At 34.9% G+C, this 55,232-nt stretch overlaps 1 protein-coding gene and 2 pseudogenes across 1 annotated transcript; 1 reads left to right on the top strand and 2 right to left on the bottom strand.

The window, feature by feature from the left end:
• Window positions 1-6,496: 6,496 nt before the first annotated feature.
• On the top strand, window positions 6,497-10,757 carry LOC120176714 (transcription initiation factor TFIID subunit 15b-like). The gene is made up of 3 exons (XM_039183079.1): window positions 6,497-6,813; window positions 9,382-9,688; window positions 9,948-10,757. The coding sequence occupies exons 1-3, from the start codon at window positions 6,606-6,608 to the stop codon at window positions 10,552-10,554; spliced, it is 1,122 nt and encodes a 373-aa protein (XP_039039010.1). The 5' UTR covers window positions 6,497-6,605; the 3' UTR covers window positions 10,555-10,757.
• Window positions 10,758-13,019: 2,262 nt separating this feature from the next.
• LOC120176740 lies at window positions 13,020-28,467 on the bottom strand (annotated as a pseudogene).
• Window positions 28,468-34,723: 6,256 nt separating this feature from the next.
• On the bottom strand, window positions 34,724-36,884 carry LOC120176739 (annotated as a pseudogene).
• Between the last annotated feature and the right edge of the window lie 18,348 nt (window positions 36,885-55,232).

The raw sequence follows: 55,232 nt of genomic DNA, 5'->3' as shown, positions 1-55,232 counted from the left end.
CTTTAGCAACTAGGCACAAGTTAGTCACAATAATAGTATCTAAATGCATCATGTATATGTTTCCTATTATATGACCAACAAGCATAATTCGATTAGATGTAATGTAAATGACTTTACGACCATTCGTTTCAAACAAGACATTGTATCCTTTATCGTATAATTGATTAATACTTAATAGATTATGCTCTAACCCATTCACATATAAAAGTTTTTCTATTTGTATGAAAGAGATATTACCTATAGTACCTATACCTTCAATGTAACCATTTGAGTTGTCACCAAAGGTTACCACTAATCCATTTTTGTCGCTAAGCTCTATAAACGACTCTTGTCTCCGGTTATGTGTCTCAAGCATCCACTATCAAGGAACCATGAATTTGAACTTGTCTTTTGTGCCTTTTAGCAATGCTCCTTTTCCTACAAACATAGTTTAATTTTTTATTTTTGGTACCCAAATTCTTTTGGGTTCATATTCATTAGTCCATAAAATCCTAGTCCCCTTGGGTATCCATTTGTGTAGGATATATTTATCTTTAGTAGTAATGAGTTCTTTAGGAACCCATATACTTCTAACGATTTTACCATTAGAGGTTCTTTGGGGACCTCTATGATTGTAAGATTTAAAACATTTTCTAACAAAATTGGATTTTGAACTTTTTCCATTTTCAAAACGTTTTGCTCAAACTTTATCAAAAGAAGCTTTAAGATCATTAATTTCTTTTTGATGATCATCGTTGACTCTTGAAAGTAAATTATGCAAATCAGAATTTTTCTTTTCAAAATCTTTGATTTTGATTTGCAATTCATTAATTTTACTTTCAAGATCATTTTTGGTCTTTGATAAGAGATTATATTCATTTTTCAATTTTGAAATACCTTTCTTATATTTCAAAAATAATTTCTCATAATCCGAAGTCAACCCAGTATATTCCTCTACTAACTCATCAAAAGAATAGTCTTCTAAATCAAATGAGTTAGAGGTTACCTGAGAGTCTTCCCCGGTGGACATCAAGCACAGGTTCACTACTTCTTGTTCCTCTTCATTTGATGATTCATCATCATCACTCCAAGTAGCCACGTGTGCCTTGTGCTTCTTCTTTGATTGACCCTTCTTCGTTAATTGCGGGCAATCGTATTTGACAAGCCCGGGCTTTTTACATTCATAGCAGATGATAGGGTCATTCCCTTTAGTTCATTTTTGAAGTCATCATTTCACTTGAATTTTCTTCATTTGTTGGGCTTCATTAGTTGTTTGAATCGTTTGGCAGATAATGGCATTTCTCGTCATCGTCATCATCATCATAATCACTCTCATCTTTTGTGGATTTGAGAGTAACTCCAATGTTCTTCTTTTTCTCCGTCTCTTTATTTGTCTCGTCCTTCTTCTCGAGGTCTACCTCATCTTGAATCATCATTTCATGCATGAGAAGAGAACTAATTAGCTCATTAAGGGTTAAAGACTTTAAGTTTTTAGCCTCGATAATTGTCGTCTTCTTTGATTGCCAAGCTTTTAGAAGAGAATAAATCATCTTCCTCATAAGCTTCTTATTTGGAATGATCTCTCCATATGACTTGCGACCATTGACAATCACAGAAAATCTATCCGTCATAGCTTTGACGTCTTCATCCGGTTTCATCTTGAAATTTTCATTGCTATGAGTACAAAGACTGATTTTAGATTCTTTTACCTCGTTGGTGCCTTCATAAGTGACTTATAGTTTGTCCCATATCTCCTTGGCGGTTGTACAAGATGAAACTCTCCTCTATTCATCTGGCCCAAGAGCACAAAATAGAATCTGAATAGTTTTTTAGTTGAGTTGGAACATTCTCGTTGCTTCTTCACTCCACATATTTGGGTCTATGGAAGGTTCGAAGTATCCGTTCACCATGATTTTTCATGCTCCCATGTCACTTGCTTGAATAAAGTACCTCATCCTATTCTTCCAATAAGCATAATTAGCTCCATTGAAGAAAAGAGGATTGTTGACAAGCTGAGAATTGAGAACAAAGCCGAAGTTTGATGTAGAGGTCATTGATGACTTGAATATCGATATAACTCTTCTCGAATCGACTTAAGAGGTGGTTAAACCTTCAAATGAGTGATGCTCTGATACCAATTGTTGAGTTAATCGATCGACGGAATAGCCAAGATGGGTGAATTGGCAATAAAGATTTTGGTGGAAGCTTTGACAGAAAATTGAAAATATTTGCACAGCGATTTAGAGTGGTTCGACTTTCTCAACTAAAGTCTACGTCCACTACCTTAGTTACCCACACTAAGGATTTTCCACAAATTCACTAATTTGTCTTTCTTTTGAGGACAAAGAGCAAGCTTACAACTCCCTTAAGAATTATACCCCAAATTCTTGAGAACACTCTCTCCCAAAGAGAAAATTACAAATTTTGTAAACTTATAGAAGAAACCTCTCAAGGCAAGATGTTTACACAATTTTAGAACAAAAAAAGAACACTCAAGAATTAATACAATTGAGTACAAATGGTGTTCTTGAAAGTAAAATGAATATTGAATGGAAATAGGCTTGAAAATGCTCAAACTTGAGGTTTGATTCTCTCTCAATTCTTGTTTCTTATTGTTTCTGATTATTGATCAATTGCTCCTAAGCTTGTTTAAATACACCTTCGATTGATTCTGAACGTTGGGGACCATTGGTGAAGTCAATAGAGCTGTTTTTTATGTTTCCTATTTAAAAAAAACTGTTGGAAACTTAGGTGTATCAGTACACTATCAAGGTGTATCGGTACACACAGTGTAAAATTCAAATATTTTGACCGTTGGTTGACATCTCAGGTGTATTGGTAAACTAATTGCATTCAATGTTTCTCGAAGCCAGGAGTGTATCGATACATCGATTGTGTATCGGTACACTAATTACATTCGAAATATGGGGTGTATCAATACATACAGGAGTGTATCGGTACATCCCTTTGTAAAAATTATTTTTGGCACGATTATGGTTCAAAATACTTGGTAAAAATTGTTTCAAAAATATTTTAAGACTAAAAATACAATTTTACACTTGAGTAAGAATTAAAATTGACATTTGAAAACTTGGAGTAATATTTTTGATATTCGAATAATTTAATCGAATATATAATTTTAAATAGAAAATCTTAAAATTCAATAGTACACTATTTGTTATATCGAAACATCAAAATGTTTTCAACACATACCTAGGTAAGAGAAATTTTATTTTTTCAATTTTGAGCAATTTCTTTTGGATTTTAGATCAAGTTCTGAACTAGAAAATTATTCTAATCGAAAAATATTATCATTTGGTACCATTATTACATGCTAATTTGTTTTATGTTCAAAGATCTCAAATTCTAGGGTTTATGTTCATATTATGGTTTCATGATTTGATGAAAGATTTAAATGTTATTGAGGCTGTAGAATCATTTACAAGCTTGATTGTCGATTAAAATCACATATACATGTTTATACATGCTTATGTTGATTTTAACCTAACCCTAGATTTGGGGAAAGATTGTGATTTGATGAAATTAAGTTAGGGTTTGATTGTAGAGATCTTATAATGTTGAATAGAGGTTTTCATGCTTGAATCAAGTTAAAACATTGAATCCCTAACACATTTATGGTTAGGCCTTGAGGAAATAAGTTGGGAAAATTGTAAGAAAATTCCCATGGCTTACAAATGATATTTGAAAGGTTATACAAGCCTTACAAAAATTTTGGGGTCATTTTTTTAATTTTTTAAAAGTTGAGGGACCTATTAGGAAATTTTGAAAAGTTATGAGTTGAATGTTTAATTACTCAATAATTGATTTACATTCCTAGAAATTACTGTTTGAGGGCTGAAATTGAAGTTAGAATGTGAAATTTAGCCATTTTTAGAAATTTGGCAAAGTTTAAGTACTAAATGTAAATATTGAGAAAGTTAGTGGCTTAAGTGATAATTATGGTATCGATGAGATATTGGGCTGGAAATTTAATGCTGGAAATTTATTTGGCTTGGTTGGGCCTTGAATTTAAGGAAATAATGGCAAGGGCCCATTATGAGTAAAAAGCAAAATTTAAGATGAATTTTAGAAGAATTCAAAAAATAATAGTACTTTTGGGTATTATTATCATTTATAAAATGTTAGTAAGAGTACTAACATGTCTTTTATATTTGTATGTGCTTGTATGTATGATTGTGTAGATCGTGATCAAAACCGTGATACAAGCAAAGCGATAGGCAAGGAAAAAGTCCAAGAGTAATATGATATTGACAGTAAGGCATAATAGTGAGGCATACCAGGTGAGTGCATTTATTACGTACTTATATGGTATAAGGATGACTTGCGATGAGTCAACCTCGAGTGTGTTTATTTAAATATGTTTTAATGCATTTTGAAATACTTTCATAAAGATTATAAAAATGATTTTATGAATGATTTTAGGGTATGAAATGCCCTAAAATGAATGGATGTGTTTCACACAAATTATTATTTATTGATGGTTTTGAATAAATGTTTAACATGCGATTTGGAATTTAAAGCCTATTGTATGTACATGGAGAGTCATAGGTGCAATAGTAATACCATAAATAAGGTGGTATTGTAGTAGTACTTTGTGTACTGTAACACTATGTATGTAATTGGCATACTTAGTGTGATATGGATATCTATCGATTTTGTTTAATGCATTATTGCATTTTCGTACCAGTACTTTGTGTACTGTGGCACTTTGTGTGCAATGATGGTAGTCGCACGGGATTACTACTCTGGAAATGGTTAGTATAGTGTTGTTGTGTACCACAGTACCTTTACGTTATTACGACACTTAGGTGCTTATTGTGTACCTTGCATTCTCATTTTTCATACATTGGGTTGTGAATGGATATTTTGGAATATACTGATTGATAAGTATGTTAGGCATACAAAATACTGTTTTGCAGGTTATTTGATGGAAAAGTGGCATAACAAGTCAGTTTTATGCGTTAATATATTTTATACGATTAAACTCATATTTTGATCTTTTATGAAATACTTATGTTTTATGCCTCATTTATTATATTATGCCTCACTAAGTTAATACTTAGCTTGTGATGATTTTCACGCGTAGGTAATATCGTACGATCAGAGTGAGAAGTGCAGCTGATATCATCTGTCAAGGATTGCCTCATCAGTAGCAGTATGACATCTCTTGATGTTTATTTTGATATTACTAGTCGACATGTACTTAGATATTATATGATGTTATGATAGGACATATGGTATTTGGTTTGTAATACTATATTATATTCAAACTTAAGCTACTATGTGATGGGTTTCAAAATTCTATTTATATATTAGTAGTTAATAAACATGCATTTTAAATATTATAATATTAAATCATTTTATAAAAAGAATATTTTACTGGTTTCCAAGTACAATAATGTTTTAAAAATTATGTGACATCTATGACTCGTGTACGGGGACGTACACGGGGAATGTGTGTTATATTCTTAGATTAACACGACACTACGAACCTGGTATCGGGGTGTTACAGGAGCAATTGAACAAAGATGTCTAAAGAAGAAGAAGAGAGAAGATGAATAACAATGAGGTTGATAGAAAACCTATTAAAAATGGATCAATTAAAATGTTGTCCCTAAACTAATTTGAATTTATAAGAAAGGCTCATAATTAGTATTTTGTCTAAAGTGGATGGTTAAAATAAAAATTAAACCATTTTACTAACGGGTCACGTCATCAAACTAACGACATTCAAAGTCCAAGTGATCAAAACTTAATAAAATGATAACGTAAGTGATTAAAACTTAATAAAATTGATAACGTAAGTGAGCAAAACTTATGTTTTTTGAATTTAGTGAGCAAAAGTGTACAAATATGAAAGGAAGATGCCCAAAACTTAATTCATGTATTATCTACGTGAAAATAATGTAATTTTAATTTTATATATTTATCATGCCACATCATCAAATCATTAAAGGTTTAACGACCGTTAACCTCAGTGACCACATCTTAATTAAAACGAAACGAAAGTGACCAAATATTATATTTTTTGAATTCAATGACGAAAAGTTTATAAAACTCAAACGAAAGTGACCATTTATATAATTTACCCTTATAAAATTTGTTTATAAATGATTATAAGTGAAATGGAAAAATGTTTTATACGTGTTTATTAATATTATATTTTAATTATAACTGTGATTTTTATTTTTATTTAAAGATTATATAAAAATATGAAAAAATTATCTTTATAATAATATTATGATATGTATTTTTTATTTTCTAAATGGGTTAGTAACGGGTTAAACTGTGATGCCAACTTTAGTCAAGAATTTTATTATAAAAAATGGAGAAAATAGAGACAGAGATTAAAAGGGGTTATCGAGAATTAAAGTTAAATTTGAGGGGCGAAATTGAAAATTTAGGAAGCATCGGGATGCTATTTCAAAATATTTGAAAAAAGAAGGTTTGCAAATTTAGTAAAAGCTCACGCCTCTTACGCAAATTCCATGGCAAAAAAAAAAATCAGATACGTGGCGCTAGGGTTTATATACTGCATCCCCACTGTAGAGCTTCCGTAGTTTTAGCCGGCGGCTGTTGGAGAAGGGAAACAGATCGAGAGAGAAATGGGGTCTAGAGATAGGGACCAAACGAAATCGCATCACCAGCCACTCATTAGCAGCCTTGTTGTGGGGCCTTCGGCAAGAAACGGAGATGATGGCGGTGCAGGCGGAGCACGAGGCCGTGGGGGTGGTGGTAGTGATTATGAGCCTGGAGAGGTTCGTCGTGAGCCGCATCCGTTTTCTCGCACTGATCGATACAAAGACGAACCTGGTTAGTCCTTTTTTTTCATGGAATCGTTTTACTTCTTTCCCTTTTCAGTTGAATCAATAATTTTTTTTGTTAGATTTTGTCTCTGTTTTTTTAATTAATCTACTTATAACTTCAAGTTCAAATCACTTCGGCTCCCGCGTTTTTAATTGAAATTAAAATGAATCGTGATTTGAAATTTGAAACCCTAGAACGTACTAGGGAATGAAACCACATGTGAAATTCGCAATGTACTGTTCGATTATGTTGGAGCTTCATAGGAATCGGTGAGCTTTAACGATTTAAATTGAATGCCAATTTGCATTTTCAGTAGATTTATTTGTGAATTGTTCTATTGGGGAGTTTATAGTCTAGTAAATGAATTTTGGAGGCGCCTAACAAGAATATGATTCATGTTCTTGACAGGGAAAATTAAGCTGTGAGACAAACAGCCTGATTGCAATGTATTTGTAATTTCTATTAATACATCTTTGTGCAAGGGAATTTCTTTTGTTTGTATTGCAATGTCATGTAAACTCCACTGTTTTACATGTTTTAGTTCCCAGCACCATGTTTCTGTATGATGTATTTGCATCTGGTTTTTCGAGCCATTTTAAATGCTCAATTGTTTATGTTCTTACTGAATTAGATTTTGTTAACATTATTTGGTGATTATTACAGTTCAATGATTTTTTTCCAATCTCTATGCAATAGTTACACTACAGTTGGGATTGTACCTGTTGTTTTTTCTTATATTGCTTGTCGAGCACATGGATCTAGTACCTTTATGGATTATCGAGTTGCAAATCAATTTGCTGTGTGTTACAGCTGTGAGTGTTGCCTGCAAGAACTTGGATCTTGATGAAAGCATGTTGGTGTGAGTGCAATCTTGGATCATTATTGGAGTTAATTGTTTGTTTTTTGTATTGAAAGGGGGGGGGGTTGTGCCAAATGCCATCTCTATATGTTGGGCATGATGAATAAACTTGTGCTCCTGCACTAAAGACAATATTGCATCTCAGTTTTCAAGCTATTGTCACATGTCGGTTTGGGCAAGAATTCGAAGATAGTTACCATGGAGCTGGGTTTGATAGAGGTTTGGGATCGAGTGTCTCATGTCCAGTTTAAGAGGTTTGGTGTCAAGTTTTCAAGATATTAGCGAAGGATCATTCGAGAAATCGAACTACTGACAGCCTCAAGTGGATTATATGGTTAGCTTTGGGTCTGCTCAGTGGTAAGGCTGATCTCTTGGCTGGAAAAAATGGTGTGTTTGATGGCATCAGGATATGTTAATGGAGGACAGTTTGGTCTATCTGGTAACTTATTATAAACCTTTGGGGTGGAATCTACCAGGCCATGACATCTAATTTTGTTTGTGGGAGTGGAGCTCTATCTATCCTGAACTTTTGTTGGTTTTGTTTATTTATGGAAGTGCTCAATAACGATAATGGACATATGGTAATTTAAATAAACTTTTGGGGTGGAATCTAGTTGCTTTTGGCTTTTTTTTGTTTTAGTTTTTCCTCTGGGAGGGATAATTAGGTTTCGCCTTTATTGTTTTCAACTTATACATTATTGGGGTTACTGGTATTTTTTGACAAGTGAATGGGGTATTGTGGAATATCCTTCGTATGTTATATTCTATCTTCATGAGGTTTCTTGTCTGTTTCTGTATTATTTTGTGTTCAATTGGGTAGTTGAGCTGATGGACAAAGTTATTGGATATTTATGCGTTTAGCACCATAAGTGGTCAGTGACTTATGTGTTGCTCCTTTGTGGATGGAAGAAGTCCTGTTAGCTTTTACTTTCTATCCATCAAGTTATATATAGGTATAGGGAAGTGAACCCATGTTTCAGGTGGTAGAACCTTTTCAAGCAGTGTGCTGAGATTGGCCGTTCAGAAAATTTGGTGCCTATTGGCTTATGGTCTAATTTCTATTTCCTCATGCGTGGATGGATATCTTTGGTGGTTTTGATCCTTTAGTTCTGCATTGTTGCTGGGATTAATACTCTTTATTAAGGCAATTTGTATGAAGGTTTTAGGTGTAAATTATGGTGGTTAATAATTTTTATGTTGGACTACCATGTCTTGTGTATATGGTCATTCTATTCTCTGTGGGCTGCAGTGTGGATGCTCTCCTTTGCCTCCTTTCTACGTATGCTGTATCAAATGAGGTGGCTCCAGATTTATGATCTCGGGCTTCGTAGTTCAGATATTAGGTTGAAAGTATATCGTTAAGCACGTAAGTTTTGCAAGATAGACTTTTGGTGCTTGAATCTAGGAAAGCGACCTTTTTTCTTCCTGATGACTGAGCTGCTATATTTTATTGGTTTTGATATACTGGTAAAATGCTGTGTTTGAAAGTACAAAGGCGAATAACTTTTTGAAACAAGTATTCCCTTGTGTTCTGGATTTATCATTCCGTACCCATGAGGAGATCTTGAACAGTGGTAACCATCCTTGAGAACTTTATTTATTGGTCATTTGAAAAATTGATTGCCCATAAGTGTCTGACGTTGTTTTCCGTAAATTTTCTTGTATTCAAATTAGATTCGCTTATCTATAGGAGCTCTTGGCCTTTTCTTTTCCAGGATATAGAATTCGTGCAGGTTCAAGTTCTCCAATACGTCGTAGGGATGCAGATCACCGGTATGGCTCCAATTTTGATCGCTCAGGTGGTCCATCAAGAAGCCGTGATTTTGGTAATGCTAGGGATCCTGGCAGATATCGAGGTTCTTCACCTCCTTATATTCGAGGACCAAGTGGTGCCAGGCAACGTAGCAGCAGAGATGCTGATGGGACTGGATATGGCCCTGGACCTATCAGTGGTGAAGGACTGACTAGAAATAATCCTAATGTGCGACCTAGGGAAGGAGACTGGATATGTCCAGATCCTATGTAAGTATATAACCTCCATACCATGAATTTTGTTTCAAATTTCCCTCTTTATACTACTTTTACGTTTCTTGCTTTGCATTTTGTCGACGCCTTGTTTCCTGTTTTCTTAATCAGTCGAGGCACTCTTTCCGTTTCTTCTCCTCCTAAAATTCAAGACCATTCTAGATTGTATAATTTCAGTTTATTGTTGAAATGCTTTTTAAAGTTTCATCCTGCATATTACATTTTATTTTATCTATTACCAATTATCTTGTTGTAGATGTGGAAACTTAAACTTTGCAAGGAGAGAGTTCTGCAACAATTGCAAGAGGTCTCGCTATGCACCTATGGGAAGTCCCCGTGGAGGCTACCCTGGTCCCCTGCCTTCACATGCTCCTCTCAGGCGCTTTCCTATTGATCTATCACCACCTCGCAGGATTATGAATGGTGGCTTTAGGTCTCCTCCTCGCGGTTGGGCTAGGGACGGTCCTCGAGACTTTAGAGCTGCCGGTCCACTACCGCATAGGGATGAAGGTAGGTTTTTTTATCATAGCATGCACAAGGATCGGCTGGATTATATAGACAACGACTACAGGGGGAGAGGTAGATTTGATAGGCCAATGCCAATGGATTGGGGATGTAGAGACCATGGAAGGGATAACTTCAATTCAAGGAAAGGGTATGACAGGCGACCACCATCTCCTCCACCTCCACTTCCTCCACCACAGCTTCCTATCTATGAAAGACCACGTGATGCGAGAGAGAGGAGTAGGTCACCAATCAGGGTTGCCCCTCCACCAAGAGAACACCATCGTGATATGTACCTGGAACGAGGAAGAAAGGATGTACGAGGGGTGGGGCGAGACTGGATTGGGGATCCATTTTAAGGCAATGGTCGAATCTTTAATATCGGCATACTTGGACATAAAATTTCCCTTGCTATAGTAGCTGGTTCCAAATAAATTGGGGGATTAAAGCTGTGGTTGGGTTTAGTTTTCTTGTAATAAACTTTTTGAGGGAACTAGGACTGAATTCTATGTGCTTTGGGGCTGATCTTCCTATCATTTTAGGATGATGTGTAATCCTGTACATCCAAAACTATCAAAAGCAATAATCAGGTATATATTCTAAAGAAAACCATAGCATTATAATGCAGCCGTATATTCTATAAAGGAAATAGGTATGGAAATGCAATTCCATAAGCTCATAGCGAAGAAAAAATAGTAGTAATTTCACCCACAGCTGATTTATAAGCCGAATCAAGGGAGAATATACTTTTTAAGAGTGAAGGGTTTTGTCAATTTATGACCGTCACCAAATAGGTTTTTTGATCAGCAAAGCTTAGTTTTGTGCCGCTCAGAAGCATGTCCAGACCACCTCCTTCTTTAGGCTTTTGTTATACTACACCAGTTAAGTTTAATTTGGGTAAACTACAAGATAGATCACTTTTGTTTAAGTTTTATACACTTTTCAAAGTTGAATTCAAAAAAACATAATATTTAGTCATTTTCGTTTTTATTTAATTAAGATATGATTGTTAAGGGTTAATTGATGATAGACGTGTAATTGATATGACACAATAAATATAAAGAATTAAAAAAATAAACTACAAAAATTATCATTAATATTTAAATAAATTCACTTTTCCTCGTAAATATTAAAATCTCTCAGACTAACCACACTTGTTTGTAAACATCAAACTTTCGTTTCTGCAGAATGACCTGATGTGTGTTCCAACCCTATGTGCTTCCCTTTAGCCGTACACTTCACCTCCTTTCACAGCCACAGGATTGAGTCTGTAATGGTGTTTAGATGAAGAGTTGGAGGGGGTAATGTTTGGAACAAGAAATGCAATAATCCTGTAATTTTAAAACTTAAACGCACATTCAACGGCGACATGGTTAGGGTTGAAGGAACATTGTTACATCATTGCATTAATTACCTTCAACATGGATGGTTCACCATGCTTTTGCTGTCTGCAATCATCTTTGTTTCCGTCTCCTTCCTATCCCACTGCTACATGCACCCTCACCCTGAATTTGGCCCCAACCCACTCAAATGTTACACAGATGCAGTCCTCTTCTATTTGGGCAGTTTACACTGAATTTTAGCTCAAACATTAATGACTATTTATGTAATTTATCTTTTTTAAATTTTTATATTTACTACACCACATCAGTAATCTGTTTTAGAATTAACGGCAATTAACCCTTAGTGATTATATCTTAATTAAATAAAAACGAAAGTGACCAATTTTTTTTTTGAATCCAGTAAAAAAAATACAAAATTTAAATAAAAGTGATTAAATACTATAATGTATCCTTTAATTTTATATTTGCCCCTATTAATACGTTTAATGGAATTACGAATAATAGAAACTGTGGATTAATATTTGGCTAATTCAAATATTTTTTGAGTTAAATGAATTCCTAAATTTTATTTAATTTTTAAATTAAATCAAATAATTCAAAAATCAAATTTAATTATTTTTTATAATATTATAATAAAAAAAATTCAATCATATGCAATATATATATCCTTGTAAATAGATTTGAAAGATTATATAATAGATAAAATTCTATTAAAATTATAAAATATATCTATAGTATTATATTTTAAAGCGATATTTTGGAGATAAAATATTGACGATAATATAAAATTGATTGATTGATAAAACAATTATTAAAAAATTAATCTATATAAAATATAAAATTAAATTACAAAAGAAGAAATTTATTATTTAAAATAAAAGTTAAAAATATATAAACATTATATAAGGATAAAATATGTGATTCAAATTTGATTAAAAAATAATTCTTAAAAATGTAATCTATTATTAGGAAATGTTCAAACTATTACAATAATTCTTAAAAATTAATATTTTTAACCTAAATCCAAAAATCCTAAACCTTAAACCTTAAATTCTAAACCCTAAACTATAATTCTTAGACCTAACCCTAATAAAAAAAAAAGAATATTATTTTACTGAGTTAAGAAATATTTATTTATAAGTTATAAATTTTAATTAAATATAAATTATTTATTTATTTAAGTCTAGTGACTATAAATTAGTATAAAACTTATGAGTTTTACATTGATCCTAACCCATATATATATATATATATATATATATATATATATATATATAATAGAAAATTATAATTAATAATTGTGGGTAAGACACTTATCCATATTCGTACCTTGTAGAACCCTACCTTTATATTAGAATAGATTGAGAGATAATCCCAAACCTTAAATATAAGGCCCATAAGAAAAATAAAGTTGCATTACAATCCAAATTATTATTGCTTTGACAACAGACCACAATGGGTTTTTGGTATTTCTGCCCAAATTACAGCCTTGACTTTGATGTTGCAGCTGGCGTTGCCGGTGCGCTCTACAAATAGCATAAAAGAACGTAAATAACATCCTAAAACTCGGATTCTGCAGAAAAGGAGAAAACAAGGACAAGGGTCTTACCAATGGGATGCCCTTAATGGCTCTTTCTTCCAAAAACTTTGATGGTTTGTAGAAGCCGCCATACATTTCTGACCATTTCTTCAGACTTGATTACACATGCTTCGCCCCTACCATATCTGCCCAAAATACTATTCCCCCACTGCCCAAAATCAAAATGATCATAATGCAACATTATCAAACATAAATATCCTTATTTAAACTGCGTGAAAAGATCTATCTTTTCTTGCTTTGGAAAATATCTAATGCTTTCAAATGGGTAAGACATTTCGGGAGATTTTTTTTAATGATTTTCTGTTGATTCAAAACAACATTTTTTTTCATTGATCATGCTACTTTTCACACAAACATTTTTGAAAAATAAATTCTCGTGACATGAATCCTAAGCAATATTAAAAAAAATAGATACTAGATTGAGGATAAACTTCACAATGACATTAAAAGATTCTCTAATTAGTTATAACTAAAAGAACTTAGACACTGTCCCTGAATTTCCTTTTACTCCACCCGCTCAACAAGTTCTTCAAAAGAGAAACTGCAGTCAATCAGGAAAGACTTACCGATAAGATGGGAAGCTCATTCCAAGAGCAGATGTAATATCAAGGTCAGATGCTCGAACCACGATGCCTTCATCGAGAACCTGGCATGCCTCATTCACTACTGGGAAGAGCACCATCTCCAGAATTTCTTTATCAGTAATTAAGATAGGCTGTCAAACAATTGCAACAACAATAAATTAGATATTTTACCTACTAAGACCAAAGAAAAGGTGATTGCAGTTGTCGCCTCTCTTTTTCTTTCTATAGCCTGCTGCCAACTACCACAGAAGCAAGTTATGTATTCGTATCATACTTGTACAATTTCAAGTATCATAATCTAGTTTAGAGAATTATACTTTTATGACCTTCGGTATGTTAATAACCATTGTATAATTTATATAGATTTTGACATGTTTGTGTTTTTGTTAATGTTCATGTTTTTTCTGTGTTGTATTGTGATTTGTGTCATGTTTTAGTTATTATGTTGCGTGATTATAGCGTTTTCAAAGTTACCATGTCATTGGAGTGACAAATCTTAAAGTTGGCCCTCAATGGACAAAATTCAATGCCTAGAGATAATAGAGTTACTTTGGAGGCAAGAGTACTTACCTTTCCGGGCATAATATTGGTAATCCGTCTGGACTCCTCAATAATAGGCAACACAGAAGGATCAGGCTTTGGTTTGCTTCCCTTCTCATAAGTATAGAATCCCTTCCCATTGTTTTTCCCTGGAGTACCAAAACTTCATGAAATGTCCCAATAACGGAGCATACATTGACAACACTATCATAAGGGGAAAAAGAACGCCACAGGATCAGAAGCATGTATTCATATACCATTTCGTCCTTTTTTAACTAAAAGTTCAACCAGTGGAGATTTGAATATTCGATCTGAGAATGCCTTTTCGTATTCTTTCCCAACCGCCATGGCCACTCCATAGCCAGCTAAGTCTTGAAGCCTGCAGTATTGCAAATCAGAAGCACAAGTTATCACCATATATCCAGAATATACCAGCGCATATTGGTATGCTTTGCTTCAAACGGATCGCCAGTCAGATGAACTGAAAACCGACCATTACTAGAACTCTAAGCTCAACTGATCTATTCTCCTAGTTCTACCAAGTTATTAATGGCATCTAGATAGTAATATGTAAGCATTGGTTGTGTGTTGCTGCTGGTGCAGAAGCAGATGCACCAATATGTAACAACTATTTTCTTCTTAGGCTTTCCAGTTATGGAAGGATGATACCTAACCTTTCAATTTCAGCAGCATTTATTACGATTAAATCATCAGTGAGTCAAAAGCTACAATCAAGAAAAATGATAGTTCCATGACAAATACTTGATTGATTTAGTCGCTGTTAAAATATATCATCAAATTTGGAAACATACATACTCAAATCATGAAAAAGCTATCAAATACTAAGGGTTAAGGAAAGAAGATTACTGGAAGGGACCCATGGGAAGGCCAAAATTGCTGATCACCCGGTCAATTCTGAATTCGTCGACACCTAAATTGACCAATAAATGTGCACCTTGTGCATAGGGGAAGAATGCCCGATTAACTGCGAAGCCAGTGCAATTACCAACCACAACAGGAACTTTCTTTATTACTTTGCCAACTGTCATAAGATCAAGAATTGTTTGTGGGGAAGTCTTTTGTGTTCGCACAATCTCCAAAAGAGGCATCAGATGGACCGGACTGTTTAAGACAGCCAAATCAGACGAGCATTAAAAAAGTCAGTTCATTAAGGATCAATATCAGACTATAATATATATCTATAATATACTAACATGTGCGTACATAGTACAAACAAAGTCCAATTATGTCAGAAACTTCAGTTAAGTAATGAGCTATGGCGTTAATGGAACCAACTCATTTTATGTAAGCTCTAGCCTGTTCAATTCAGTATGTCAAAAATCATACATCTTGTGCCATTCATCATTTATCCAAGGGCCAAATTCCATGCTTGTGAATTTTCCATGGAGTGAAGGGGAGAGGGAAAAACACATTACGAAAGGAAGAAAACAAAGCATCTGAAAAAAAAAGAATTCATGGTACCAAAATCATTCTTGTCAGCAACAAATTAAAAGTTCCAATGACCCTGAAGACTGTATGCATAAGAAACACAACATGCATTTATATTGGGGTCCCTAAGAACCAATCTAGAGCTATGCCGAACACAAAAGTTAAATGCAGTAAAAAAAGAAGAGAAAAGTGGTGAAATTAAATTCCAAATTGCAATCTGTTCATCAGCAGCGTTACAACATCCCAGAAAGGATCTATTCGACTTGCATGATTCTTTTATGTATGACTGAAGTATAACTACTGATTACTCCTACTGGACTTATTGTGCAAGGCTGAGGAGCTTGATACTTCACCTGATTCTCTCCGTCGAATTTCTTCACTCAATACCAGATCTCGAACATCGTCGAATTTTAATTTGTTGTTTCCCGACTAGCTGCTGACTGCTATAACAGTAACATTCCAATAGTCTGGTAGAGATGATAAGAGAATTAAAGCTCGAACTTCATCATCGAATTCAATTTTCACAGAACTTGTAACCCCCTAGACCCTGCCTATGCGTTTCGACTAAGTCTAGTGGATCACATTATGAGTCTTAAAGACATTTTTCCGAAACCGTTATTAAATCAATGTAAAATCACATTATAAATGACATGAAATTATAATAAATCATACTATCAAAACCCAACTTGTAAATATAATACCAATAGGTAATAAATTAATTTAAAACATATCTTAAAAATCAAATCACGATAAACCGAATAGTAATAGCAAAAGTGTCATCATATTAAAACCCCATACTTTAAAATAAGGTCCATGTTAACAAAATAAAGTCAACTTGCAAAGTAAAAACATTACAATCAGATATACTTCAAGAGATATGTTGATCCTCCAAGTGCTCAATCCAGGGTATCTAACCAACAGTATCTGAAAGGGGGAAAACATTTTCGAAAGGTGAGCTAGGCTTAGTGTGTCCCAACATTCCATAAAATTACAATAGGTACACTAAACAAATCATAGTCCATTAAGTCCCATAAAATTATACTGCAGTAAATCTCTTTAAAAAGCGTTACCCTAAGGGAACATCTTAGGGCCTGAGAGCCTACCCAAGATAGATTTCGGGGCCGTTGGGCCTACCTAAGAACACATCTTAGGGCCGCAGGGCCTACCCGAGAATGATCTCAGGGCCGCAGAGCCTACCTAAGAGTCACATTAGGTCTGTAAAATTTTCCAGCTTGATAAGTGATGTACTTTATAAATTCGTATTCCAAAAATTCAATTGCACCGTGTTATAAATTCCATAAATCCATAAACATGGCAATCATATACCATTTCAAAACAAATATCAGATAACAGTCATAATCCATAAATCATCACATTAAATCGGTGCATCAACAATACGGTAACCAAAGAATTCAGTGTACCACATATTAAAACAAATAAAACAGTTCAGTAATAAATAGGGAACACACCTCGGTAGTAGTTTCAAATAGTAGATCTACTGATTGCTGGTTTCACCATGCTCTGCTATAGTTTTCGAACCTATTTTGTAGTAACACTATATTACTTATGGGTAACATAATTAAATCTCTAAAATCATAAAATTTACGGGTCTTACGGGTGAATACTGGCATACGTGGTTTAACTGATCTAGAAGAGCTGGGTCGAGCTGTTGAACGATCCGGTGAGTCTCGTGTACCTTCAAATAATAATAATTTATCACCCCCAAATCTTACTTAATTGTTCAAAGCTAAAATTCTTAATTATATAAGCATTTTCTGAGTTTGACTATCAATTTGGGGTATTTCGAGTCTGAATTTGGCCAAACGGATTACGGAATCGGAATCAGGACGTCGAAAAACATAAAGTATGACTTTCCAAAAATTCAGATTCTTGGTCAAAGTCAAAGTCAACCACTTTGACCATCAATTTGGAGGCTTTCGGGTTCGAATTTGACAAAACAGACAGCGAAAACGGATTCGGCACGTCGAAAACTATCAGGATAGGTATACTTGGAAAAGATAAACGGTCCTTTAAAGCTCGGTCAAAGCCATTTTAAGTTTTGGTCAAAGAAAGTCAACGGTCAACGGTCAACGGTCGGGTCGGGTCAACAGTCGGGTTGGGTCGGGTCAGACGGGTCGGGTCAGACGGGTCGGGTCAGACCGGTCAAACCGGTCCAGACCGGTCAAACCGGTTCAAAACTGGTCAAACCGGTTTTCCAGCAGCTCACTCTCCCTGCGGCGGCGCGTGAACAGTGCCACGGTGTCGGAAAATTCCCGGAAAAATTTCTAAAAATTATTTTGAGCGATTTCGAGATACTTACAACGATCGGTTCAAATTTTTGAACGGTGGAGAGCTCGTATTCCAACTCGGCCGAATCTTTGACTGCTCTACCTCCTCACGCGCCGCTGTCAACGGCGAACAAGGTTGACACCGGTGGACTCGCAACGACACAAGGAACACGATGGTGCAGGAGGTGTCGTAAACGGAGTAACGATCGGCGGTGAATTTAAGATTTTCCCGGCGATAGAGCTAAAAAAAAACGTCGATGCTTTGACTGTAAATTCCCGACGTTTGGCAACGTTTCACTTCAATTAATTTGAAGGGTTTGTTCCTCGCTCGATGATGAACACAACGGTGTTTTCAAAACGACGATCGGAATTCGAACGGCGTCGGAATCGAGGTTTGAAGTTGGGCGTTCGGGAGGGAATTTAGGCGTGGTTTTTTGTTTGAAACAGAAAACCACGATACAATATATAATACCATCCTTACCTAACTTTATTGGATAAATTCAGGGCTTGGTCCCTGAATTTTCTTGAACTCTAAAATAAGCTCCAAGTTTTAAAATCTTTCAATTTAGTCCCCATAATTTACCAATTTTCACAATTAAAGCCTCCAACTTCAATATAATAATATTCTAATTTTTCCGGGTTGTTACAATTCTCCCCCTCTACAAGAAATTTCGTCCTCGAAATTTACCTTATGAGAATAATTGAGGAAACTGAGCCTCCATTGACTCCAATGTCTCCCAAGTAGCTTCTGAGGGGCCTCGATTACTCCATTGAACTTTGACCATTGGAATACGCCTATTCCGAAGAACTCTCTCATCTCTTTCTAAGATATGAATGGGTTCTTCCTCATATGACAAATCAGGTCTCAGCTCTACTTCCTCAACCTGAATGATGTGACTTGGATCTGGACGGTATCGCCTTAACATAGACACATGAAAAACATCATGAATACGACTATGATGGGAAGGCAACTCGAGCTGATAAGCAACAGGTCCTACCCTCTTCAAGATACGAAATGGTCCAATAAATCTTGGACTCAATTTACCCTTACGCCCGAATCTCAAAACTTTCTTCCAGGGTAAAACCTTCAAAAAGACCTGATCTCCAACCTCAAACTGTATATCCTTCCTCCTTTGATCTGCTTAAGATTTCTGCCTATCAAATGCCTCTTTCAAACGGTCACGTATCAATCTGACTGTGTCCTCCGTCTCTCGCACTAACTCAGGTCCCAACGTTTTCCTATCACGCAACTCAGTCCAACAGATCGGAGTGCGACATTTACGCCCATAGAGTGCTTCATAGGGTGCCATACGAATGCTGGTCTGATAACTGTTATTGTAAGCAAATTCAGCCAAAGGCAAAAAGTTCTCCCACTACCATGAAAATCGATTACGCAACCCCGCAACATATCCTCAAGAATCTGAATCACTCTCTCAGATTGACCATCAGTTTGTGGATGAAAGGATGTGCTATAATCCAATCTTGTTCCCAAAGCCGTATGTAGCGCCTTCCAAAATCTCGAATTAAATCTCGGATCTCGATCAGAAATAATAGACAATGGAACACCATGCAATATGACAATCTCTGAAATATACAATCTTGCCAGCTTGTCCAAAGTATAATTTACTCGCACAGGAATGAAGTGAGCTGACTTTGTAAGTCTGTCAACAATCACCCAAACTGAATCTTTTTCGAAGGAGTCATAGGCAAGCCAGTAACAAAATCCATAGTAATACGCTCCCATTTCCATTCAGGAATCTTGATAGGCTGTAACAAACCTGATAGATGTTGATGTTCTGCCTTAACTTGTTAACAAGTCAAACACCTAGCCACAAAATTAGATATGTCTTTCTTCATCCCAATCCAATGATACCTCTCTCTCAAATTCCGGTACATCTTATCTCCTCCGGGGTGCATAGCATATGGACTACTATGAGCCTCAGTAAGGATAGTCTGCCTCAACTCAGCATCATCAGGCACACAATATCTACCTTTAAAGCATAAAACTTCATCCTGATCAATTGCGTAATCTGAGTTTGTCCCCTGCTCTACTTGCTCAAAGATGGAAAGCAAGGAGCTATCAAGGGGTTGCTTAGCCTTGATCTCATCAACCAAGGTCAGCTTAACTTGTAATTCTGCTAATAAAGTGCCATCGTCATATAAATTCATCCTGGCCATTAAAGATCTCAACTCCGATATCGTCTTTCGACTCAAAGCATCCGCTACAATGTTAGCTTTACCAGGGTGATAATCAATCACACAATCATAATTCTTCAGAAGCTCTAGCCAGCGCCGTTGTCTCAAATTAAGCTCCTTCTGGGTCAGGAGATACTTTAAGCTCTTATGATCCGTGAAAATATAACTCTTTTCTCCATAAAGAAAGTGTCTCCAAATCTTCAAGGCAAAAATCACTGCTGCTAACTCCAAATCGTGAGTAGGATAATTACACTCATGCGGTCGCAGCTGACAGGATGCATAAGCCACCACTTTACCTTCCTGCATCAATACACAGCCAAGTCCTAAGTGTGACGCATCACTATACACTGTAAAATCCTTCCTGGACTGTGGTTGAATCAACACCGGTGCTTGAGTCAAAACCACCTTTAATTTCTCAAAGCTCTCCTGTTGTGCCTCGCCCCAGTCAAACGACACATTCTTCCTTAACAACTTTGTCAAAGGAGAAGCAATGATCGAAAAGCCCTCAACAAAACGTCGATAATAACCAGCCAAGCCCAAGAAACTGCGGATCTCAAATACGTTCTTAGGTCGTTTCCAATTCATAATAGCCTCTATCTTGCTGGGATCGACCTGAACACCTCGCGCAGAAATAATATGCCCCAGAAACGACACTTCTTGAAGCCAAAACTCACACTTGCTTAGTTTGGCATATAGACGATGCTCTCTCAAAGTCCGCAGAACGATTTTCAAATGCTCGTCATGCTCTGTCTCAGTACGAGAATAGATCAGAATATCGTCAATGAAGACCACCACAAATTGATCCAAATATGGTCGGAACACCCGATTCATCAAATCCATGAAAGCTGCAAGAGCGTTCGTCAAACCAAAAGGCATCACTAAAAATTCATAATGACCATATCAAGTGCGAATGGCCGTTTTTGCAACATCAGATCCTTTAACTTTCAATTGATAATACCCCGAACGAAGATCAATCTTAGAGAATACAATAGCTCCTCGCAGTTGATCAAATAAGTCATCAATCCTAGGTAGTGGGTATTTATTCTTGACCGTCATCTTGTTCAACTTCCGATAATCAATGCATAGCCTTAAAGACCCATCCTTCTTTTTCACGAACAAAACTGGAGCTCCCCATGGTGAAGTACTATGTCGGATAAATCCTCGATCGAATAATTCTTGCAATTGGACCTTCAACTCCTTAAGTTCCTTTGGAGCCATGCGATAAGGTGCCATAGAAATAGGTAAAGATCCCGGATAGGTCTCAATCTCGAACTCTACCTCTCTATCAGGAGGTAACCCAGGCAACTCCTCAGGAAAAACATCAGGAAACTCGTTAACTGTACGAATCTCCTCGATTGTGGACAATGCACCTTTAGTGTTCAAAATACAGGCAATGAACGTCTCATATCCCTTTCGGATCATACGATCAATTTCCATCGGTGAAACTATATTGGAGAGATAGCCACGCCGTTCACCAATTAACACAACAGTCCAACCATCTGAAGTCTTCAGGGTAGCCCGCTTGTACTCGCAATCCAGATTTACCTTGTGTTTATTCAACCAATCCATCCCAAGAATTAGATCAAACTCCTCTAGAGGAAGCTCCATAAGATCAGCGAGAAAAATTTCTCCCTGCACCTCCAAAGGACAACGCCGAAATACTTTATTCACTAATATCGCTTGTCCTACTGGACTTGTAACTGTAACAGTATTTTCAGTGTTCTCGATCAAAATCTGAAGGTTTCGAGATACTGAGCTCGATACATAGGAGTGGGTGGAGCCATTGTCCAATAGTGCAAAGTATGGAATGGAATAAATAGTAAATGTACCTGCAATAACCTCAGGCTCATCTCTGTCATCACGATGTCTAGTGGCATAAACCAAGGCTGGTTGTCTAGCCTCAGAAACTGTTGGCCCTCTATTTTGCTGAGGTCGGGCTCTACTGTCTGTCCTGGACGCTGAACCACGAGCCTTTACTTGGCTACGATCTCTATTTGGAGTCTGCACTGTAGTCTGAGAATGCACATGAGTCTGGGTAGCGATCCGCTCAGACGAAGCTAGCTGAGGACAATCCCTCCGAAAATGTCCACTAGATCCACAATGAAAACATGCTCCGGTCTTCCTATAACACTCTCCTCTGTGCCGTTTCCCACAAAAGTCACACTGAGGCACTAGAACCGGAACCGAAGAACCACCTCTACTACAGCTAAAGGTGATGATGCTGTAGGCCTGAAGCGTGTATTGCTCCTCTGAGGGGCTGAAGTACGAGTCCTCTTACCAGACTGTGCGGACGATTCAGTAGGGCCAAAAGATTTCCTAGATCGCTCCTGATCAACACGCTCTCTACCAGAAGCTAACGCCTCCATCTCCTCAGCATCCTTGGATCTGCTTACTAGCACATCAAAAATCTCATCTTGAAGGGCTACCACCTGCCTACGTAGCTCGTATCTGAGTCCGAGGGCAAATTTACGGCATCGATCTCTCTCGGTAGGCACCAGACTGATTCCATACTTTAACAATTTCAAGAACTCTATCTCATACTCTGAAACAGTCATGTCACCCTGAACCAAGTCCTGAAACTGTTGTCGTCTCTGGACTAAGTAGCGCTCACCCAAGAATCGGCTCCGAAAGCGCTCCTTGAAGAAATCCCATGTCAAACGATCGGTAGGAACACTATCGGTCACTGACTCCCACCATGTGTGGCCATTGCCATCTAACATCGCTACTGCCCCCAAATATCTCTTAGTTGAGTCCAAACCCAACTGATCCATGCGTCTTTCTGTATCTTGTAGCCAATCTTCTGCTTCAGTAGGAATTCCTCTAAGCTGTCCTCCAAAAGTCCTGACCCCATTAGCAATTAGAGTCTGCGAAATAGGAACCTCAGATACAACACCAGCAGCTCTGACTGCTCCCTGTATCAACTGCAGAAACTGTCTACCAAAAGTCTCATCCAAAGCAACTCCGGTAGATTCTGGCTCAATATCGGTCGCTCCTATGATCGGTGTAGTCATGCCAATACCATCGGTAGGAGGCAGATTCGTTGGGGTCGAAGGAGCAGGATCACCTATCGAAGGTGGGGGATCTACTCGTATCTCATCGATCGGATATGCAAATCTAGCCACTCGACCTCGTCCACGGCTAGTTCGACGACCACGTCTAGCACTCATTTTTGGTGGATCTCAAGTTTGCTACAGAAGATAAAACTTAGGGTTATATAAGCACTTGGAGTCTCGAACACAGTTAAAAATTTAATAACTTTGTGACATGACCTTAGTAACTCGTTTTGTAAATATTTCCAAATCGTATCTTCAATGTGGACTCATACACAGTCCGAGGGTTAAAAACCAAAAGCTCTGATACCAATAAATGTAACCCCCTAGACCTGCATATGCGTTTCGACTAAGTCTAGTGGATCACATTATGAGTCTTAAAGACATTTTTCCGAAACCGTTATTAAATCAATGTAAAATCACATTATAAATGACATGAAATTATAATAAATCATACTATCAAAACCCAACTTGTAAATATAATACCAATAGGTAATAAATTAATTTAAAACATATCTTAAAAATCAAATCACGATAAACCGAATAGTAATAGCAAAAGTGTCATCATATTAAAATCCCATACTTTAAAATAAGGTCCATGTTAACAAAATAAAGTCAACTTGCAAAGTAAAAACATTACAATCAGATATACTTCAAGAGATATGTTGATCCTCCAAGTGCTCAATCCAGGGTATCTAACCAACAGTATCTGAAAGGGGGAAAACATTTTCGAAAGGTGAGCTAGGCTCAGTGTGTCCCAACATTCCATAAAATTACAATAGGTACACTAAACAAATCATAGTCCATTAAGTCCCATAAAATTATACTGCAGTAAATCTCTTTAAAAAGCGTTACCCTAAGGGAACATCTTAGGGCCTGAGAGCCTACCCAAGATAGATTTCGGGGCCGTGGGGCCTATCTAAGAACACATCTTAGGGCCGTAGGGCCTACCCGAGAATGATCTCAGGGCCGCAGAGCCTACCTAAGAGTCACATTAGGTCTGTAAAATTTTCCAACTTGATCAGAGCTGTACTTTATAAATTCGTATTCCAAAAATTCAATTGCACCGTGTTATAAATTCCATAAATCTATAAACATGGTAATCATATACCATTTCAAAACAAATATCAGATAACAATCATAATCCATAAATCATCACATTAAATCGGTGCATCAACAATACGGTAACCAAAGAATTCAGTGTACCACATATTAAAACAAATAAAACAGTTCAGTAATAAATAGGGAACACACCTCGGTAGTAGTTTCAAATAGTAGATCTACTGATTGCTGGTTTCACCATGCTCTGCTATAGTTTTCGAACCTATTTTGTAGTAACACTATATTACTTATGGGTAACATAATTAAATCTCTAAAATCATAAAATTTACGGGTCTTACGGGTGAATACTGGCATACATGGTTTAACTGATCTAGAAGAGCTGGGTCGAGTTGTTGAACGATCCGGTGAGTCTCGTGTACCTTCAAATAATAATAATTTATCAGCCCCAAATCTTACTTAATTGTTCAAAGCTAAAATTCTTAAGTATATAAGCATTTTCTGAGTTTGACTATCAATTTGGGTATTTCGAGTCTGAATTTGGCCAAACGGATTGCGGAATCGGAATCAGCACGTCGAAAAACATAAAGTATGACTTTCCAAAAATTCAGATTCTTGGTCAAAGTCAAAGTCAACCACTTTGACCATCGATATGGAGGCCTTCGGGTTCGAATTTGACAAAACGGACAGCGGAAACGGATTCAGCACGTCGAAAACTATCAGGATAGGTATACTCGGAAAAGATAAACGGTTCTTTAATGCTCGGTCAAAGCCATTTTAAGTTTTGGTCAAAGAAAGTCAACGGTCAACGGTCGGGTCGGGTCGGGTCAGACGAGTCGGGTCAGACCGGTCAAACCGGTTCGAACCGGTCAAACCGGTTCAAAACTGGTCAAACCGGTTTTCCAGCAGCTCACTCTCCCTGCGGCGGCGCGTGCGGCGCTTGAACAGTGCCACGGTGTCGGAAAATTCTCGAAAAATTTTCTAAAAATTATTTTGAGTGATTTCGAGATACTTACAACGATCGGTTCAAATTTTTGAACGGCGGAGAGCTCGTATTCCAACTCGGCCGAATCTTTGACTGCTCCACCTCCTCACGCGCCGCCGTCAACGGCGAACAAGGTTGACACCGGCGGACTCGCAATGACACAAGGAACACGATGGTGCAGGAGGTGTCGTAAACGGAGCAACGATCGGTGGTGAATTTAAGATTTTCCCAGCGATAGAGCTAAAAAAACGTCGATGCTTTGACTATAAATTCCCGATGTTTGGCAGCGTTTCACTTCAATTAATTTGAAGGGTTTGTTCCTCGCTGGATGATGAACACAACGGTGTTTTCAAAACGACGATCGGAATTCGAACGGCGTCGGAATCGAGGTTTGAAGTTGGGCGTCCGGGAGGGAATTTGGGCGTGGTTTTCTGTTAACAGAAAACCACGATACAACATATAATACCATCCTTGCCTAACTTTATTGGGTAAATTTAGGGCTTGGTCCCTAAATTTTCTTGAACTCTAAAATAAGCTCCAAGTTTTAAAATCTTTCAATTTAGTCCCCATAATTTACCAATTTTCACAATTAAAGCCTCCAACTTCAATATAATAATATTCTAATTTTTCCGGGTTGTTACAGAACTCAACTGTGTTGTGATTGTGTTGAGTTCACTTAGGTGTTGAGTCACTGATGCCCCTTCCGTCATCCGTAAATTGAATAATCGCTACATCAAATGAACTTTATTTGAGGCTGATGACTTCTTCTACATACTGGAAAGAGTTTTCATAAGACTCACCGTAGTCTTTTCCTTTGCTATGTTGAAAGCAACATTGCGAGATAACGTCAGTCAGATAACTCCGATGGCTTGTCTGTCGAGAAGAGCCCAGTCTTCATTCTTCATGCCCTCTGGTTGCTTTCCTGAAAGAGGTTGATATAGATTTTTCTGGTACAGAAAATCTTCAATCTGCATCTTCTAAAAGCCAAAATCCGCACCATCGAACTTTTTAATTTTCACATTCCCTTTGTCTGCAGTCATCGCTCCCACTCGAATCTGGTTTCGTTTGGATCGTTTCTGACAATTCTTGCGAACCACCGTCTATTAGAACACCTCTGTCGAAAAATTCGTATCGCCGACAAAATTTTTACTATTCACAAAATTCACTATTCACGTTAATAGTAATAAATAGTAACATCGTAAAAAAATGACAAAATTCACAACCAAAAGCTCTGATACCAGTTGTTGGGAAATAAACGAGAAACGAGTAATTTCCCTATAACCAGATTAGTGAGAATGTGAAATAAAAGCGGAAAAATAATACTAAAAATTGATAACGAAGTTTAGCCAATTTTGCCTACGTCTCCAAACTGCTGCAGATCTTTTTACTAAAGAGAAAATATTTACAGGTGTTTACAAAACACTCACTACTCACAAGAAAACTCTCTAGTATTGAGAGAAAGAAATGATTTTGGAATGATTTTGAAGCTAAATGGGTTAGGATATTTATAGTTAAAGCTTAAGGATTAATCTTATAAATACCTAAAGTACAATGACTAAATGTGTGATTTTATCATTACCTAATTGTCAAAATTTTCAGCTTTGCTTCCACCGAAAGTGGCTCCTCCAAATCCACCGAAATTGCCCACCAATTTTGACATTAAATTGCCCACCATTTTTGATATTTTCCCACAAAGAAAACTTAATTTTTCCAAATCCAGTTGATCCATCCATCAACTAGTTTACAGTGAAGGAATGAAAACTTATGACAGCATGTTCAATAGGTAATGACAGCATGTTCAATAGGTAAAATGATAATGCAGAATAAATTACAAACCATAAGAATTAGGATAACAAGTCGTTAAAAAGTTCAAAAAGCATCAAAAGCATAGTGTATTACCAGCATCATTTCAATAGCCTTTGAAAGCCCCACAAGCCTTGGGAGACGCTGTGTACCTTTGAAAAGAGTCATAGCATAACCAGTCAATGATCGAAACTGTATTGTACAAACTAGCAGAGCTATCATCAAAAGACAAAAAGAATTGCCCATCTACACATGTTTTTATCAACATATACTAGCTGGGTGGCTATACCTCCAAACCCAGAAATCACTCCAAGTAACAATTCTGCCAGGTTGAGCTCTAGGGGCAGCAATACGTGCATGGCAACCCTGCATAAGAAAAAAAAGATTGGACTACTGAGCTAACTTACAATAATGACAGACAAAATTATTAGCAAAAGAAGTTAATCACGTAAAGCATAAATTGAGAGAGAAAAGCACAAACCAGTGCAAATTCTAAGCCACCTCCAAGAGCCAATCCTTCAACAGCTGCCACAACAGGCTTCTTGCAATCTGAAAGAACGAAAGTAGTGCATAAGATGGCTATAAATAACAGCCAATAAAGAAAACTCAAAATAATTAAAGGAATCAGGAAACTTCAACCGTATTAGTGACAAGTTTCACAGATACATCAGGCATGATGGAGATATCACCAGTTTAACAACCAATAGAATAGAAAATTAGAGCTTGTAAATTTCCACTTCTCACTAAAGTTAAGTAATTAAATAGTACAATTTACTGCGCAAAAAAAATTGCACACAGTCTAATTAATTGACAAACTAACACATACCGGTTCCATGAACTATCTGGAAAACATTGATATCAAAACCACCAGAAAACCGTCATCCCTTGCCTTCATCAACCAATTCAAAACAATAATAACACAGAACGAATCAATCAGTGGCCTGAATTCGGAGATTTAACATCCAAAATTTATCTTAAAAAAATAAAAGCAATGATTCGACTAAAACTCGAAAGGGGACAATAATGGATATATATATATATTTAAAAGATAAATGAAACAAAGTCGTTCATCATCTCATACACGGAAGTCCTTGTAAAAGAGGTATCCCTAGGAGACGAGTATTCAAGATAAACCTTATTTACAATGAAAATAATATAATTAATGCATGATATAATTAATTAAATGATTCCCTTTATTTCTACTTCGCTTTGCTCCTAGTATGCCCCAATTATTCAAATTCTCATACAAAAACTAATCTATAACACTCCATATTGTCTTTCTTACAGGAATGGTTCTCGAACATATGATCCTCTTGTACTTTATGCCTCTATATTTTATTGAGGTTGGGATACGAATAAGTGAATCTGAAGCCATCTATATTAGAAAAGGAAGTGTTAATAAAGGATCAGCTCTGTCTGGGAAGGTAAAAGTATGGATTTTTGTGCCTCGGGAAGGATAAGGGAATGACTTTACTGTTTCAAAGGGAAGTGATGTCAAGGTTTGGTCCATGGGTAGTAAACATGTGTTATTTCAGGTAAGGAACAAAGCAACGATTCTTTCGGCTTTGGATGGGGTATGGAAGGTGTAATCTTGCCACTTGTCAAAGATCTATAATTAACGAAGAAGTAAAAAAACCTTTAATTCATTTGAAATTTGAAGAATTTGCAAGATTAATACTTGATTTATTGCTCATAACTTTGGAAAATGACATAAGTTCAATCAACAAAATATTTATTGAGAAAATAAGGAAAAAACAAAAACACGTTCAGACAAGACAAAGCCAGTGCAATAAGGTTTCACGGTGGATGAAAGAATTTTTCCTGGTTCACACCAGGATGTCTCATTATTAAAGGTTTATGCTCATGGGATAATTAAGTTCTGGACCTTGCTCTTCTGTACCCCACAGATCTCAATGATGTGCCTTGAACTTCAGACGGTGCTAACATCACATCCATAACTCTCAATCCTTTTTGGTTCGAATGGGGTGACTTTATCTTACCTCAAAACTTTTATCACAAGATTCTCCGCAAGTTACTCCCAGGATCCGTGATTAATGCATGTTGAGATACAATGTATACCATGTAATTTATAATGTATATATGATAATGCAAAGATGCACATGTTAATGCAAGAAGGGTGTGCAAAATACGAGATACAAATGCAACAAGGAATTGATCCCAAAAAATAATTATTCCTTGAACAATTGTTGAGAAATCGACAATGTCTCCATACACTGGGGAAATGAAATTTTGGTTCATCTTCAAGTTGTCTAGCTCATGCGAGCAAATTGGGTATTGTATCATCTTCAAAGCTTCTATTTCATCTCATACTTTCAAAAAAAATTTGAGCTAGTTCCTGACCTTCAACTGTTGGCTTCAACTTCAAATTTTCTTGAGTCCAGCTTGTTACCTTAGCAGGAAGACGTTTGGCTCGTCTCTTTAATAGGTAGACTCTCTGTTGACGCTACTCGATTTACATAGAGCATCTTCAAAATTCTACCTAACCAAATAAAAGACATTGTTGTGGCATTGTTTTTCAAGAACCTTCTAAAAGATCAGTTATTTAGGGATCAATACCTTTGAAGGATATGTAATGTTCATGCAAAAAATACAACAAACAATAAGACCAAACAAAAGGAAATCAATGTTAGTAGAAACAAGACAAAAAGAGTCAAGTTAGTTGAAATGATTAGCCAAAGAAATGTAATTTTAGAAAAAATAATTAAATATGACTCAAAGTTGAGACTGAAAAATAAGCATACAAAGGCAATTAAGAGTCCTAACCGCATGCGTTCTAGTTCTCCTAGGTTATCCTCATGGTTCTAACGGGGTAGGTTTACTAAATTCTGTACATGAGGTTGGGTTCTAGTAAAGGGTTCCCAAGACATCTTTACAACCTGCTAAGGTTACTTCGATTCTGGTCCATTACATATTTGCGAATCGGATTCTGCATAGGGGATCACGCCGCTAAAAGCGTGCCTCGGAACTAATATCCAACAGACAACTTAGGATGCTTTCCAGAGGTACTTTTCAGACCCACACAAGGAAGCCCAATGCTCCTCATGAGGTGTGACGTTTCTCCCTACTTAGACAAATCGGGATTGAGCTCGGGTTTAGAGCTATGATCTGCATCAGTCCTAAGTAATATCATAGAAGTGTAAGCACTAACCATAGAGAAACTATTTTTTTATATGAAATAACATAACGAATTGTAAATTAAATAATATCAAACTCATAATTTCCAAAATCCTAAATATAGGGTAACCAACTCGTGGCTCGACTATCAAGTTGTTTTAAAAACAAAACGTCCCCAGTGGAGTCGCCAAACTATCGACATCGTTTTTCGCCTGAGTGGAGAAAGACTGATACCGACTTGGGGGTTTTCCTTTGAAAAGAGTTTCGAAATGTGAGGATTTGCCACCAGTCATTTAAGGTGTGATAGGGACACCATGAAAACCTGGTGATTTTAATAAAAAAAACATTTTTTTTATTAAAATATCGAGTTTTTGGATATGCAAAAATCCAGAAATCCAAAATCAGGTTCGGAAGTCAATTAAGCGTGGGGAAGGATTAGCACCCCACAAGCACCCAAAAATTGGTACCTAGTTGATTATCCTATATTTAAAATTGAAAAATTTGAGTTCGATCTTTATTTAATTTGAAAATCATTACAGATGAAAAGTTGAAACGAGTATACGTTTATTAAGGCCGATAACATTCGCCCCTAGCACAAATGGATGATACTATTGTGCCTAATAATCAGATATTGCCTTAATCAGATCATTATGCATTTTTGAAAAGAATGTTAACCTATTTCGGGAATCACCAGTAGTCACCCTTGAGCATACTTGCGAGAGATCTACCATTAATTCTCTAATAAGTGAAGATTGTCTTAGGTTTAAAAATAAAATGCAATCAAACAAATTTGTATTCATCCTAATTAAGCTAAGGGTAAATTAAGGCATTTTTTCTAGATTAAAGTGTCAAATTATGAAAATTAAATAACCTAGAGGCATGAACCTAGAAATGTTGGTTCTAATATTAACTCTATATGATTTTTAATCAATTATTGAATCGAATAATCGATATGGTCTCTTGAGCATTTAGGCAAGGGCCAACTCAGATTACTCCCTAAATTAAAAGACTATATTAAAATCTAGCTAAAATGGAGGCTCTATTTAACCTATTTCATTATGTCGATCCTAAAGGTCTAATTGAAGTTCAGGGACAAAAAGGTCAAAGAACTAAAATATCAAGTTCTAAAAGACTAAAGTTTAAGGACCTAAATCAATAATGCTCTAGTTATTAATCTAATTAATTATTTTAATCAGAAAATCAATTTGAATCCTTGAGCATGAAGGCAAGGACCAAATTGTAAATTCCCTTTTTTAAAGTCTAAATGTGAAGAATCTAAGCCTAAAGGATTGAACTTGAAATCTTAATAAAATAAATTGAATTTAAAGAATATACCGTAGTGAACGTACCTAAAAAGAAAAGTGAAAAATTATAATGGTTATTAAAATAAATAAAATAAATAATTTAAAGGAAAAGAAGATAAAATTGAGAAGCTAGTAAAATGACTTAAAGTGAAAACTAAATTAAAATAAAATAAAAAATAGGAACTAAATTGCAATAAATTAGAATTAGGGACTAAATTGAAATTTATAGGAATATTTAGAGACTAAATATTAAATAACTATGTGAATTAAACAAATGACTAAATTGAAATAAATGCAAAATTAAACATGTAATCGAAGAATTAAAACAGGGACCTAAATGTAAAAACCCGACTAATGTTGAGGAACATGAAAAGAGATAAACCAAAAATTAGTATTAAAACATAAAAATGGAAAATAGCCAAATTAGGACGAAATTAAAAGTATTCAAATGAAACATATTGGGATTAGTGACCAAAATAAACACATGAGTAAAATCAAGGGACTACGTGCATGATTATCCCACCGGGACCAAAACGTACAACATCAAGGTAAAACGACGTTGTTTTCTTTGGTTATAAATACCCCCTTATAACCCTTTTTTTCCATATTTCATTTTAATTTAATTTCTTTTTGTTTTGGGTATAGAGAAGCTATATCTTCTCTCTAAGCACGGCTGCTCGTCTGCCGTCTTCGCCATCGCCAGTCACCGTCGCCAATGATCGTTAGCCACCAAATTTTTAGGTCTCATTCGTCTCATCACGATGATCACGTATATGGGCTCTATTTTGCACAAAATGGCGTCCAACGTCACGAAACTAGGTCGAGACCTTTCGATTTAGGTGCCCCGATCTACTCCGACAGCCGTTGGATCGTCTCCATTTCGAGATTTGTTGCTCACTGACTTCTCTTCTCCCTCCTGACTCGGTTCTGTGAACGGAGGTCCCCGTTGAAGGCAACTGCTCTGCTTTCTTCTCAATTTATTTTTTGCCTCTGTTTTGCTCAACTGTCGAACCTAAAAATAAAAAAGGCTATGGTTTCATGTTAGTTTAGAAACCTAGAGAATATTGATGCTGGAAAGTTTTTCTTTTATTGCTTTTAAATTTCCGGGGAGGGCCTTACAATGCATGTTCTTGGGTTTTATACCCTTTGTCACAGAGAAAATAAATGATTACAATTTTGTTTGTTGTTTATTGTTTGCTGCTACATGTTGCGTGGAGTGCTGGAATTCAGGTGATGGTGGCGTGCGTGGAGTGCTCTTCAAGTGTTGGGGCAGGAAGCGGCGACTGTTGATTGGGGTGTTCGGGGTGGCTACCCTAGAGCTAGGGTCAGGTGCGGGTCGGGTTTGGTCAGGTGCGGGTCGGGTCTGGTTTGGTATGGGGCCGATTTGAGGTCTCAGTTGGGTGTTATTAATTCTGGTTGGATTTGGGCTGGAGGCCCGGTTGTAAAAAAATGGTGATCACACACACATATATAATTTTAATAAAAAATCATTCATCTTACATCACTTTAATTAACTTACGATTAATAATAATGATATTTTTAAAAGGAGTTTTTTTATAAAAAAATAATTTATTTTATTTCATCTTTAATTAACATACTATTAATAACAATGATATTTTTTATTAGTTTGAGGTAAGTACAAAATAGTATCTGTTTAAACACAACCTTCAACTACTTGACATTAAACACTTATACTCATGACAGTTATGATTATCGAACGCAAAACCCCAAAGAATAATAAAGATAATTGAATTTTTACATCTTAGATAACTTTTATATATTGACATGTATAATAAAAAACAACAAAATAAATCAATCAACCTTAAAAAATAAAACTCACGTCCATTTTTTTAACATAAATCTTCATTGCATCTCTTTTCAATATTGCAAATATAAATTTGAATAGATTACGAATAAAAAAAATTAGTTTTAAATTGATTAAATTAAAATAATAGTAAAAAATACAATTTTACTTTCTCCAAAAGTAAATTTAATAAAATAATAAAAGTAAAATTATCCTAAAATAATTTACGAGTAGAACACTATTGGAGAGCGAATTAGAAGCATCATTTTTTAAGAATTAAATAATCACCTTCAATCTCAAATACATCATTTTCAAGAGTTAAAATAATCAATTTAGGATCCAAATTCTAAAAAAAAGATCCGTGTTATATTGTTCAAAGTTATTGTTGATAGAATGAAGATAATATAATATAAATTAGATTAATCCAATCTTTATCATGTGGAACCATCACCATTAATAAATTAAATGCTCAACGTAGAAACATTCCTAAATTCACTGATATTTTGAAATTTTGGAGCTTTTTTTTGTTTTTTTTACCATTCAAGAAGATATATTTTTCTTGTCATATAATCATCTGATGAGGATGAAGAAAAATATAGGTTAACATATTTTTAGAAAATTGCTCATTCTTTATACAATTTGGTTATTAAATCAGTTTATAAGTAATTATAATATTGTCTCTCGTAAATAATTTGAAAAATAAAAAAATAGTTAGATTAAATTTGAAATTAAATAAATTAATGAGAGATATATAAAAAATTTAAAAATTTAATGAGACTGAAAAAAAATTAGAGTTTCTTAAATATAAAGATGGTGGGAAGGGACCTGAGCAATAGCTCCTAATGCTCCCTCTAATATTAACTTCAAAATCAAAATCAAAATATTGATTAATAACATTAATGACAATGAATTCAAACCATCAAGATCAATAAATTAATTGTTAAAAGTAAAAGTGTACATGAATCCCTTAATACTTGAAATCTTTAACCATTTCTTTTGTTTTAATCTTCTAAAAGATATATTTTTTATTGTCGTAAAACCTTTTTACGAAAATACAAAATAATTTATTTCTTGAGAACTACTATCTTTTTTATATAACTATTATTGAATCAATTTATAAATATTTATAATTTTATCTCTTATCAAAATATTAATACAACTTATAATATCTAAATTTCATTTTCATGACACTTTATATATATATAACAAGTGTAATATAATTATTCACTTAATTTTATATCATATTTTATAATAATTGTATACATTAAACACATCTGCCTATTATTATCGAACATATGCATAATGAAAGTTTTCTAACTATAGTGTTTCTTTATATCTCTCTTCTCATTGTTTACATTCCTTTTAAGATTATCCAATATCATCATTGATCAATTGAGGGGACATAAACTTCTTAGTTTGGTTATGTTTTCGATCTTCTCGACATGGGAAGGTTTTGGGGTAGGACTAAGTGGAGGCTTGAAATATTTTTTGTCATTATCAATATTCAACAGGTTTTCCATATAGGATGCACTGCTACTACTAGGTGGAATGTTCTCCAACAAATGAAATTCTCGAGTGTTGGTGTATACGAAGAATTCGGCCCCGTTGCTTCGTCGTCAGAGTTTAAGGATCTTACCAGCGACGACACATGTGTAAGACTGTCGGCATGAAGGACATCTTCTATTCTCCACATGATTGTGAAAGCCAAACTCTCTATAACCCTTGAATAACTCTCTAGGATAGCATGTCCTACATCCTGTGAAGTTCAAAGAATTAAGTTTTTCGAACTCGAATAAATAGAAAATGATATCAATGACATTTCTATACTCTTTACCTTGTTTTCTTGGATCTTAGATACATCGAGTGCGGATTGTGGAAGACCCGGAAAGCGATGCTTAATTAGGCATAGGATCATCTCGACCCTCTCTTAGAAGAGTTCCCGTTTCTCTGAGGTAATGGATGAACCCCAAGGCGACCTTCCATCTTTGTGGTGCATTTTCCTCTTCCAAATGATCATCGAGGCCTCGATTCTGTTTTTGTGATCTAGAACTCTGTGTTCGGTCAACAAGTCCATGGTCGAAAGGAATTGCGCTGGATCAAAGTACTCCACCGTGATGCTTCTATAGATAGAATCACCAAGGCTTTCTCTTCCATTCTACGTTGACATCATTTGGGAGCATTGATCTTAGTTAAAACCGTTTAAATGGTTTTAGTTCATAAAGAGTTGCATTTCTTTTACCTTAGGGAGGGAGTCGATGTAGCTTTCGGGGACTTCGATTTTGGACAGGACTGCAGCATTGATGGCCATAGCTGCTTTTAGTACCTGGCTCACAGCCTCCTTCTCGGATTGCAGCCATTTTCGCGATGTTTCCGATAATCCATTTGATGGAACCTTAACCACCGGATGCCACCATTTCCCATCCCTTTGGCTGTTTTCGTTCACAAGATCGTTGCGTTTGGACACATACCAAAATTCCTTTTATCGTCCAAAACCATCAAGGGTCTCCTGTTTCATTACAAATTTGATCACCAACCACATTACTAATCTTTGCTACATTTTCAACTGAATTTACCATGTTAGAAGGATATGGTAACGCACAATAAGCAACGAGTTGAGCTTGAGCAGGCCGGGTATGTTGACGTGCAAATCCTTCCTCTGCTTTGTGACCATAATCTATCAAAGTCGAAACAAATCGTTGCACGTTAATACAATGATCAAAATGCAGCATGAAGAAATAGTTTTATAAAATTCGTGGCTTGTATGAGCTCGATTTTTCGAGAGAAATCGGACCAGTACCTCCATGAACGTTCCGTCAGCCGCTTTCTGTTGTGAAGGAACAAATTCGACAATGTGATCAGTTACAGATAAAAGCCAATCCATTTCTTTTCTCCACCTTGCCTTCCTATCTGGTGACATCGGTGCCAATTTCCCTTGCTCTCCAAAAATGGATGCTGCTTTATAATTATAGCCAATACAAATGTGATTATTATAACGTCCATCAACAATTAGGCTCAAAATTCGGTGTCTTTTTTTTTCTTCTCATTATCCTTAAAATGTTCATTCGAAAAACTCTGAAATGGCCGAGAAGGATATGATCCTTACCAGCAAGATTTGTGAATGCATTTGACAAAGCCAAAGCTGAAGAAACACTTTTGCCTCCTCCCGACATGTCTTCACCCAAAAGCAACTTGGCAAACCTTTCCTTCATCAGTTCCAAATCTGTATCAACCCTCCAAAAAAGGCTTAAATCGATTAATTTATTCAGTTCGAATCGAATAAGTTTAAGTTCAAATCTTAATATCTACAACTTTCTTACTCAGTTAGACTAAACATGTTTAATATTCGAATCTCAATATATGTAATCATTCAAACTGTCAAACAGTGAAGGGGGTTGAAATTGCACCTGATCTATCTTGCTCATTATTTCTTGCGTGAATATTGGTTGATTGATGGTGATGATCGTCTTCCACGGCAGTATCAGTCGTTCTCCCAATGCGTAGAGATCCATAGCTGTGAATGCTGTGCCGGCGTGATAATGATCGAAGCATGTCGATCAAGCTGCACTGCTTCTTCCTTCTTCTTTGCTCCAGACAATTAAGAAGAAGAAAGGGTGAAAATGATTATAAAAAGGATAAAGTTTTCTTTTTCTGTTGAGTTGTTCACCGTTTCGAGTTTCCGTTATGTTTTCCGGTAAGATGCCAACTGTTTTGTGTTATTTATCTTCTCTGCTTGTTTTTCTGTAATGGATTTAACAAGGTATGGCTTACTTCGTTTTTAACTCATTAAGGGTTAGTTGTTTATCTTAAAAATAATTCTAAATTATAAATGATTTTGATAATTATAAAAATATTACTTTTATAAAAACTTTATAAAAAATAATTTAATTATTTTTTAATCACCCATATCCTATCTATTGACAACTAATCTAAATCACATGTTATAAATATTCATTATGGAGCCCACCAATTTCTTTCATTCAATTATCATATTCAAATTCATGTAAATATCAAATTGGCTCCTGCAATTTTGAAGAGTTTTAAAATTTCTATTTATAGTATATTAGTTATATTTTACTTTTAAAGATAATTTTAATGAGTATAGTTAGGTATCGGTTAATAATTATTTTATGTAAATATTTTTAAGTCAGAACCGTAAATGTATAAATAATAAAATAAAAAAAATGAAATTTACACTGTCATTATATTTAGGAGTGAGTATTTGATCAAATTCAGTTAAAATAAATTGAATTAGTCATCAAATTGATAAGTTATGTTTTAAGATTCAAACTTTATTTGAATCTTTTCTAGAATAGTCGAGTTTATATACTTCGAGTCAAATTAAATTGAGTCGATTTTTTGAGTTTAAATCACGTATAACTTTCTTAAACACGTGTCAATGTAAGATAGAATATGACACTCTAATCAAGTTGGAATAGATCAAAATCTTAACAATACATGGCCCATGACAACCCTGCACAAATTTAATATAGTGTGAAAATGCTGTTTTTTTAAAAAAACTTTTTATCAAACTTGGAGATCGAAAACGTTTTTGAAATTAGTTTGGCAATTGATGACTGTTGGTTGTGTACAAAGAGTCATGGGTATATATCTCAAGTTGAGAAAGAAAATGTCTTTAGGAATGTAATTAAAAGAGAATTATTTCTCTTCCTTAATGAATATGGTGAAACAGCTCTCTCACATATGGCACCGTTGTCGTCGGCCTACCGACTCTGTTTATGGCCATGGCAATACATGCTTTCAACATGTCCACGCATGTTTTATATTTTTAAAGAAAATACGGAAGAATTTCTTTGATTTTGTTTTTGGTAAAACTGAATGAGATTCTTTGAATCATATTTATAAGAAAAACAAATATTTAAACTAATGTATTTATTTGCTAGAATTATCTGTTAATTGTTGGAATTATCTGTTGACTGATATAAATTCGGAATAAATATATTGTAATATTACAGCTGTCAATATCTGGAAGATTGACTGGTGAATTTCCACGGTAATAACCTAAACAATTTTGAGGCCAGATTACAATCTTCAAGGCAGTGGACAACAACATAATTTCTGAATATTTATCAACAGATTTAAAGTGATTTAATTCAGTCGTTGGAATCACTAATATATAGTTGTCATAACAGTTATAATTTTGAACGAATCTAGATAGTTTTAAGGTCAGATTTATCCAGCTATAACAAGTTAATTATAACATTTATTCAACCATTATTTTCAGAATTAAATATGTGTTTTTGTTATGGATTATGAGGATGTTTTTACCCCATAACAATCCTATAAATAGATGATCATTTCAGCATTTCTAAACATCCAACTCAAAACAAATTTTATATTTTCTCTCTATATTACTCTTTCCTCTAAAACTTTCTAAGCTTTCTTTTCGGTGCTAAGAGAAGAGTAGTACCATTGTTGTCCACTCCGATCTTTGGGTGTATGATTTTCGGAACTATCGTGTTAACCTCGGGAAATGACCCTAAAGATTTCTAAGCTTTCTTTTCGGTGCTAAGAGAATAGTAGTACCATTGTTGTCCACTCCGATCTTTGGGTGTACGATTTTCGGAGCTATCGTGTTAACCTCGGGAGACGACCACCTACTATAACAATTACACACATTGAGACGAAATCATTTTTAAGGCAATAATTTATACCACGACGCGATTATTTATTTACCGGTTATTTTGTTTTTAATTATCATCTATTCAGGGCTAACAATTTGATTTTACATATATTTTCCAACAATGACCACTCTCATTTTACCCAGTTAATAGTGCGGCTTTCAATTGGGAACTTTAATATTCACAAATGGTCAGCCAATCTGTAGTAAAGGGATAGGCTTTTTGAAGCTAGCTAGATTCTCTTTTCACAAATTTACTTTCCTTTGAAAATCTAGATAGCAGCAGGCACCACTCAAGTTAATCTTGAACTCTTATATTCAGATTAGAGTAACAATTTTCATGGTTCATATCTTGTGTGTGTATATATGCAATGCAGTTTACGTAATATGAAAGAAAGAAGCAAAAGAAGGGATGTTAGAGGTTAATTCAAGCACATTTGGCAGGAAAGATTGAACAACAAATGAAAGGAGGACCAAATTTGATAATAACATTTAAGCAACAAATAATAGAATCAACCAGAGTGTGTCCATTGTTTACTTTTGTTTTAATCTCTGATGCGTTAAAAAACCAATATAATTTCAATATTTAAAGGATGAAAAAATCCGTTTCCTTTGGTTACTTTTGACGGCTGCTGCCATGTGGAGATTTTGGTTGGGTAGGAACTAGGAAGGACAACGATAAATCTACTTCAATGGAAGACCTTTTTTTTTTCACTCGAAGCATCGAGCTTTGACATGGATTAAAGCTTCGAACGATAACCTCCGGATAATGGATGCTATGTTTTAGGAAAGTGTGGATACAAAACTCGACTTTGGTTTGTCTAATTGCAAACCTCTGTGTTATGGCTGCCTTAAATTTATTGTATCTTGTGTTGCAGGCGGTGGAGGATTCCTTAAATCCGAGTTGGGTCATTACTCTCGGGTCCTATCTCTATCATCGCAAGGGTGGTGGCCATTGGAAATCTTCATCGAATCTATCGTGACAGGATGCAGTAATGGAATGCGAGCATTGAACTGGATATTGGTCACTAGTATTAATCCATTTCAATTTACCTTATCCCCTTGCGGCTGCAGTCGGCTAGCGGCCATCTCCGGGGTTGGAATTGTTCAAAGCATTCTGATGACTCTGTTTCGGATCTGCCCCAATGTGTCAAGGAAGTTAACGTGGTGATGTTTTGTGGTATGCTCATTGTATATCTGTCGTGGTCTTAGAGTGCAAATCTCTTGTATTTTGAGCAGCAGGATTTTGGAGTTGTTTAACTCCTTATCTGTGCCTTATGACAACCAATTTCCATTAAGTTTAACTATTTGATTTATACAAAAGATTTCAACAGTTAATATTAATAAAGACTAATTTAAATCAATATGATAGAGATATTCATGTGAAAACTTGCTACGATTATATTAATAAATTCAATAATCGGGTTGTGAAAATATTAACTTTACAAAAATTATTAAAATGTATTAAATAACTCTATTTTTCTACTAATGTATTCTTCTTCTTTTTTCATATTACAAAAGCCATACCTTTAAATCAAAGCCGTCTCTCCCTCTCAACATATTTTTTTCTCTAAAATTTTTTGCCTTCTTTTTTCCGTGTGACTTTTGTTTAGCTAGCAATGAAACCAATCTTAATGTTGATTGCCGACCACCAGTGATTATTAGTTATCTTAATTTTCATATTATGCATTTTTTTTCTTTTTTCTCAAGTTTTTTTTTAATTTGGAATAAGAATATATGCTCTTCTAACACGTTTTTATGTGCTCGTGTGGACGTGTTTAATCTACTTTTGTGACATGATCCTTATGAATTTTGATACGTTTTTCGCATACCTTTGCGATTTTTTTTGGTGCTTGCACAAAAACTACCACGACATTCATTTTCTAATTGGTTTGTAGGTGATCACGTCTAGTCAAATCTTTTTGGTAAAAGGTTGTTTGTCGATATAATCAGAATTGTGTAGCGAAACAGCCTGCTAAATAGTTTGGTCCGCTCACCACTCTTTTTATCACTTCGTAAAGCATGTCGTTTGACATAGACAATGAGTTTTTATGAAAGTTAATGGATTTCTTTGATGTTGGTTGTCATTCTCAATGAAATGTTTCGTTTTTCTTCGTATATTTGGATTAAATATTTTTTTTATTAGTTTTTGGCAATTATTGTCTTCAATCTTTTCTCTATGTTTGGGTGTGTTGTAATTATGATTCTTTTCATTATTATTTTTTTGTAAGTTATGTAATGTATCTAAATAAAGTTTGAGATTATCTTGTAAATATTAGTATTCTAGTTTATCTCTAACTCTAGCCTATTTTAAAGATAAGGATAAGGCTAACTTAGCTAGGACTCTTAACTTAACTAGGACTCTAGCACATTTCGTATATATATAGGTTACTGTCTTGTTTTTATTAAAAGTAACGGTGGGTAAAACTTCTCTTCTTCACTAGTAAATATATTTTCTACATGGTTTCAATTAGGTTAGATCCTATCTTGTTCTATTCCGACCATGATGGTATTCCCAACCTCTGTTGAGGTTGTTTCTAAGGCTGCATTCCCAACCTCTGTTGAGGATGTTTCTAAGGCTGCATCCTCTGACTCTCCCACAGTCCCAGTTGATTACCCTTCTACTTCAAAACAACCGCCTCTGTGTGACTCTCAAGGGCACTCTTTTACGGCCACTACTGCTGACAGTAGTTTGTTCCATCTACAGCATGCGTGTGTTGTGTGTGACGGTAGCATTTCTTCAGCTCCATTACCTTCTTCGCTTGTTTTTACTCCATGGATTATTGATTCTAAGGCTAGTGATCATATGATCAAGGATTTCAAATTATTTAAAAATTTTAACAGAGCAATATCTTATTCTAATGTTTGGATTATTGATGGTTAGGTTTCGGCAATTGCCAGCAGTGGCACTATTCAACTAAACATGCATATTATTTTACCCTCTGTTCTTTATGTTTCGAATTTGACTTGCAATCTCCTTTCTGTGAGTAAATTATCTGCTGACTTGTGATGCACTACTCGTTTTAACTCCGATATTTGTGAATTTCAAGATTCAAGCCCAAGGAAGATGATCGGTAGTGCTAGGCTTTGTGGTGGCTTTTACATTTTTTACACCTCTCCTCTCATTCAAACCCACGCTAACTCTAGTATTTTGTCTCCTTTTATTTTGGTTTCTCCATTGCATAATGATGTTTCACTTGAGATATTTTTATAGCATTTCAGGTTAGGTCATCCTAGTTTTTCCTATCTAGTAAAGTTGTTTCCTAAGCTATTCATTCATAAATATCCTTCGTCTTTTTCTTGTGATATTTTCACTTTATCAAACAAACCCGAAGTACATATAATCCTTCTCCATATTATTCATCCAAATATTTTACTATTATACACAGTGACATTTGGAGTCTTTCTCGTGTTAAAAACTTAAACGAGGTTTGTTGGTTTATTTTATTTATTGATAGTTATTTTCATACTACGCAGATTTTTCATATGCACCATAAATCTGAGGTTGGTCGTATCTTTAAACAATTCCACAAAATGGTTGAAACTCAATTTCAGAATTCTATTGAAAATTTTAAGTCTGATAATGTTAGTGAATATTTTTTCACTCGTTGGAGTCTTTCTTTCAGGAAAAGGGAATTGTGCATATCACTTCTTGTGTCAATCCACTTCAACAAAATGGGATCGTTGAGTGTAAAAATTGGCATCTTCTTGAGTTTACTAGATTACTTCTTTTTTCTACAAGTGTTCCTTAGTATCTTTAGGGTGAGACTCTCTTAACTGCTACATATTTTATTGATTGTATGCCTAGCAAGGTTCTTCAATTCCAGCGTTTTAGGGACGTCTTTACTCAATTTTTTCTCCCATTTTAAACCTTTGACTACTCGTGTTCCTTTTGGAGTCTTGTTTTTGTTCACAACCGTACCATCTTTAAGTCTAAATTCAATCTTTGAGTGTTTGGATGTGTCTTTATTGGGTATTTTTCTTATCAAAAGGGTTAATACTAGTGACTTACCAATTACTCAAGAAATGAAGTACGATGATATACAAGTCTCCCTATTCTTAGTTGTGACTTATGGTAAACTAAATATGGTTTTAAGAATTTTACAATTAAGGTAGACATCATTCACATTCCAGACTTAGTGGAGGAAACATTAAAAAGTCCATAGTAGAAGAAGGCGATGAAAGAAGAACATTCGACACTTAAAAACAATAAAACTTAGATTATTGTTGATCTCCCTAAAGATAAGAATCTAATTGGTTGTAAATGTGTTTACCATAAAGTACAAAGTGGATGGTAATGTTGAATGATATAAGGCTAGACTTATGGCAAAAGGTTTCACTCAGACTTATGGTGTGGATTATCAAGAGACTTTTGCTTTGTTGCAAAATTCAACACGGTAAAAGTATCCTTAGCCATGAATAAGGATTGGGTGCTTCATCCACTAGATGTCAAGAATGTGTTCCTAAATGGTAATCTCGAAGAAGAGGTTTATATGTGAGTTCCATCGGGAGTACGAATAACAACAGGAAATCATTAAGTAGGCAAACTGTTGAAGTCTTTATATGGACTAAAATAGTCTAGTAGAGTTTGGTTTGACAAGTTCACTGAGCTACTTTTACAAGAAGATTATAAGCAATGTCGATTTGACCATACTCTATTTGTAAAGAATGCATCAAACAAGAAAAATATAATCTTAATTGTGTAAGTTGACGATATCATCATCACAGGTGATGACTTAGTGAAGATAAATAGATTGAAGGTGTCATTGGTGAGAGAGTTTGGAACCAAGGATTCGGGACTTTACGATATTTCTTGCACATGGATGTGACGAGATCAAGAGAGGGCAATGTTATCAACCAAAGGAAGTATATTCTAGACTTGTTTTCTGAGACTATAATGACTGGTTGTAAGCGTTTTGAAACTCCATGGAAACAAATTGGAAGTTTAGTAAATTAGTCTCATAAATAAATAGAAATATCAAAGGTTGGTAGATAAGCTCATTTATCTATCACTAACTAGACCAAACATAGCTTTCTCTATCAGTATTGTGAGCCAATACATGAGTGATTGTAACACCCAAATCCCACGGATTCGAATGCCACACGACCACCAAAGTGGTTAACCCAAAAATATTTCTTCGAAACCATACTCACTTTAAAATATTTGTACAACAAATGAAATCATAAAATTTACAAAAGCGAGACCCCAATTTAGAAATTCAATAAATAAAATAAATAATTAAAATGTTAAAAACTGACTCATTTCAAATTATGACCTCTACATGCTCACTAGGTCCTCATTACTGTACTCCGGTACTCTACTGAGATTCTTCCGATGATGTCATTACAAAAGTGGTCATTCCAACAAACGAAATCACGTGCATACAAATACACTCAAAAACATATTGAGGTAAGTCTAGTGGTATGGTCGGAGGAATTTTACGTACATCTCGGGACAACACTCCTAACTTACCTAGCATATACAAAAGTAAATCACAAACATGAGATAGGTCTAGCAATGTGGTCGAATAAATTTTACGTGCATCTTAGACAATATACTAGACTACCTAGAACGTGATAGCTTCGAGGTAAGAACCAAAATTTTACGTGTATCGGAAGAGCCCTTAGACTATCTTGGATACTCGAGAGATCATGGTGAGTACCATAATTTTACAAGAATCGAAAGCTCACATCCCAAACCTATTTGATCATAAGGTACAATCCAAAATTTTAAATGCATCGAATACTTACCGATACGATCCAGAATTGTATGTGCATCGGATGCATACCAAGTAAGATAATATCTGAATATTTTACAAATAGAGGACGATTGTCATAATTTTAGAGTAACTCGAGTGTCCTGATCGTTTCCCGAGCATCATACAAAGGCAAATCGTATGTCATCCTAACTTGCTTGATTTCTAGGTAAGATTTTGGTATTGATACACTGCCAGCATTATTGATACTGACCTTTGAGTATCGATACTAACCTTGAGTATCGATACCAAAAATAGCTTCGATGCTTTGAAAATTGCCTCAGATTAGCTAATTAGTAGTGACACTCTAGTTATTCTCCTTGATTTCCCCTTGATTCGACCTTGAATTTGAAGGACAATTGATACTCTCTTGTTATGCATAATAACTTGTATAGTTATGTAACGGCCTGAATATCGACCTAGAAGTTTTGAGTTGACCCAATAATTTATTTAATAGATTATTATTAAATGAAGGTACATTGGTTCAAATTTGAGTTTAATCGAATTAGAAATAGCCATGTAGAAGTTAAGAAAAGGGTTTTTAAGCTTAGGAAGAACATTGAAGGACCAAGACTGTAATTATGCCATGAATGAAAACATGGCTGATTAGGAGGATTTTTAGTTTATTTTCACGTGGGTTGGGGGAAGTTTTTTCTCTTTTTCTTCTCCAAAAGCTTCTTCCTATTTATCTTCTCTTATCCCTTCACATTCTTTCTTTTCTTTCTCTTCACTCAAGAAAGAACAAAGAAAAAGGTTTCACCTTTCTCCATCTCCTTCCTTAATCTGAAATCTATAGGTATATTCATAACCTAGAGTCTTGAGCTTCATGAAAAGCTCACAATCTCCATAAATAGTGTTCTTGAGCTTTCATAGGCTTTTGGGAGGATTTAAGCTCCAAGAGCTTCCTCCAATATTCCCATTCGATATTCATGTGTTATAGTTGTAATTTAATAAATAATATCCTTCATTTTCATGTTGGACCCAGTTGGTGGCTCTTGAGTGAAGGAAAGATTGATCCTTGGGTAGTTATAGACATTTTGAAGATTCTAGGGACTGAGGTAACACACTATAACTCTTCTTTACCACTTTAATGGCATTTAAATGAATATGTTGCATGTATGGGGAAAGAAAAACATGTGGGGTTTCGTTCAAATAAGCATGCTAGAGCAATTTCATGGCAATATTGGTATTTGTGTGTTGCAAGCATGAAAGTTAGTACCTTTTGACCTTAAGACACTAAATAAGATGTTAAACATGTTTACTAGTCTTAGAGGAAGTGTTGGGTTAATTTTTTGGTGTTTCCCGAGCTTAAACAATTCATTCCTAGAAAAAGATCGGTCCCTCGACCAAAAGGATCGATCCTAAAGTTTCTGTAGAGTAAATGATTGATCCCTTTTAAAAATGATCGACCCCTCTGGGAAAATGATCAATCTCTTTGCTGTTTTGCTCGATGGAAAAGAGTGAAATTACGTTCATTAGTGTTATAAAGTATTGAGAAATGATGTCTTGACCTCATCATGTGGATGAGTTCAATTTGGTCCATCAATTGATTCACTTTAAACCCTTAATCGGAAATAACATTGATAATGGTCAGCTCGACTAATAATGTTATGAAATAAAGTGACATAAACTAGCCTTTGTTTGATACTCGGAAATGGCTAGGACACCCGAGTTACTCTAGCATTATGATGTTTGTCTGTTATATGTCTGGATATCTTTGTTTGGGAACGCATATGATGCACGTTAAATTTTGGGTTGTACCAGTACGAATTCTGATGCACGTTAAATTCCAGGATCATACCTTATGTTCAACTAGGTTTAGGGAATGAGCGTCCGATGCACGTTAAATTATGGACCTCACCCCGACCTCTCAAGGATCCGTGATAGATAAGGGATACAAGTTTCGATGCACGTAAATTTCAGTTTATTACCACGATTGGTCAAATGGATTGTGTGGAAGAACGAGATATCAATTCCTCGAGTTGTCGACCTGTAAAAGCAAATTTGTTATAACACCCTTCTCATTAAGAACTTGTTTTTAATTGACCTCGATCAATTGAAGGTTCATGATCATGCTCTAAGGACATTTTTGTGATTCATGGCTTTGAACTTTCGTAAGATCGAGTCTCTGACGTAATCTCATTTTCTGAGGGTTGATCCCATCGATGATGTCGGGTAGGCACTCTAATATGCAATGTTTGGGTAGATAAATTCTCTCTCTTAATAAGATCAAGTCTTCTGGTTTGATAAATTCTCTTTACCGTTGATTCTTAAGGGCTCATATGTGGTTCGATAAAATTTTCGCTAGCTTGTTAAGCGAATGACTTCTCATTCTTGTTAAATGAATATTTTCGATTTACAAGATATTATTTTCGGTTCAAACGTCATTTAGTGAAGAAAGGCCGTACCTTATTCTAAAGGATTGTGTTAAAATCTCATGAAATCTTATTCGACTGATCGAAACCCTATTTGAAATGTGTGTTATTCTTCTAAATCAGTAACAATGGGAAACAATTTTTACAAAACTTGTACGTCTTCAGAAGAAATCTCTTATTCGATTCCTATAGACCGTAGATCCTTACTTTTTTTATCATAAAGGAGGATCCATATAATAAATGTCTGCACAATCTTTCAAATTATACTCCTTATTATGATCGCGTCATTTTGTTGGTTAATTCCCTCAATGGCATTCCTATGTGTTAGACCTAACTCAAGAGCCATCAAATAAACCATTTCTAATGAATTAAGTGGAAGCCACCTTAATTTTAAAGATTTCCAACCTATGATCTTTGAGTAGATTTGTATGCAGACGAAGAAGTCTTTTCCCTTCTTTGATAAGAGAATGCCTTTTCAACTTGCTAAACGGATGCTCAGAAGTTCTAATGGAATTCTGTATTTGGATATCCTATGAAGGAAAGTGGTCGTATTATTTTCAAAACAACCATGTTCAGTTCTAAGAAGAGTCATTAGTATGATAATCTAATTGTTTGTTATTAAGAGTTTCGTTATTATGGGAATTCCTTGTCACCTTTGAGGGATCCTTGGTCCATGATTTTTGTTTTGTCAAATTATGTTAAATTAAAGTTACAAGTTTGAACTTCTGCAAAGGTTTGCACTGTATAATTTTTTTAACTTGATGGATTCATTAAGGCTCAGTTTCCTTGAGCTGATAAATCCTTTTCATAAATTTTGAGATGATATCCCTTGATCAGTTTGCAAGAAGTCTGATAATCAAGCTAGGCCTTAAAGTGTTTCTCGTATTATGAAACGACCCTGAAAGTGAAAACATGTATATGTGAATCCCTTGGATGTTTCACATGTTGCACAGACTTTCTTTTGTTAAGCCTCGAATATTCTATCACATTCTGATGTTTTGATCAATGATCATTCTTAGCAAGTTCTTTAAAATGTCATATAATTCCTTAAGAGAAAAATAAATATTTGTATGTTCGTCTCATTTCCATGCTATGCTCTGTATAATTCAAGTATGATAAGACCTCTGATCGTTTTGGGCTCTACCTTGTTGGTAGACATTTGTTCAGCCTATGATGATATTACATTCGATTTTTTCATCCTTATCACCTTTACGATGACTTTATTCAAGCTTTATTAACGTAAAACTTGTTAGAGGGGTGTCGTGAACCAAAGATTATGTTATCTCAAAACGATAAAATTTGGTCAGTATGTTGAAACCTTCATACGTTCGTAAATTTTTTGTAATAGAAAATTCGTTAAAGTAAGTTAACTTTGTCATTGTATTTTTTGGTTAATCTACTAAATAATCAGAATTATTTCGTTTAAAATGCATATTCCCTGAAAGATTTTCTCTTTTTGTCTAAGAGTCTCGTACGAGAATCTGGTCGGCTAGCAAGTATTGAGTTTATTCTGGTCAGATACCTTTTAATCCTTTAGGTGCAATGATTCATATGATACATTTTGAATACAATAGAATGCGAATAGTAAAGGTCTTCGGAAGGACTTGAGGGGTCACCAAAGGTTGTACAGTTCGAATGTTAAACTAATAGTTTTGTTGGGATCAACTTTCTGCATGAGTTTAGAGACATGTTTTGTGAGACCATGATGGGCTGAAGTTGAAGTGGATGCGAATGTTCACCCTATGTACTAAAATAACATAGGTGAGTTAATGATTTGCAAGTCTCAAGGTGTGATACTCGAAGCATAAAGATTCATCTGATTTTGTCAGTAGCATTCATGCATGAACATAAATCTACTCAGCTAAGTGAGCTAAGCCTCATCAGTAATGGCTTCATGCCGGTATGTGAGCGTGAGCCATATACACTTCATAAAACCCTTAAGTCGGAAAGAGGTTGCAAGAGATCTTCTTTATGAAGCGTATCCTTAAAGAGATTTAGATATCACTAGTCTCGCTAGGCAAGTGGCTGATTTCTAGTTATGAACACCTTAAGTGCTCTACCCTACGTGATGTGTGCGTGTGTTGCGAGGCAAATGAGACAATTAGGTAGCGTAATTGAGTATTAAATCATAGTTGCGCATTAAAAGCTCAGAGGTTGATGTTAGGAAGCCAATTTTTTTCTTTGTATCTTCTATAGTTGGTATCACGACAGTGTTGAAAAGTGCAATAAGATCTCAAATTTTAGCACGATGGATTACCTATGTTCAACATGTAAAGGAACTTACAGGTTATGCAGTGAATTAACTTGATTAAGTAAGATTAGTCAAAATGAGACTCATTGAGTTAGCAGTTCTCAAAGTTATCAAGTTATGCAATGAAGTTTCTTAGTGGTTGATCTAAGATGTGTCGTTGTTTAGACCGAGTAAATTTCAATGTTGGGGAGAGTTGTAATGCCTCGAATATCAGCCTAGTAGCTTCGAGTCGACCCAATAATTTATTTAATATATTTATTATTTAACGAAGGTTCCTTGGTTCAAATTTGAGTTTAATCGAATTAGAAATTAGCCATGTAGAAGTTAAAAAAGGGATTTTTAAGCTTAGGAAGAATATGGAAGGACCAGAGCGTAATTATACCATTGAAGAAAAATGGTTGATTTAGGAGGATTTTTAGCTAATTTTCATGTGGGTTGGGGATGGTTTTTCTCTTTCTCTTCCCCAAAAGCTTATTAATTTTTATCTTCTCTTCTACCTTCATCTTCTTTCCTCTCTTTCTCTCTACTCAAGTAAGAACAAAGAAAAATGTTTCAACTTTCTCCATCTCCTTCCTCAATCTGAAATCTAGAGGTAAGTTCATAGCCTAGAGTTCTTGAGCTTCGTGAAAAGCTCATCGTCTCCATAAATGGTGTTCTTTAGCTTTCATGGGGTTTTGGGAGGATTTAAGCTCCAAGAGCTTTCTCCAATGTTCCATTCGATATTCATGTGTTATAGTGTTGTTTAATAACTAGTATTTTCATTTTCACGTTGGTCCCGATTAGTGGCTCTTGAGTGATGGAAAGTGGAGTAAAAACCCCCTTTTGAGCTAATTCAAGAAATATTGATCCTTGGGTATGCTATAGATGTTTTGAAGTTTTAGGGGCAGAGGTAACACACTATAACTCTTAATTACCTCTTGTAATGTCATTTAAAATGAATAATGCATGGGGCAAGAAAAATCAAATAAGCATGTTAGAGCAATTTCATGCATGGGGCAAGAAAAGCATGTGGGGGTTTGGTTCAAATAAGCATGTTAGAGCAATTTCATGGCAAGATTCATATTTGTGTGTTGCAAGCTGAAAGTTAGTATATTTTGACCTCTAATACACTAAATAAGCCATTAAGCATGTTACTAGTCTTAGGGAAGTTGGTTGATGTTTTGGGTGTTTTTAAGCTTAAGCAAGGCATTCCCCAAAAAGGATCGATCCCTCGACCAAAGGGATCCATCCCAAAGTTTCTGTCCAGCAAATGATCAATCCCTTTTCAAAATGATCGATACCTCGGGGAAAGGATCAATCGCTCGACCAAAAGGATCGATCCCAAAGTTTTTGTGTAGTAAAGGATCAATCCCTCGAAAGAAAGAATTGATCCATTCGTTGTTTTTTCTCAATGGAAAAGGTGAAATTATGATCATTAATGGTCTAAAGTATTGAGAAATGATGTCTTGACCTCAGCATGTGAATTAGTTCATTTTGGTCCATCAATTGATTTGCTTGAATACTTAAACCCTTAATCAAAAATTCATTAATAATGATTAACTCGACTAATAAAGTTATAAAATAAAGTGACATAAAACTAGCCTTTGTTTGATACTCGAGAAAACGGCTAGAACAACGAGTTACTCTAGCATTATGATGTTTATCTGTTATATGTCCGGATATCCTTTGTTTGGGTACACATCCGAAGCACGTTAAATATCAAGTCATACCAGTACGAATTCCGATGCATGTTAAATTTCAGGATCGTACCTTATACTCGACTAGGTTAGGGAATTAGCTACCCAAATACCGTTCTAGATCCTCCAAAAACTGACCTTAACTCCTTGCCTTTAGGGGGTTATTGCACCATTCTTTCACCAACCAAAAGCCATAAATTAATTCCAACATGAAAAGGAATAAAACTAGTTGTTAAAATACAAATAACATAAGAAAATAGATGGAAACATTGGAGGAAGCTCTTAAAGCTTAAATCCTACTTTGAACCTTCATGAAGCTCAAAACCACTATTGGAGAAATGGTGAAATTCTCATGAAGCTTAAGAACCCTGGATTAAGAACCTTACCTCTAGAATTTGGATTGAAGAAGGAGAAGAAAATGTGTAAGCTTTCTTATTCCTTAGCCTGAAAGAAGAAGAAAGAATGAAGAGAAAAGAGGAAATGAAGACGGAAAAGTTTTGGGAAGAGAAAGAGAAAAATGGTCTGCCCAAAGCTCGCCCAACCACGTGAAATCAACTATAAATCCTCCTAAATCAACCATGTTTATCTTCAATGGTAAAATTGCACTCTAGGCCTATTCACTTAAGCTTAAAAATCTTCATTTTATCTTTTACAAGGCTAAATTCTACCCCATTGAACTCAAATTCTAACCCAAGGACCCTCTTGTTATAATAAGTCTATTAAATAAACTATTGGGTTGACACAAAACTACTAGACCAATATTCGGGGTGTTACAACTCTCCCTCCTAAAAGAAATTGTCCTCAAAATTTCCTAAACGAAACTACTAGTTTAAACCTTCGAGCTGCACAACCTTTTTGATTCATTGGGTCCTTCAAAAGACCTTGATTAAATGTATTCTAACCGATTCGAAATACATCGCTACGAATCACTGCACCTCTAAAGGATTAAAAGATATTGACCAAATGAGTCTACAAATTCCTAGTCGATCAACTTTCCAATATTTAGGATTTAAACAAGAAATACGATGACAAAATTAGCAAACTTTAATGAAATTTTATCTTACAATGCGGCTTTAACCAATGCAGAAGATATTCAATACTTGTCAAATTTTATCAAATTGAGACAAACAAAATCTTTGATTCATGAACATCCAACATGTTTCAGGATACAATGGCTCGAATAAAGAAATCATATAGTAATAAGGATGACCAAATTAAAGGTAATATCAAACATAGGTTGAAAGAAATTCTAACAACAATGTAATACCCCAAATTTTGATTAGTGGCCAAAATATATGTTTTAAAAGTTTAGTAGCCAAAGTATAAATGGGAAGAGTTCGGGACTTAAGTGGTAATTTCCCCAATAATTTTTATTCCATAAATTGATAGTTTACCTTGAGAGTGGAGTTTTATTGAAATCATATTCTTGATTCGGAATTTATGTTGAAAATTAGAAATGGTTAAAGTTTGGTAAGAAATCGGTAAATTGGATCGAACAGTAATTTCAGGAAAAATTTAAGGACGATAAAGTAGGCTTAAATATTATTCTACATGTTAAAATGATGAAAATAATATGGATCATTCGATTTGAAGATTTATTTCCATGTTTAATTTGGATTGTTGGATCAAAGTGGCAATGTTGTAATTTTTGGAAAGTTGCTTGGTAAATTGGAAAAGGGTAAAATAATTTGTTCATATTTGACTTTTGAAAGATGATAAGGTTGATGTGTCTTGGTTGGATGGTAATTATCAAGTTTCATTAATGGCAAATGGAAAATTTTCATTAAAGAATATTTTATTCATTTAAGCTTAATAAAGGTTACATTAACATGAAATTAAATGAAAATTTCATGAAAGTTAGGCCATTTTCAGCTCCATTTTGTGCTCCCCATGAGAAAGGTAACAAATTTTTTTTCATTTTTGAGCAATTTCCTTTGGATTTTGGATTATGTCGTGAAATAGAAAATTGTTCTACGCGAAAACGCTATCATTTGATACCAAAATTGCATGCCATCTTGCTTGTGTTTTAAAGATCCCAATTTTAGGGGTTTGTTTTCACACCAGGGTTTGAAATTGATGAAGGATTTAGATGTTTTCAGGTTGTAGAATCATACGAGTATGATTATGATTAAAATACTTGTACATGCCCATATAAGCCTATGTTGATTTCGGCTAAACTCTAACTTTAGGGGAAAAATATATTTTGATGAAATTAAGTTAGGGGTTTGATTCTATAGGTCTTGAAGTGTTTAATAGATGTTGGTTTCATGCTTGAATCAAGTGAAAATCATGGAAACCCTACTCTTGGGTACATAAACCATTAGGCCTTGAGGAAGATGATGGGAAAATTTGTAGACAAATTACCATGGCTTAGAAATGATATTTGGAAGGTTCTACAAACCTTAGAAAAAATTTTAGGCCAAAGTGTAATTTTTTAAAAGTTGAGGGACCTATTTGGCACTTTTGAAAAGTTATGATCTGATTGTTTAATTACTCAATAATTGATTTACAATACTAGAAATTACTGTTTGAGGGCTGAAATTGAATTTAGAATGTGAAATTAAGCCATTTTGGAAAGTGGCAAAGTTAAGTATAAAATGGTGAAATTGAGAAAGTTAGTGGCTTGAGTGGTAATTATGGTATTGTTGAGATATTGGGTTGTAAGTTAATGCTGGAAATTTATTGGGCTTATTTGGGCTTGAATTGAAGAATTTATAATAAGGGCCCATTATGAGTAAAAAGAAAAGTTAGGATGAATTTTAAAAGAATTCGAAATATAATATTTTTTAGTATTATTATTTGTATAAATGTTAGTAAGGATACTAAATTGTATTTTATAATTGTATGCGTGATTATGGATGCTTGTATAGATCGTGATCAAAAGTTAGGATGAATTTTAAAAGAATTCGAAATATATATTTTTAGTATTATTTTTTGTATAAATGTTATAAGGGATACTAAAATTGTATTTTATAATTGTATGCGTGATTATGGATGCTTGTAGATCGTGATCAAAATTCGTGATATGAGCAAATTGAAAAGCAAGAAAAAAGTTCAATAAATCGGATATCGATAGTAAGGCATAATAGTGAGGCATACGGTGAGTGCATTTATTGTACTTATATGATATGAGGACAACTTGCGATGAGTCAACCTCGAATGTTTTTATAAAAGCATTTTTATCGTGTTTTAAAAAATTTTCATAAAGTTTATGAAAATGATTTTACGAATGATTTTAGGGCATGAACTGCTTTAAAACAAATGGAGTGTTTCATACAAATTATATTTATTTATGGTTGGAATAAATGTTTAACCTGCGATTTGGACTTTAAAGCCTATTGTATGTACAGGGGAGTTATAGGTGCAATAATAATACCATAAATAATATGTATTGTAATAGTACTTTTGTGTACTTTAGCTTATGTATGAATTGGCATACTTGGTGTGAGATTGATATCATTCGATTTTAGAAAATGCATATTGCATTTTTGTAAGAGTACTTTGTGTACTTGGAGTAGTACTTTGTGTACTGTGTCAAGAGTACTTGTGTACTTGGAGAGTACTTCGTGTTGGTATTTGTGTGCAAGGATGGTAGTCGTACGGGGTTACTATTCCAAAAATGGTTAGTTTCATGTTATGTGCACCTTACATTCCATTTTTCATACATTGGGATGTGATGGATATTTGGAATACACTTATTTATATGTATGCTAAGCATACAAAATACTGTTTCGCAGGTTATTTGATGGAACTTGGCTTATCAAGCCAGTTTCAAGTTTATACATATAGGGTTTTAAATCGTATTGATCTTTATGATATACCTATGTTTATAAATGATTTTTAACTTTATTATGCCTCACTAAGTGTATACTTAGCGTGTGATGATTTTCAAGCGTAGGTAATAACTTACGATCGGAGTGAAGAGGCAGCTTCATCATCTGTCAAGGGTTGCCTCATCAGTAACAATATTACATCTCTAGATGTTATTTTGATATACTAGTTGGTATGTACTTAGATATGTTGTGATGCTGATAATATACTTGGTATTTGGTTGTAGTATTATATTACGTTTGACTTAAACTACTATTTGATGGATTTTTAAACATTTTTATATATTAGTAGTTGATTAACGTTTATAAACTATATATTAAACTATTTATTTAAAGAAACAAAATTTATGGAGTTTCAAGTACGAAATGTT

This window comes from Hibiscus syriacus, unplaced genomic scaffold, assembly GCF_006381635.1.
Source record: "Hibiscus syriacus cultivar Baekdansim isolate YM2019G1 unplaced genomic scaffold, ASM638163v2 tig00112253_pilon, whole genome shotgun sequence".
Lineage (NCBI taxonomy): Eukaryota > Viridiplantae > Streptophyta > Magnoliopsida > Malvales > Malvaceae > Hibiscus > Hibiscus syriacus.
The sequence above is the reverse complement of the archived record's forward strand: the minus strand, read 5'-3'. Positions and strand labels throughout refer to the sequence as shown.

What these genes read in the sequence shown, in the direction of transcription:
- LOC120176714 (XM_039183079.1), top strand. Translation starts at nt 6,606, where the DNA reads ATGGGGTCTAGAGATAGGGACCAAACGAAATCGCATCACCAGCCACTC. An exon ending in TCGATACAAAGACGAACCTG is followed by an intron (nt 6,814 to 9,381) that starts GTTAGTCCTTTT and finishes TTTCTTTTCCAG; the next exon opens with GATATAGAATTCGTGCAGGT. An exon ending in TGGATATGTCCAGATCCTAT is followed by an intron (nt 9,689 to 9,947) that starts GTAAGTATATAA and finishes ATCTTGTTGTAG; the next exon opens with ATGTGGAAACTTAAACTTTG.